Source organism: Nicotiana tomentosiformis, chromosome 6, assembly GCF_000390325.3.
Source record: "Nicotiana tomentosiformis chromosome 6, ASM39032v3, whole genome shotgun sequence".
Taxonomy (NCBI): Eukaryota; Viridiplantae; Streptophyta; class Magnoliopsida; order Solanales; family Solanaceae; genus Nicotiana; species Nicotiana tomentosiformis.
Genome location: NC_090817.1, coordinates 61220687 through 61292775, shown reverse-complemented (window position 1 = coordinate 61292775; position 72089 = coordinate 61220687). Strand labels below are relative to the sequence as shown.

At 38.9% G+C, this 72089-nt stretch overlaps 1 protein-coding gene and 1 non-coding gene across 2 annotated transcripts; one reads left to right on the top strand and one right to left on the bottom strand.

The window, feature by feature from the left end:
- The first annotated feature begins 41365 nt into the window (after nucleotides 1-41365).
- Nucleotides 41366-43761, top strand: LOC138894076 (uncharacterized). Its single transcript, XM_070178750.1, has 3 exons — nucleotides 41366-42329; nucleotides 42708-43181; nucleotides 43229-43761. The coding sequence occupies exons 1-3, from the start codon at nucleotides 41366-41368 to the stop codon at nucleotides 43759-43761; spliced, it is 1971 nt and encodes a 656-aa protein (XP_070034851.1).
- On the bottom strand, nucleotides 41750-41856 carry LOC117277017 (small nucleolar RNA R71). The gene has a single exon (XR_004507284.1). It is a non-coding gene; the product is annotated as a small nucleolar RNA R71 (small nucleolar RNA).
- Nucleotides 43762-72089: the final 28328 nt, after the last annotated feature.

Genomic DNA, 72089 nt, shown 5'->3' with positions numbered 1-72089 from the left:
ATACAATCAGCAACTCAAAAATAACCCAACTACAAGTCGAGACCTTCAATACAACAAAATTCCCAAATATACCACAACACGCCCAATCAACAAGCACTACAAGAAAAAACCTTATTTACGACCAACTTTTAGGGACGAGTTAATAATCTCGTCGCTAATAATATATGTATTGGGAGGAGATTATATTGCGGTCCTTAATATTTTATTTTATTGTGAAGGTATTAAATCTGGTCCATAAAAAATAGTAACTGGTCTCAAATTATAATTGAGGGGGCTTGAGTGTAAGAGAGTGCCGCCAAATCTAATACCAAAATATTAAAAAAATATTATTTTCTAAAAATCTGGCGCCAAAACTAAAAAGTAAGAGGCTCTAAAAAGTAAATTAAAAAAATGCTTTGTATTCTCAAAATCGCATTAACTCTGCCCTAATCTCCGCCCAGCTAATTTAGAGCCCATCTCGTTTATCTGTATTTTGAGAAAACACAGATTGTGAATCTGGTCGTGTGCGAATTCAACTCTGCCCTAGTGGAAAGATTATTGTGTTGGGATTCCTAATTTGATAATTTAATTTTCTGTAGTGTATTCGAGTTTGTAGCATATTGTCTGAAGAATTTTATTTTATACAAAGTGCATACGAGTTTTAAAAAAGCTAATTATTTCATGAATGGCATATTAGTTTTATGTATTCTGTGAGAGATTTTGCGAGCCAAAACAGGGACTAGCGTTGTTACTTCTATTGCAGTTTTGATTTTACATCTGAAAAGATTTTAACTAAATCCATTTATACCTCATAGCTTTTTACATATGAAAAAAGTTTTTATTTTTCTCTATTTTTTCTTCATCATCCAGAACTATAAGGAGAAGTTAGTTTATGAGTACCAAGTAATGTCAAACATACAACTAACAGTGTATTCACATATATTTTTCTTTCATATAACTAAGCAATAGGATATGGGTGTTTATCCGTAAGAAAAAAGAAATAGTAGGGAACATGAATCATGATACATGTTAAGAACTTAGAGAAATTCATGAGCTCACACTAACTAGCAAGAAGCAGTCTTTTAGTCGTGTGCGACTATTTTGGATGATGTTGTGTCGTAAAGTATACTGTTTACGCTTTTCTTTGGTGCAAGTACTTACTTCGATCTCGGAGCAGGCTAGAAGGAACCATGTATGAATGTTTTAGGAACCAACATCTTTAATTAAAAGTTAATTTATAATATTTTATCTAGATTAGTGCCATATTATTGTATATTATAATGTATTAACTGAAAATAGAGGAGCCCAGTCCACTAGAAAGTGCGACCTTAGAGTTGAACCACATGTGTGCATCTGATCGTAACAAATTGTGTGCATTGTAGTATTTTTCTTATCTTTTATCTTTTTTAATGTAATTCTTATTTACTCTCCAAGGTTATGGCACCTAGTAAGCAATGGATGCAACTTGTTGATAATCGGCTTGATGAAGCCTACTTAATCGGAGTAAAAAAGTTTTGGATTATGCTTTTCAAAAAATAGGAGAAGAATGTGAAATACGATGTCCATGTGTCAAATATTGTAATACAACTTTAGGAACTCGTAAGACAGTTGAGACGCATTTGAAAGTATATAGAATAATTAAAAATTATACTTTTTGGTATCATCACGTGGAAAATTTAGGTGAGCCACTGTCAGAATCTGAAGATGAAGATAGTGATGAACTAGAAGAATGTGAAAGTGAAGATGAAGTACAAGAACTGTTGAGAGATCTATATCCTAACATTGATGGAAGAACTGTGCACACTAATTGTGATGATTTAATTGAGGAGGAACCAAATATTGAAGCAAAACAATTTTACAAGCTATTGAAGGATTTCGAGCAGCCACTGTACCAAAATTCAAAAGCTTCAAAGCTTTCCTCTTTTATTAAATTGCTTCACATCAAAAGTATGGGTCGTTGGAATAATGAGTCATTTACAATGTTTTTAAAAATGTTAAAAGAGGAGTTGTTACCTGATGTTGCCAATTGGCCAATATCATATTACGAGGAAAAGAAGATAATATAAGATCTTGGCCTTTCCTACAACAAAATTGATGCATGTACTAATGATTGCATATTTTACTGGAAGGACGATAGCTTACTTGATTCTTGCAATGTTTGTGGTGCGTCTAGATGGAAAATAGATAGACATAGCGGGAAAACAAGGAATAAAAAAGATAAGAAGATAGCATCAAAGACTTTACGTTATTTTCCATTAAAGCCTAAGCTTCAGAGATTGTTTATGTCTACAAAGACATCTACTTTAATGACATGGCATAAGGATAAAAGAGTTGATGATGGAATAATGAGGCACCCAGTTGATTAAATGGCATGGAAGTCGTTTGTTGAACTTCATCCTTCATTTGTGGCTGAGCTTCATAATGTCCGACTTGGACTAGCTAGTGATAGATTTCAGCCATTTTGGAATTTAAAAACCTCATATAGCATTTGGCATGTGGTTCTTATTCCTTATAATTTACCACCTTGGTTGTGTATGAAACAAGAAAATTTTATTTTGGCAATGCCTATTCCAGGTTCAGATAGTCTAGTAGATGCAATTGATACATATCTTCAACCTTTAATATGGTAATTCAAGGAATTGTGAGAAGTTGGCATTGAGACCTTTGATGCATCATCTAGACAGAATTTTAAGTTGCATGCTTCTTTGTTATAGACCATCAATGACTTTCCAGCCTATGGAAATTTATCTAGATGGAGTATAAAAGGAAAATTGGCATGCCCATGTTGCAATAAAGACACCTCCTCAATTCGATTGGCTAATAGTAAGAAGCAATGCTTTATGGGTCATCGACGCTACCTTCTTCTTAGCCACAAATAGAGGAATGACAAGGATTCATTTGATGGTACAAAAGAGAAAAGGCTCCCACCCAAAATGCGTTCTAGTATTGAGGTACTTAGTCAAGTGCAAGATTTTGAAGGGATACAGTTAACAAAGGATCCAAAGAAAAGGAAGAAGATATCACATGAAAATCGAAAGGATAATTGTAACAAAAAAAGTTTTTTTTTTAACTTCCATATTGGAAGTCTCTCTTGTTGCGACATAATTTGGATGTTATGCATATTGAAAAAAATATATGTGATAATATTATGGGAACAATCATGAATGTCAAAGGAATGACCAAGGATACAATTAAAACTCGGTTAGACTTGCAGGACATGAATATTAGGCCATAATTGCATCCCATCCAAAGAGGGGAGAAAGTTGAAGTTCCAACTGCATGCCACACATTGCCTCCCGAAAGTAAGCACAAATTATGCCAATTCCTAAGGAATTTAAAGGTTCCTGATGGGTTTTCATCTAATGTTTCTCAATGTGTGAACCTGAAAGATCACAAGATATCTGGGTTAAAAAGTCATGATTGCCATGTTCTTCTGCAACATATACTCCCTCTTGCACTTCGTGGTATGTTGTCGAAAGACCATGATAGTAAGAATTGATGTGTGAACCGCTTATTGAGTTATCTTTATTTTTAATGTGCTTGGATCAAAGGAGCTAAGAATTGATGAATTTGAACAAATTGAAGCGCAAATTCCCATAACACTTTGCAAGTTAGAAAAGGTCTTCCCTCCTTCATTTTTTGATGTCATGGTGCACTTGCCTATTCATTTAGCTCGTGAAGCTAAGATTGCTGGACCTATTCATTATCGGTTGATGTATCCTGTGGAACGATGATTATATTGTTTAAAATCTCTGATTGGTAATAGTTCATGTCTAGAAGGCTCTATTACAGAGGGCTACATTGCAAATGAATGTATGACCTTATGTTCAAGGTATCTGCATATCACTGACACAAAATGCAATCGACCTAAACGGAATTATGACGGGGGTTTGTGTCACGACCCAAAATCTAACCGTCGTAATGGCGCCTATCATGGAACTAGGCAAGCCACAACTCAACATCTCAACACAGAAAAATCTTTAAATATAAAGATGGAAGAAATTTAATAATTTAGGAAAGCCTTTTTGAAAACAGAAATATCCAAAATATGATACAATCCATCCCAAAATCGAGATGTCACAGATTACATGAGCGTCTAAATCAGAATACAGTCCACTACAGTGTTTAGAGAAAAAACTAATAATACAACTACAGATAAAGAAGGAGAGTCTAGGCCTGCGAACATCGTGCAGCTACCTTGGTAGTCTCTGAACCCTGAAGCCACAATTAGTAACCGCCGACGTAACCAAAAATGCCTGGATCTGCATACGACGTGCAGGGAGTAACGTGAGTACATCCAACTCAGTAAGTAACAAGTCCAAACATTGGACTGAAAGGTAGTGACGAACTCAACCGGTACAGATAAAATAGAAATAACTGAATAGAAACGTAGGCATGCTTTCAAATTAAATAGGCAACTCAAAACAGTAAAGTGAAGTAGATCCGAACAGTGTAAAGAATAGAACTCTACTATCTCTACATGCCAATGCACATGCTGTATGTGATGCACCATGCTGTCAGCCTCATGTGCTCACACTCTCGAATGCTCAACCACTCGGTACTCTATATGGCCCATACGGCCCAGGGAAGATCCATCCCGGAACATATACATCACTGACTATAAGTCACCCAGTACCGAGGAAGGACAATCCAGCCCTATGGAGAAGATCAATCTCCAGGTATCAAGTACTTCGGACAAGAATTATGTCCAAGGAAGATTCACCCCTCAATAATATCAACCGCATTCACTGGGGATGTGTTACAGACTCCGCAGGGGTTCCTACAACCTAAGTGCTATCATAAAATCAGTATAATCACTGCGGCGTTCAGTCCGATCCCATGACTGTCACTCATAATCAGGATCTCAGCCTCACTCAATCATCAATCTCTCCAGTCTCACTCACGGGCTCACAATATCATAGAAACTAGCCTGAAACAATGATATGATGTATCAATAAATAACAACTGAGACTGAGATATGATATGAAATGCATGAGCATGACTGAGTACGTAATATCAATGAAATCAGTGAGATGACAGCAAGAAACGACCACTAGGGGTCCCAACAGTACCAACATAAAGCCTAAACATGATATCTAGCATGATTGACAGCTCAATTACTTTATCACATGATGAAAACACAGATATCAACCAGATAGAGTCACTATACAGTGCCATGGAATCAATCAGGACACAAGTCTCATGGTGCACGCTCGCACGCCCGTCACTTGGCATGTGCGTTACCTCAATACCAATCGTATAGCACATAGTTCGGGGTTTTGAACCCTCAAAACCAAGTTTGAAAGCGTTACTTACCTCAAACCGAGCAAATCCTTACGTCGAAATGCCTTTCCCTCTCAAATCGGTCTCCAAATGTCCCGAATCTAGCCACAAGTAATACAATACAATCAATATAGGCTAAAGGGATCAATTCCACAAGAAATGTACTAAATCATATCAAACAATCCGAAATCGGCTCAAACTAGCCTCCGGGCCCACGTTTCGAAATTTGACAAAAGTCACAACACCCTAAAGTCCATTCACTCACGAGTCTAACCATACCAAATTTATCAAATCCGACACTATTTGGTCATCCAAATCCCCAAAATCAATTCTCCAATTCTCAAGCCCTAAACCCCCAAATTTCACTTCAAAATCTCACTAACTAGGTGGGGAAATCAGTAGGGAAACACGTTTTATGATCCAAAACGAGTGCAAGAAGCTTACCTCAATAATCACCTCAAAAATCTACTCCATAATTGCCCAAGTCTGAGTCCAAAAATGTTGAAATAAGACTAAAATCGTGAATCTTTGCTTTTAATCCTTCTGCCTAGACTTTCCTCATCTGTGGACCTATTGTCACATCTGCGGTGAAAATGCCACTTCTGCGGAAGTCACTTGCACCTCCAGAGCCTGCACCTGCACTCCAGGTTCCGCACCTGCGAGCGCGCATATGCAGCCCTAGCCTCGCTTCTGCGGAGTCACTCTCTCTTAGCTGCCCCCGCACCTGCGTCCACTTGTCCGCATATGCGCTACTGCAGGTGTGGGAAATTCTTCGCACCTGCGACCCCTATCCTTTACGTCCTTGCCCGCATCTGCGATTCATGACACGCTTTTGCGTGCTCGCACCAGCGGTGCCCACTCCGCAGGTGCGGTTACACCAGTAGTAGTAGTTCTTCAGCTGCTTCATCAACTCAAAAATCAAGTCCGTTAACCACTTGAAATCTACCCAAGGCCCTCGAAACCTCAACCAAATATGCCAACAAGTCATATAACCCAATACAAACTTAGTCGAATCTTCGAATCACTCAAAATAACACCAAAACACCGATTACACCCGGATTCAAGCCTAAAGAACTTCTAAACTTCCGAATTCTACAAACGATGCCGAATCATACCAAACCACACCCGATTGACCTCACAATTTTCACACAAGTCATATTCAACATTACAGACCTACTCCAACTTTCGGAATCAGAATCCAACCCCGATATCAAAAAGTCAACTCCCGGTCAAACTTCCAAAAGTTTGACTTTTGCCATTTCAAGTCTAAATTAGCTACATACCTCAAATTCACAGTCCGGATATGCTCCTAAATCCAAAATTACCAAACGGAGCTAACGGAACCGACGGAACTCCATTCCGGAGTCGTCTTCATACCATTCCGATAGAACTCCATTCCGAAGAAAGATGTACTTGGATGTGCACAAAATCATGTGGAGAAGCGTACTATAAGTACACCACAACGGTACCCAGTAACTGCCAAGCCTAACCTCGGTAGAGTAGTGACGTGGTCAGGTAAAGGCCCTGCCGAAGATAATAAGAAACAATACGAAAGATATACCAATATAATGATAATGACAAAGGAAATGAAACAAATAAGGAATTTATAGAAAGTTAACAACACAGAACCAATGTCATGACCCAACCCAATGGGCCACGACGGGCACCCGGTACCTTACTCAACCGAGTACCAACGTAACATTTATTTCTTATTACATTATCATATACATGTGACATACGAGCCCAATAGGCCAACATCATTATTTATAAACTCAAAACATAGGGAGACAAGGTCGTACAATCTTTCACATACACGACATATGTCTACAAGCCTCTAAGAGTACATAAATATTATAAAGGTCGGCACAGGGCCCCGCCATACTAATCATTATATGTCCTAATTATACTAACCATATAAGCAACTCCGGAATAAATGGAGTGCACCAATATATCCCGCTGAGCTGATTGCCTACTTGTAAAACTCTCGACCTGTATATCGAGACCTGCGGGCATGAAACGAAGTGTCCCCAGGCAAAAGGGACGTCAGTACAAATAATGTACCGAGTATATAAGGAATGAAAATTAGTAAATAATAGAGATGAGTGAAACATGGAGTAAAAGACTCGACATGTACGTATGCATAGCTCTGTGAATTATTTTATTTTTAAAATGTCATGTATATGCGTATAAATATCATACCATGCATTGGTATATGCGTTCATAACATCATCAAGCCTCTGAGGGCATCCCATCATATCATTTCGGCCACTGTGGGCAAATCATCAACGTATACCAACTTATCAGGTAGTGGTGCGTATATAACGCCATAACCTTTTTCCATATCCCATATATATATAATATACATATATACGCGTATATAACACCATCTGGTCATGGGTCAATGTATATGTATAAATGCATAAAATGCATAAGAAAAACGTTAATAATATTTTCTCGGAATGTCATAGAAATAATATGCCTTAAGAAATACGTTAATAAGATTTTTCTGGAATGTCATAAAAATAATATGCCTGTCGGATAAATTTTATCAAATACGTATTTGTTTAACACCCATGAACAGAAGATATAATAATAATTCATATGGGGAATCAAGAATATAGACAACCCTAATATTTCTATGAATAGAGTCGCTAATACAAACTGTGCGTTTGCTCGTTTTTTTCAGTATTATTTGGGTCATGCCAAAAAGAAAGAAGGGATAGCCGTAACATACCTAAGCCGATTCTCTTGACAATTCCTCTAACACACGTTAGTTGCGACAAAACATGGAATAAGTTGTATGAAAAGCTCAACACAATCACGTTACTCAAAGAAGATCTTGGTCGATCCCCAAAATGACATTTCTTATGTGATTTGGATAAGAAACTCTTGGATAACGTTTCCATCCAAGAAAATCTTGGCCTAAAGTGATTTGGACAATGTTTCTTATGTTCTTGGTTGAAACTCTTTTATGATTTTGGATAGTAACGTTTCTAAGTGATTACAATTAGAAAGTGAATCTTGGACTAGGAATGGTATGTTAAATTTTTAGGTGGCCCCACTTTGTAGAATTTACCACCAAAATTCATACAATTTGGCCACCTTGCATTATGATTTAAGAGTCACCAATTTGCATTGATGTGCTGCCACGTTTTTAGATGTAATTATTATCCAAATATTTAGATTAATTATTCAATAATTACTTGATTAACTAGTTAATTCCCCCATTATTCATTAATTCACATAATTAAGGATTATGTCAAATTACTTAAAATACTACTCACTTTTAACACACTTTATACACCTTACTATCATGGTCATGTGGTACCTTGTATGACACTAGTTTATAAATACCGAGTATTTTAGCTCGGGCCGTATTCTATCCCAACGTGACAAACTTCGACGAAAATTTATTTTTTTCGATTTGCTTACCCTCTCACCTTCACGAATTTTCTCATCACTTGTTTGAAATAGCATAAGTCTTATAATCTTAAAATAATTTCATTCCCGAACTTACGTCGATTAACTTATGACGAAACTTTAACGTACGAAAATATGGGGTGTAACATCATTCCCCCCTTTGGAACATTCGTCCTCGAATGTTGACTGATGCACTTATCATTATCATAGCCAATAGTCCTTGTGAATACTTTAGTACTCTCCTTGCCATCTTAGGCAGTTGTTCTGTTAATAAATCCAAAGTCTAGGGTATTCCCACCTGTAGGTCTCTTTCTTACACCACGGCATGTGGTCGGGATTCTTCCAATTTCGTAACTCTTGCTACCTTCTACGATGTAGCTTGTATGACTTTTTCCTTGTAAGTACTCCTATGCATCTCTTCTTTTTTTTTCCTCCAGCTTTTACCCAATCTCTAGGCTTCACTTCGTAAATATATACGGAGCTCGATAAGATGTCCCTCTGGGCATCTATGGGTATACCGAAATTCTTCGTTCGGTACTTTGTTGAACTCACGAATATTGCTATACCTTATTTCGTTTATCCATCTGTATGCTTTTACTGCACCTAGGTAGGTCATACTATGCCATAACCCCTACCTCGATTTATCTTTACTGAGAGCTGCTACCGAACTCCAGGTTACTTTCGTTGCTTATCCCGTATGTATAAATCTAAGTCACTTAATGCTTCCTCATTATTTTTCATCTTAAGAATGGTGTCCTAATCTCATCTCATACTTTGTGACTTTTGTCCATCCATTGTTAATTCACCTCAATATTAATTTACAATATACCACTGATAACTTGAAACTTCTTACGTTATACCTTGCCACTAGGGCTTATGTTGCATCGAGGAATATTTGAACTGATTTTCCTAATCCACTTAGGGGTGATACTGTACTTTAATGACCGTATTTTATAGCATCCCAATGTGGTTCACTTACGTGGGTATTTTAATCTCGTACAATCCATGAAATCCTCTTCAAATCTTTACTCACTTGAAGGCCTAAGCATCATCCTTTATCCATCACAATTACACCCTCATTGTACTATCAGGGCAACATTCCATCTCTTTCAAATGCTATTAGTCTTAGACTCCCTTGAGTTTATTCAGGCTATACTGAACTTGCTATAACTTAGAGAGATCATTAGCTCTCTTGTTTTCACGGGCTTAATCCCGAGAACATACCAGTTTCTCGTCACCTCCTCATTCTCCCTTTCTTGTCCTTTTCCATGTGTTTCTAAAACCTTGTTGCTTTACCATATTTTAGCTTGCGTCCTACGTATATCTATTTATACTACTCGCAATCTTCCTTCAATTTGCTTGCGTCATAGATTTTCTTATGTCATTCTAGAACATCAAGTGCGACATCACATCGTCTCTAACTCTTCTTTACTCTCTTAATTAGCCTCCTCGATACCTGGAAACCATAGGCTGGAATATATGCCACTGACGACGCCGCTATCATTCTTGGATACTGAATCCCCGCGCTTTTAGCCTTCTATCCCAAGTATGGACTATTCTCAACCTCCTACATTTGAGTATCGTATATATTGTTCACCTTTACCTTACTTACCTTAAAAGCTTGCATCACGTCTTGTATCTCTTTCATGACCTTCCTTCCACATAGGTATAATTCACATCCATAACTTTAGGCTTTATTATAATACTTGCACCTCAGGTGTATAGATAATCTGGTGAGAGCTTCATACTGACTTCTTATGAGGTTGGTACTTTTCTAATCGGCTTTATCGTAGGGCCGTTATAGAATATGGTTGTTGTACTATCTCTCTTGCACCTCTGACATTAAGAGTGATTCTGCAATGTTCTTAATCACGATGTCCATAATTTCCTGGGTCCAATAATCAAACTCTTGATTTACTTGGGTGATGTAATTCTTTAGTTTCCTCTTTCCTCTGATCAACCTTTATGTAGGCTTAAGCTATCTTCCGATCTGCGGCTTATGGTATTAGTAATTATACTTTTATCCTTTCGTGGGCGCTATGGAATATCCATGATACAATCTTTTAACAACTCATTCCTCTGTCTATGTCATGGGCTCAATTCTTTCATTTAACTTAAACCAGAATCTTCTACGACTATATGATTATCGACATATATGCTGCATGAAAAATACTCTGAACGCTTAAGTGCGTTCATAACATAATTAACTTTGGATCATTGATCGAATAAGTCCTTTCATTCCTTCTCAGCTCTCTTTAAACGTAAGCTATTACCTTTCTTGGTCTTTCTGCCACTTTTTGCATGAATACTTGGTTTATCTTAGTGCCCACGCATATTGGAATTCCATACAACCGAAATAATCTTGAATCCTTTCTCGCCTATAATTATCCGTAGTTAGTTATCTCCACGCCCTTGTGCTTGTAGGATTGCTTTTGAACTTAAATTTAGTCTCGCAGATATAACCTCGGAACCCTTGAGAAATATTCAGATAGAAGTTGGGGTAGTTAAAGGTGACGTATAAGTGTTATGTAAATAAAATAGGATGCCACTATCGTGATAGGCACCCGGTACCTTACTCAACCGAGTATCAACGTAATGTATCTTTCTTATTACATTATCATATACACGTGACATACGGGCCTAATAGGCTAACATCATCATTTATAAACCTAAAACATAGGCCGATAAGGCAGTACAATCTTTCACGTACACGAAATATGTCTACAAACCTCTAAGAGTACATAAATGTCATAAAGGTCGGGACAGGGCCCCGCCATACTAATCAGTACATGTCCTAATCATACTGACCACATAAGCAACTCCGGAACAAATGGAGAGCATCAACATCTTCCGATGAACTGATCGCCTACTTGGAGGACTCTCGACCTGTATATCGAGACCTGCGGGCGTGAAACGCAGCGTCCCCAGGCAAAAGGGACGTCAGTACAAATAATGTACCGAGTATATAAGGAATGAAAATAGTAAATAATAGACATGAGAGAAACATGGAGTAAAAGACTAGACATGTACGTCTGCATAGCTCTGTGAATCATTTCATTTTTATAATGTCATGCATATGCGTATAAATGTCATACCATGCATTGGTATATGCATTCATAACATCATCAAGCCTCTAAGGGCATCCCATCATATCATTTCGGCCACTGTGGGCAAATCATCAACGTATACCAACTTATCAGGTAGTGATGCGTATATAACGCCATAACCTTTTCCCATATCCCATATACATATAATATACATATATACAATTGAGATCCATGAACAGAAGATATAATAATAATTCACATGGGGAATCAAGAATATAGACACCCCTTATATTTCTATGAATAGAGTCGTTTATAGAAACTGTGCGTTTGCTTGTTTCTTTCATTATCATTTGGGTCATGCCAAAAAGAAAGAAGGGATAGCCTTAACGTACCGAGTCGATTCTCTTGACAATTCCTCTAACACATGTTAATTGCGACAAAACATAAAACAAGTTGTATGAAAAGCTCAACACAATCACGTTGCTCAAAGAAGATCTTGGCCGAAACCTTTCCATCCCCAAAATAACATTTCTTATGTGATTTGGATAAGAAACTCTTGGATAACGTTTCTTAGATAACGTTTTCATCCAAGAAAAGCTTGTCCGAAAGTGATTTGGACAATGTTTCTTATGTGCTTGGTTGAAACTCTTTTGTGATTTTGGATAGTAACGTTTCTAAGAGATTAGAATTAGAAAGTGAATCTTGGACTAGGAATGGTATATTAAATTTTTAGGTGGCCCCACTTTGAAGACTTTGCCACAAAAATTCATACAATTTGGCCACCTTGCATTATGATTTAAGAGTCACCAATTTGCTTTGATGTGCTGTCACGTTTTTAGATGTAATTGTTATCCAAATATTTGGATTAATTATTCACTAATCACTTGATTAACTAGTTAATTCCCTCATTATCCAATAATTCACATAATTAAGGATTATGTCAAATTATTTAAAATACTACTTACTTTTAACACACTTTATACACCTTACTATCATGGTCATATGGTACCTTGTATGGCACTAGTCCATAAATACCAGGTATTTTAGCTCGGGCGGTATTTTATCCCAACGTGACAAACTTAGACGAAAAATTCATTTTTTTCGATTTGTTTACCCTCTCATCTTCACGAATTTGCTCATCACTTGTTTGAAATAACATAAGTCTTATAATCTCAAAATAATCCCATTCCCATACTTACATCAATTAACTTAAGACGAAACTTTAACATATAGAAATATGGGATGTAACAACCAAGATAGTTAATACAACACGAAAGGAAACAAGGATTTACTCGTTAAGAAACAAACAACCCAGGCGAATACAACAAATAAAGAAAGATCAACAAGGGCCACTACTGAGGTACCTCCTTGTAGTCCGAAATTATAAAGGTAACTCACATTCTTTTTCTTATACCACCGCGGGAGCCTTTACTTAGTTTTGAAAATCATTTTTTCGAAATAGCACCCTCGTTTTAGCCCACCTAATCACACCGCATGGCTTCTAGTAGTTCCCCTACTAACCACGCGTATCAAACCCACCTTATCTCACTGCATGTATTTCAACACCCAGATCTTAAACCACTATATGAGTATCAATAGTAACAACCGCACGGTAGAAACCTCGTGCAAACTTCAAGTGACTAATATCACACTTGCTAGAAAAAGCCAACAATAACAAAATTTCACAATAAGGAGCACACAACTCAACCACAATGTACACAAAGTCTCAACAATAGCAATCGGAGAGTAACTCAATAAATGATATTTCACAACTTACACTTTGCCTCAATAGAAACCACGACCTTTGCAACTCAATACCAAACTCAAACAGCAAGATATTCCAAGGATAGCACATTTCAAATAAACAATCCCACGGTTAAATAATTCAACTAAACATGTAGAACAATTTGCAAATATGAGATAGGAGAAGTAGACATGTGAAATTAGACTAAGTACGGTGACTACAACACGTTAAAGTAACTCAATTAATGAATGAAAGAAAACTACATAGCTAAAAACCAAAAATTTCACATTTAGCCCGTGTAAGCATTCGTCACCTTGCGTACACGGCTTTCACATATCACAATTATCACAACAATACCAAATCCTAAAGGGAATTTCTCCCCACACAAGGTTAGACAAGTTACTTACCTCAAACCACGGTAAATCAATCAACTACAAGGCCTTTTCCTCGATTTTCCAACTCTGAATGGCTCGAATCTAGCCAAAACAATTCACTACTATAAATATAACTATAGGAAACTAATTTAAATAATAAAATTATGATCTTTGCAAAGAATTGAAAAATGGTAACAACCCATTCAATTACGAGTCCAACCATACCAGTTTCATTCAAATCCGACTCCGAATCGATACCGAAATCTCAAAAATTAGTTTCTATGAGATTTCTAAAATTTTCCAAATTTCAATCCCAAAACACTAATTAAATGGTGAAAACAATGATATATTTGTGTATATAGACCAAATCAGAGTTGGAATCACTTACCTCAAATGTCTTTCCTTGAAACATCTGTCAAACGTCACTTCTGCTCAAGCTCAAGTTTGTCAAAAATGAAAAATGGGTCGAATGCCTCTGTTTTTATAACTTACAGATCTGCCCAGTTCGATCTTGGGAGCTCGATCTCGAGAGCTTGATCTTGGGAGCTCGATCTCGGGAGCTCGATCTCGGGAGCTCGATCTTGGGAGCTCGATCTCGGGAGCTCGATCTTGGAAGCTCGATCTCGGGAGCTCGATCTTGGGAGCTCGATCTCGGGAACTCGATCTTGGGAGCTCGATCTTTGGAGCTCAATTTTTGGGCCTCAATTTTGGGCCTCGATCTTGGGCTCGATCATAGCCCAGAATTTCCAGCAGAAGAGAAAAAACAAACAGTGGCACTCTTCAAGAAAAACCTGGGTATCCTCTAAAGCCAAGCCGCTAAAAGTAAGAGGGTGGTACTTCTTCTACTTCTCAAGCCTGAGCTGCACACCCTCAGTAGCTGCTGCCCTAGCCTAGGGCTGAATTGGGGTGACCGACTGCACTTGTATGACCTCTGGGACCTGGTCAACCTGGACCCGTTACTCTAGTGTACGGGTGGCAGGAGTCTGTGCTCCTCCCCCAGCCTGAGATGTGGAAAGAGTAAGTGGGAACAACCCTGCCTAAGCTAAAATGCCGAACATGTTCAGAACTGGGCGAGGGTCACCAGGAGTGCTGGGGTAGTAACAGGCGGGTCAGGTGCCTGCTCTCCAACTGGAGTTACTAGTGGCTCCTCTGTAGCAGCTCGTGTAGGTGCTCTAGCTGCACCACATGGATGTCCTCAGCCTCTGCCCCGGGCCTGGGCTCTCATGGCTCTAACAGGGGGCGTGGGTGTCTGGTCATTTGATCCAGTTATATGTGTCCTCACCATCTATGAGAGAATAGAGTGACAGAAATTTAGAATCCCGAAGTCAACAAATTCGCACGACAAGTAATCAAAGAAGTGAAGCTTTTCCTAACAGTTACATAGCCTCCCGATGATAATTATAGGCGTCTTCGTACCGATCCGCGAGACTCTAGTCTCTAAGATTAGGTAACACCTATGAACCTAAAGCTCTAATACCAACTTGTCACGATGCCAAATTTCCTTCGTAGGATGTCGTGACGACACCTAGTCTCTAAGACTAGGTAAGCCTAACAACATGCAGAAATATTAAATAAAAGCTTAGAATTTCAAAACTCCAACAATTTCATAAATAAAATCTGTAAACTCAATACGTACACCTCCCAAAAACCTGGCGAGATATAAGTCACAAGCTCTAAGTATAGTGCTGAACAATCCTATACATTAATGTCTATGAAAGTGAAATAAAATAAAAAATAATAGATAGAAGGGGACTCCAAGGCCTGCGGACGCGGGCAGGTGTACCATGAATTCTTTGAATGCAACCCAGCGCACTAGTGCCGGGATTGGTAAGATGTACCTGGATCTGCGCAAAATCATGTGCAGAAGCGTAGTATAAGTACACAATAACGGTACCCAGTAAGTGCCAAGCCTAACCTCGGTAGAGTAGTGATGAGGGAAGGTCAAGGCCCTACTAGAGATAATAAGTAACAAGAAGAAAGATATAACGATATAATAATAGTGACAAAGGAAATGAAACAATTAAAAGAATTTATGAAAAGTTAACAACAGAATCAAGATAGTTAATACAACACGGAAGGAAACAAGGATGTACACGTTAAGAAACAAACAACCAAGGAAAATACATCAAATAAAGAAAAATCAACAAGGGCCACTACTCAGGCATCGCCTCATAGTCCCAAATTATAAAAGTAACTCACAGTGTTTTCCTTATACCACTGTGGGAACCTTTATATTTAGTTTTGAAAATTATTTTTCCAAAATAGCACCGCGCATTTTAGCCCACCATATCACACCGCATGGCTTCTAGTAGTTCCACTACTAGCCACGCGTATCAAGCCCACCTTATCTCACCGCATGCGTTTCAAAACCCAGACCTTATACCACCGCATGCGTATCAATAGTAACAATACCATGGCAGAAACCTCGTGCAAACCTCAAGTGACCAATATCACACTTGCTATAAAAAGCCAACAAGAACAAAATTTCACAATAAGCAGCCCACGGCTCAACCACAATGTACACAAAGTTTCAACAATAGCAACCGGAGAGTAACTCAATAAATGATATTTCATAACTTACACTTTGCCTTAATAGAAACCACGGCCTTTGGAACTCAATACCAAACGCAACAGCCAGATATTCCAAGGATAGCAAATTTCAAGTAAAGAATCTCAAAGTTAAATAATGGATACATAATTAAAGAAAAATAAGTAATTCAACTAAACATGTAGGACAAGTTGCAAATAAGAGATAAGACAAGTAGACATGTGAAATTAGACTACGTACGGTGACTACAACATGTTAAAGTAACTCAATTAAAGCATGAAAGGAAACTACATAGCTAAAAACCGGAAATTTCACATTTAGCCCGTGTACGCACTCGTCACCTTGCATACACAGCTTTCACATATCACAATTATTGCAACCATACCAAATCATAAGGGGAATTCCCGCCCCCCTCCCCCCACCACAAGGTTAGATAAGTCACTTACCTCCAACCATGCTGAATCAATAAACTATAAGGCCTTTCCTTCAATTTTGTAACTCCCAATGGCTCGAATCTAGCCAAAACAATTTCATACTATAAATATAACTATAGGAAACTAATTTAAACACAAATTATGATCTTTGCAATTAATTAAAAAATCGACCCAAAAGGTCACCCCATGCTCGTGTCTCCAAATCCGATAAAAGTTACAAAATCCGAACACACATTTACCCACGAGACCAACCATACCAGAATTACTCAAATTCGATACCAAAATCTCGCTCAAATCCCCAAAATTCGGCCTAAGAAGTTTTTACAAATTTCCCCAAATTTTTGATCCAAATCACTAGTTAAATGATAAAATCAGGGATATATTCATGTAATTTAACCAAATCCAAGTTAGAATCACTTACCCCAATCAATTCCTTGAAAAACCCACGCAAAATCGCCACAAACCGAGCTTTCTAGGTCCACATATGAAAAATGAGATGAAACCCTCATTTATATAGTACCACATCTGATCTCCCAAAGTACTGACCGAACATTTATTGAGTGGTCCGCACTTTCAAGTTCGCGGCCGCGATCCAAATTGTGCGTCCGCACTACAGCAGCAATTGCACTACTATGCTTCAGTAAATTGATCATAACCTTACGAAAGAATGTCCAAATGAAGAATGGGTTGTCCTTTTAGAAACTAGACTCAAAGGGCTACAACTTTCATTTTTGGATCATCTCCAAATTCCTTATAGATTAAAAGTTATAAGCTTCCGAAGTTAGACCATTAAACCCGCAGATAGTCCCCTGCGGTCCGCACATTTTTCACTGCTCCACACTGAGGGAGTTTGTGACCGCACATGAGGCTTTGCCTTAGCACTCCAAAATGTGCCATCCGCACTTTGACTTCTCAAGAACAATAATCAATGTGCCGAAATGCCCAAATTTGTTCAAAACTCACCCGAAACACATCTGAGGTCCCCTGGACCCCATCCCAACATATCAACAAGTCTTAAAACACGATACGAATTTAGTCAAGCCCTCAAATCACATCAAACAACATGAAAAACACAAATCGTAACCCAAATTCAAGCCTATGAACTATTAACTTTCAAATTCCAAAACCAACGCCGATTCATACCAAAACAACTCTGATGGACACCAAATTTTGCACACAAGTCATAAATGACATTACTGACCTATTCCAACTTCTGGAATCGGAATCTGACCTCGATATCAATAATGTCAACTCCCAGTCAAACTTTCCAAAAATCTTTCATTTCAAACTTTGTTTAAATCGTGCCGAAATGACTTACGGACCTCCAAATCAACATCCGGACATGCTCCTAAGACCAAAATCACCATACAGAGCTATTGGAACCATCAAAACTCCATTCTGGAGTCATCTTCACACAAGTCAAACTACGGTCAAGTCCTACGACTTAAACTTACAACTTAGGGACTATGTGTCCCATATCACTCGAAAACTCTCCCAAACTCGACACCAAGCACACCGAACCTGACACCAAGCACCCCGGCCGGGTCGGTACATAAACGAATGTATACTTGTCGTGACTAACCCCACTGTTCGTTTTCGTTTGTCAAAGCTCTTTAGAGAGCAGCCCCATTTTATTCAATTCCCTATCACTAAAATGAGAGCTTAAGTGAAGAATTGCTCTTTTTATGTCCATGGGCCCACACAATTAAAGCCATGATATATCACTAAGAAATTGGCTATAAAGATGCCACCAACATGATAATTTGTACTAGTCACTTGCTGCTCCTTGCTATGCAGTCACGTGGTGACATCCTTGTCACCTTATAATTGTCCACAAATCCTCAAACTAAAGTACTACTATTAGAATATTAATATATTAATAAATCAAGATAGCATATAAAATAAATACATACACTAATACTTCATTAAAACATCTATGTAAAAATATATATATATATATATATTTTTACAAATTCTAATTTTTCTAATCTCATATAAAGAGTACAAATTTACGTACGCTTAATTCTCAAAACGGTAAAAAGATAACCTACTTTCCTTGTGAGAAAATAATTTCTATATAAAGAAAATATCATTTATAAACGTTCTCATATTATTTATATAATTTTAAGCATATCCGAAAGTAGTAATATTAATAACTATATAAAACCATATGTTTCAAACTTCTTACAAAAATGTTCTAGTCAAAAGAAATACCATATCAAAATGTATCTAACATTATCAAGGTTGTCATACTTATGACGTCTTACAATAACACTAAATCCTCTATAACCTCGTGAATTACCATAATCCCTTCAAGCTCATATGGATTACTATGACTCATCTTAACACTAAAGTACGGCATATTACACTACTAGCATCAGATACCCCATTTTCATTCTACACGTGTAATCCTCTAGGTTCACACATAATGACTGATCACCAAAGTTTAAACCTCATGTATATAAGTGTCACGTTCTGCTCATATATATATGGTCCATGTGGAATAATAGTCATCCAACAATTCCGAACAATTTACGTACATCCACTACACTTTTCCACTTAATTAATTACACACATAATTAATTTATGTATCTCTTTTAACTTAAATACTAATCACTTTTAACATACTTCATATTCCTTACTATCACAGTCATGTGGTATAGCACTAGTCCATAAATATGGGGTATTATAGTTTCGGCCGTATTTTATCCAAAAATATCAAACTTCGACCAAACTCATTTTTTTTGATTTGTCTACCCTCTGACCTACACTACACTCACTTATCACTTGTTATAAATAGCATAAATACTTATAACCTCAAAAATAATCTTATCCTTGAACTTATGTCGAGTATCTTACGACAAATCCAAAGTACAAAAGTACAGATATAACACAACACAATCTGCCCGGCATGGTCACAAGCATAACAACCCCCCGCCCGATGTGATCATAGGCATAACAACACAATCCGCCCGGCGTGGTCACATGCATCTTATCCAAATCATATCACACAAAAGTAAATATACAAGAGTACATGTATGTTATGACCGAATAATGGATCTTATATTCCTGGACTAGTTTGAATGACATGCTAAAGTGTAGGCATGTGCAAAGTGTACCATCATCGCTCAAATAGGCGATCGCATCATAGAAATAGCAATTATCAAGTTCATTAAGAGAATTAGCCTCCATGTTGCCTCAAATGTGGCTAAAATAGTTCACAACAAGGTTACAAATATGAGATAAAGTAAATCCATATGCTTAACAGTCAATTCTAGGTATATCATTGCCTAAGCACTACCCCGAGCATGAATAAATACCTCGGTGTTAGTACATGGGCTCAAACTCTACACATGTGCGCATCCATAGCACGTAGCTATCACAAATAATTCAGGAAACTAGTGCCTCAACCAAGTTTAGATAAGATACTTACCTCAAGCCCTTCTCGTGCATATATTAATCTCTAAATGACTCAAATCTAGCCAATACAATGATATACCATCAACAAAAGCCATAGGAAGTGATTCCAAAATATAAAGCTATGATCTTTAAGTCAAATCAAAAAGTCAACCCAAAATGTCAACCCTAGGCTCGCACCTCAAAACCCGAAAAAAATTCATAAATACAAAACAACCATTAAATTTTGAGTCGAACCATACCAAAATCATCCAATTCCAACCATAAATTGACCCTCAAATCTTCAAATTTTACCTCTAATAACATAGTCCAAACATCCCCAAATTCTATCTTAGATTCATGAAAATTAGGTGAAATAATCAATGGGTATTCAATATCTAATACCAAGATCGACTAAACATTACCTACCTCTTTAATTGGGATGAGAAATGCTCCAAAAATGGCCTTAGACTGAGTTCTACTAATTCAGAAAAAGAGAAAACAATGAAACCCTTCGATTTTTATTAACCTGCCAGTGATTCCGCCCTTACGGCCCCCAAACGTGCACCAGCGATACCACTTTTATGGTCCAGACCTCGCTTCTGCGAATCCCAATAAAACTCCCGACCTACAGCTAGACGGTTAGGTCCCTGCTTCCGCGCGTCCGATCCTACAGAAATTCTCTGCACTTGCGGTCCCTCAACTCCGGTTCAATTTAGCTATTGCGGTCTCCAAGCCGCTTCTGCGGCTCTGTACTTGTGGATACCCTGCGCATCTGCGCTTGGGAACCTGCTCTAACTTCTCTACATCTGCGGACTCCCTCAACAGTTTCCCTATATTTGCTTCTACGACCACCAGGTCGCTTCTGCGGCCATGCACCTATGGCTCCTTCCTCACAGGTGCGATCATAGCAGGCATCAAAAACTTTAGAAAAACTCCCATGTGAAAACATGTTCTGCCACCCATCTGAATCATACCCGAGTCCCCCGGGGGCCTGCCCAAACATACTAATTAGTCTTAAAACACAATATGAACTTGCTCGAAGCCTCAAATCATATCAAACAATACTAAAATGATGAATCGCACATCGATTCAAGCCTAATTAATTAATGAACTTCCAACTTCTAAAACTAATTCCGAATCATATCAAACCATTTCCCAATAACCGAAAAATTTGCACACAAGTCAATACATGACACAGGGACCTATTCCAACTCCCAGAATCAAAATCTGAACCCGATGTCTACAAAGTCAACTCTCAGTCAAACCTCTCAACCTTCAATATTCTAACTTTCGCCAAAAAGCCTCAAACCCACCCACGGACCTCTGAATCCATATCTGGACGTACACCTAAGTCAAAAATTGCCATATGAATCGGAAGCATCAAACTCCATTACGGAGTCATCTACACAAAAGTCAAACTCCGGTCAACTCTTCCATCCTAAGTTTTCAACCTTAGGAGTAAGTTTCCCAATTCACTCTAAATCATCCCTGGAACCAAACTAACCATCTCGAAAAGTCACATAACCATAACTGTACACAGAAGAAGCAATAAATATAGGAAAGAGGCTACAATACTTAAAACGACCGGCCGAGTAATTACATATGAGCTTAAGACTGCCTTGACTACAACTCCAGTTATGGTTTTGCCTTCTGGATCGAGTTCTTTATAGTTTATTGTGATACTTTATAGACTGACATTTGGATTTGTATTAATACATGAGGGTAGAATTATTGCGTATGCTTTGCGACAGTTGAAGCCCAATGAGAAGAACTACCTTGTACATGATTTGGAGTTGGCATCCATTGTTCACGCGCTGAAGATTTGGAGGCATTATATTTATAGCGTGTCTAGTGAGGTGTTCATCGATCACGTGAGTCTCCAACATTTGTTCAAGAAAAAGGATATGAACTTAAGGTAACAGAGGTGGTTAGAGCTACTAAAGGACTATGATATCACCATTTTTTTCATCCAGGGAAGGCCAATGTAGTGGTTAATGCTTTGAGTGGGAAGGTATAGAGCATGGGGAGTCTTGCTTATATTTTAGTTGGGGAGAGACCATTAGTATTGGATGTTCAGGATTTGGTCATTCGGTTCGTGTGGTTGGATATTTCGGAGCCCGACAGAGTTCTTGCATGTGTTGTATCACAGTTGTCCTTGTTTGAGTGAATAAAGTGCGTCAGTATGACGATCCCCATTTGCTTGTCCTGAATGACATGGTGCAATATGGTGATGCTAAGAAAGTTACTAATAGTGATGATGGGGTATTGAGATTACGGGGTCGAATCTGTGTTTCAAATGTGGATGGGTTGCATGAGTTGATTCTTGAGGAGGCCTATGGTTCGCAGTATTCCATCATCCGTGTGCAGCGAAGATGTATCATGATTGGAGGCAACACTATTGGTGGCAGAGGACGAAGAAGGATATTGTTGGATTTTTTGCTCAGTGTTTGCACTGTCAGCAGCTAAAGTATGAGCATCAAAGGGCCTGTGGTTTTTTTTAGATGCTTAATATTCCGGAGTGGAAGTGAAAGCGTATCACTATGGAGTTTGTAGTTGGACTTCCATGAACCTTGAGGAGATTTGATGCAGTGTGGGTTATTCTAGACAGACTGACAAGTCTGCACACTTCATTCCAGTTATGAATACCTACTCTTAAGAGCACCTATCTCGAATTTACATTCGGGAGATTGTTCGCCTTCATGGTTTTCTCGTGTCTATTATTTTGGATCGAGGCAATTAGTTGACATACCATTTTTTGAGAGTGGTGTAGCGAGTTTTGGGCAGTCCGAGAGCATCATTTCTTCCACAGATGAACGGACAGTCCGAGCGCACCATTCAAATTTCGTAGGACATGTTACGTGCTTGTGTCATTGATTTTGGTGGTTCACGGGATCAGTTTCATCCGTTAGCATAGTTTGCCTACAACAACAACTTTTAGTCGAGTATCCAAATGGCTCCTTATGAGGCCTTATATGGGACGCGATGTCGTTCTCCAATTGGTTGGTTTGATCCTGAGGAGGCTAGATTGTTGGGCAGTTATTTGGTCCACGATGCTTTGGAGAAGGTGTAGTTGATCCAAGAGCAGCTTCGTACAAGACAATCCACGCAGAAGAGTTATGCGTACAGAAAAGCTAGTGATGTTGCATATATACTGGGTGAGAAGGTTATACTCAGAGTTTCACCCATGAATAGTGTGATGAGGTTCAGAAAGAAGGGAAAGATGAGCCCTAGGTATATTGGCCATTTTGATGTTCTTGAGAGAGTTAGAGAGGTGGCCTACAGACTTGCCTTGCCAAATAGTTTATCGGGAGTTCATCTAGTGTTTCATGTTTCTATGCTCCAGAAGTATTATGGTGATCCGTCACATGTTTTGGACATCAACACCATGAATTTAGATGGAGATTTGACTTATTATGTGGAGTCGGTCGCCATATTGTATCGACGGGTTTGTAAGTTGAGGTCGAAGAAGATAGCATCACTGAAGGTTCACTAGAGAAGTCAACCGGTCGAAGAGGCTATTTGGTAGACCGAGCAGGAGATACGGAAAATATGTCATTACCTTTTTTGAGACTCCAAGTATGATTCTAGACTCGTTCGAGGATTAACATTTGTTGAAGAGGAGGAGAATATAATGACCCGACCGATCATTTTTAGTATTTTAGCCTCGTCCCCCTATTTATTGAAACTTCTATGTTTATTTGTGGTTAGGTGACTTGTTGGGGTGGTTGTATTAGTTTCGGGAAGGTTTTTGAGAGAATTGGAATAATTAGTCCTAAGGTTGGAAGCTTAGGTTGAAAGAGTTGACCACAGTTTGACTTTTATATAGACAACTCCGAAATGGAGTTTTGATGGTTCCAATAGCTTTGTATGGTGATTTTGGACTTAGGTGTATGTTCGAATGTGGATTTGGAGGTCCATAGGTTAGTTTGGTGCCTTTCGGCAAAAGTTAAAAACTTGAGGGTTTAGAAGGTTTATGGGTTTGACCGAGAGTTGACTTTGATGATATCGGATTCAAATTTTAGTTCCGGGAGTTGGAATAGGTCTGTTGTGTCATTTGGAACTTGCATGCAAAATTTGAGGTCATTCAGAGTTTATTTATTATGGTTCGACATGCCATTAGATTTGAATTGATGTATGATTTATGGGTTTGATGTTGTTTTATGTGATTTGAGGTCACGAGTAAGTTTGTGTTATGTTTTGGCATTGGTTGGAATGTTAGGAAGGGGTCCGGGGGGCCTCGGGAGTGTTTCATATTAAGGTCAGACAAGTTGGGGACTTAGTGTTATTGTTGAAGCATTTGGCATATGGTTCTTTCGCATCTGTGGTGGGATTGGTCGCAGATGCAGCTGTTGTTGCCCGGGTGCGAGGTTAGCCTGTCCGGGGGAAGTTCATAGATGCGCACAGGATTTCGTAGGAGCGGATGCATTTCTGCGATGAGGGGTCCGCAGAAGTGGAATTTGGCTGAAGGACAAGGAATTGTAGATGCAGAAAGTTTTTGCAGGTACGAGTGCGCAGGTGCGGGAGTATTCCTGTAGAAGCGGATGGTTGTTGGACACAAAGTGATACTAGTAACTATTAGATCAGAATAGTTTAATTTTTTTGTTGTTGATACATTTAATGAAATGTATTAGTATTATTTTTGAATGTAAATAGGCATAACTGCTTTAGAAATATTGGGAAAGTCCCTTATTCATTTTTATTGCATATACGGCCACTTTTCTGCAGAAGTGGTTAAGAGATCGCAGGTGAGCGATTGCTGGACATGTTTTATAATCGAACGGTTTGAGGGGTTTTCTCATTTTTTTAATTGTGGAGCTCGGTCTAGGGCAATTTAGTGCTTTTCATCACAATTTAAGAGGTAAGTGATCTTTACTCACTTTTGGTACTACATATTGATTGCCTATTGATTATTACAACTTATTTTCATGAGTTAGAGGTCGGATTTGGGGGTTTATTGACAATGTTATTGGAGAGTGAGATTTGATGATTGGAGGGTTAATTTGTTGTTGGCATTGGATGAAATTGGTATGTTTGGATTCATATTTGAATGGATGATCGGAATTTGTGAATTTGGTTAGGTTCTGAGGTGCGGGCCTGGGATTGACTTTTTTATTTGAGTTAAATATTTTAGCTTTATCTTTTGGAATCGTTTCCTATTGCTGTTATTAAATTATTTGGCTCAATTCAGGCCATCTAGAGGTTGATATGCGCGAGAAGGACTTGTTAGAGGAGTAATTTGTCTTTCTTGAGGTAAGTATCTTACCTAAACTTTGTTGAGGCTAGTCCTGAGTTATTTATGATAGCTACGTGTTGTGGGTGGCGCATGTGTGATGGGGTTGAGCCCATGTGCGTGCACCGGGGTATTTATCCATGCTCGGGCCAGTGCTGAGACTACGATATGCCTTAACTTGATTGCTAAGCTTCATGCTATGATGTTTCTCTTATTTGTACCCCATGTTGTGAACTATTTGAGCCATGTTTGAGGTTGCACAGAGATTAATCTCCTGGTTAAGCACCATAGCTGTTATTTTGTGATGTATACACCTAATTGGAGCTATGATAACACACTTGCACATGCATACACATTAGCATGTCACTTATACTAGTCCAGGATTATCAAATTTTATGTTCTTTGATCATGTACATGTATTCTTGCATATATGCTTTATGTGTGATATGGTTTGGATTGGTAGCCCGTGACCACGCCGGGTGGATTGTGATATTGTACATGTGACCATGCCAGGAAGATTGTGTTGTTAAGAATGTGGGCGATGGATCAGCCCCCTAAGGTCACCCTCTCATATTTCTCACTTGAGGGTGTACACGTGGATTGAGAAAAAATGATCAGTGGTTTTGTACTATTATGGAAATTCTGAGGAAATGAAAGCTAGTGTTTGATTTGGTTGTTGCATTTCTTCTTTACCTACAACTTCCTTGACTCTTATCTACTTTAATTACATATCTTCTTTATATGCACAATTTTGACTAAATAGAGCTATTAAGTAATTTTGCGCTCCAAGGTGGTTCTTTCAGAGATTCATGACTTAATTAGATTATTATTTTGTACTTGTTGTATTTATGAATTGTATAGGTGGTTAGAGAGTATCATTTATAATTCTTGCTTTTTTTTACCTCCACGAGGTTATTGATGATACTTTCTGAGTACATGGGGTCGGTTGTGCTCATACTACACTCTGCATTTAATTGTGCAGATCCATTTGTCTGGCCCAGTCACTGGTAGCGGTATTTTACTAGCTGATTTGGTCCCCAAGAGACGAGGTAGAGCTGCATCTCGACCACAGTTTTGTACTGTTGTCTTTATTTCAGACTGTGTTGGTATTCAGTTTTCAGACATGTATTTTTGGTTTAGAGCTCATGACTTTGTTGTCACGCCCCAAACCTGGGGAGGCGTGGCTGGCACCTAGGGCCGTGCTGGCCTGAGCGAACCACTCTGTAACTCATGATCGTTCGACCAAAACTAGAACATACATAAGTTGAGTTAGCTGAACTCGTTCCTTTTGTATCTATCATGGGCCCACATGGCCAAAACTCATAATGTACAACTGTAAGTGGGAAAATACTGTATCAATGAACCATCTTTCTTAAAACATGAATACATATGGGCCGTCAAGGCCTCTGACATACTATACAAAATGAACCTCTGTCTACAAAGCCTCTAAGATTATTCGACATAAAATGGGACAGGGCCCCTGCCTAACAATAAGTCTGTAGCAAAACTCTAACACGATGATTTATAGACTCGGCTGCACTCCGAATGAAGTGGAGTCTTACCGATCCTTCGCTGAATGATAACCTCGTATACTATGAGGGTTCGTCAAACTTATTACCTATACATGCAGGCATGAATGCAACGTCCCCAACAAAAGGACGTCAGTATAAATAATGTATGGAGTATGTAAGGCAAAGCTGAAACATAACAATAAGTCAACATTATTTAAAGACATATAAGAATCAACCTGAATCTCTGAAGTGCCACCATATATGCATACTTATTATACTTATATATATAATGCTTCTCTTTGAGACTATTATCCATATCGTATGATGCATGACTTCCCAACTGATCAGTGGTAACTGCCCGACCGGCCGTAGCGCAGTGGTAAATGCATGACTACCCGACCGGCCATAGCTTGGTGGTAAGTGTATAACTGTCCAACCGGCCGTAGCTTGGAGGTAAATGCATGACTGCCCGACCGGCCGTAACTCAGTTGTAAATGTATATGCATGTCTTCCCAACCGGCCGTAGCACGGTGGTAAATGCATGAAGATGCATATATCACTATCTTATAAATATTAACATCTTTATCAAATACCTCAATAGGGAACCAGATACATAGTTAGACATGCTTTAATATCATTTTACAAGAATGAATAACGTAGACCTTCTTAGTTACTAAGAGTAGAACCATTTATGAAATAATATTACGTTTACGTATCGTTACTTGGATCATGCCAAAAGAAAGAAAGGATAGCCTTAACATACCTTAATTGCTCATAAGAGCTCGAGAAGGTCATAGATGAAGAATTAGACTTGGATCACATTAAAAAGAATTATCCTCAAGGTGTTGGCATGAATTCTCAACATGAAGGAATTAGCTATTAACTAAAGAGATGCTAAACGTTTTTGATTCATTCTTTATACACAAGTTCATTGATGTAACAAGTGTTTAGAGAAATGGAATGACCACCTATTGAAATAAAATAAAAAGAAGTCTGGAATAGATTTCATCTAATCACAATCACTTGATGAAATCTTCATATCCAAGGAGTGTATATGCTATATGTGTAGCTTTTGCCACCTAATAAAGTAAGTAAAGAGTCACTAATTTGTTGCCAAAATTCTATACTCCCACGTGGAGGTTGTCCCCTAGTACTTATCCAAAATTCTCACTTAATCCCCACAATTAATCAATTCTTTACATAATTAAGAATTATCTCAAATTACTTAAAATACTACTCACTTTTAACACACTTTATATACCTTACTATCATGGTCATATGGTACCTTGTATGGCACTAGTCCGTAAATACCGGGCATTATAGTTTGAACCGTATTTTAACTAAAAATGACAACCTTCAACGAAGCTCATTTGCTTTGATTCGTCTACCCTTGAACCGTCATGGCACTTACTTATCACCTGTTATCAATAACATAAATGCTTATAACCTCAAAAATAATCTCATTCCCGAGTCTATGTCGATTAATTTTCGACGAAACTTTAACGTACGAAAACGTGAAATGTAACACATAATACTTATAACCTCAAAATAATCTTGTCCTTGAACTGATGTCAATTATTTTATGACAAATCCAACGTACAATACTACGAGGTGTAACATCATTCCCCCCTTTGGAACATTCGTCTTCGAATGTTGGCTGATGCACTTATCGGTCTCATAACCGAATAGCTCTTACGAATGGTTTTACTATTGTCCTTGCCATCGAGGCAACTGTTCTGTGAATAAATCCAAAGTTTAGGGCATTCCCGCCTTTGGGCCCCTTTCTCACACCACGGCCTGTGGTCAAAATTCTTCTAACTTGTAACTGTTGCTACCTTCTCTCATGCAGCATGTACGACTTTTTCCTTGTATGTGTGCCTATGCGACTCTTCCCTCTAGCTTTTAGCCAATCTCTAGGCCTTACTTTGTGAACATATACATAACTATGACAAGTTGTCCCTCTGTAAACTAAACTAAAATCCAACCTCTATATGAAGTCTCGACTATTCACAACCTTTTGTACTTTAGAATATCGTATCTTCTTCACCTTTACCTCACTCACTTTTGAATCTCGCATCGTATCTTATGTTTCTTTCATAACCCCTTCCACATAGGTGGAAATTACGCCTTAAGGCTCTACTGTGATACCTGCACCTCTGGTGCACACAAAATCTGGTGAAAGCTTTATACTGACTTCTTACGACTCTACTCTATGGCACGATCTGGAAACAAAAGAAGGGTAACATTTTCTAAATGCCCTATAGCCTCTCAATTATAAATATGGCGCGCAACACACCCATAAGTGAGACCCCATTAGGCACGACTTTGTAGACTCCCTAGGACACGACCTGCTCTGATACTACTTTGTCACACCCCAACCCTAGGGAGGCGTAGTTGGCACCCGGTGCCGTGCTGGCCTGAGCGAACCACTCTATAACTCATGATCGTTCGACCAAAACTAGAACATACATAGGTCGAGTTAGCTGAACTTATTTCTTTTGTAACTATCATGGGCCCACATGGCCACAACTCATAATGTACCACTGTAAGTAGGAAAACATTGTACCAATGAACCATCTTTCTTAAAACATGAATACATATGGGCCGTCAAGGCGTCTGACATACTGCACAAAATGAACCTCTATCTACAAAGGCTCTAAGATTATTCGACATAAAATAGGACAGGGCCCCTGCCTAACAATAGTCTGTAGCAAAACTCTAACACAATGACTTATAGACTCGGCTGCACTCCGAATGATGTGGAGTCTTACCGATCCTACGCTGAATGCTAACCTCATCTACTATGAGGGCTCGTCAAACTTATTACCTATACCTGCAATCATGAATGCAACGTCCCCAACAAAAGGACGTCAGTACGAATAATGTATAGAATATGTAAGACAGAACTGGAACATAACAATAAGTCAACATTAATTAAAGACATATAAGAATGAACTTGAATCCCTGAAGTGCCACCGTATATGCATACTTATTATACTTATATATATATATATATATATATATATATATATATATATATATATATATATATATATATATATATATATATAATGCTTCTCTTTGAGACTATTATCCATTCGTATGATGCATGACTTCCCAACTGATCAGTGGTAATTGCCCGACCGGCCGTAGCGCGGTGGTAAATGCATGACTGCCCGACCGTCCATAGCTCGGTGGTAAATCTATAACTTCCCAAACGGTCGTAGCTTGGTGGTAAATGCATGACTGCTTGACCGGTCGTAGCTCGATGGTAAATGTATATGCATGTCTGCCCAACCGGCCGTAGCATAGTGGTAAATGCATGAAGATGCATGTATCACTATGTTATAAATATTAACATCTTTATCAAATACCTCAATAGGGAACTAGATACATACTTAGACATGCTTGAATATCATTTTATAGGAATGAATAACGTAGACCTTCTTAGTTACTAAGAGTAGAACAATTTATGAAATAACATTACATTTACGTATCGTTACATGGATGATGCCAAAAGAAAGAAGGGATAGCCTTAACATACCTTAATTGCTCATAAGAGCTGGAGAAGGTCGTAGATGAAGAATTAGACTTGGATCACATTCAAAAGTATTATCCTCAAGGTGTTGGCATGAATTCTCAACATGAAGGAATTAGCTATTAACTAAAGAGATGCTTAATGTTTTTGATTCATTCTTTATACACAAGTTCATTGCTGTAACAAGTTGTTGGAGAAATGTAAAATACTACTCACTTTTAACACACTTTATATTCCTTACTATCATGGTCATATGGTACCTTGTATGGCACTAGTCTGTAAATACCGGGCATTATAGCTTGAACCATATTTTAACTCAAAATGACAACCTTCAACGAAGCTCATTTTCTTTGATTCGTCTACCCTCGAACCTTCACGGCACTTACTTATCACCTGTTATCAATAGCATAAATGCTTATAACCTCAAAAATAATCTCATTCCCGAGTCTACGTCGATTAACTTACGACGAAACTTTAACGTGCGAAAATGCGAAATGTAACACATAATACTTATAACCTCAAAATAATCTTGTCCTTGAACTGATGTCAATTATTTTATGACAAATCCAACATAAAATTCTACGAGGTGTAACATTTGTATTTACCAATTATGGGGGAATTATCATGTATTGATGTTACCATGCTATGTCGAGATTTTAGACTTGCGTCATTTTTGTTCCTTTCAGTATTTGTATTTCGTTTCTCTTATGCTCGACTTGCCTAGTGAGAGATTTGAGCGCCATCATGGTCGATTGGTTGAGTTGGTTCGTGACAACCTTCTAGGAGTTTTCAAATTCAAATTCGTATATACGCCCAAGTCCAAAATTACTATACGAACATATAGAAACCATCAAATCACGAATCTGAGGTCGTTAATACAAAAGTCAAACCTTGGTCAACTCTTAAAACTTAAAGCTTCCAAATTGAGAATTATTCTTCTGAATCAATCTTTAACTTTCCGAAAGTCAAACCCACCATGAACGCAAGTGATAATATATCAAATGAAGCTACTCAAATCACAAAATAAGATTCTAGAACTCAAAACGACCGATTTTCTCATTACATATACATGCAAATCTCAATCCCACACGGCGTAACACATCTATCATGCAATCATATGAAAACACGAGAATCCCCTTATCAACTCTAAATCACAAGTAGTATAGACACCCCATCAACCGAAAACTCTCCACTTAACTCAATTCCAAATAATATTTCAACGCGCAACAAACCTTCCACACCTGTGAAATACATCAGCCTTGAGTTGTGGTCTAATCCATTATGAACTCTTTGGAACCCAACATTCATGTAGTCGAACCATCAAACTGAACCTCTAATCCAACCATGTAATGCAAACTGCAAAACCGAAGAGTATTGCCACAAAACATCTGTAAAGCTTCACCACACCAGAGGAATCGATCACTTATATTACTATGCTGGTCCAAATCACTACCAAGCTGATCCATTTCTTCGAGTTCCTCTTGACTTGCCTTCAAGTTAACACTTCTCCTTGCATGTACACAACGGTCCTTAATCAAAGCTAACCCCAATGATCCTAGCATGAAACCATATCATCATAAGGCCCATAAGCCACTATATTCCCTCTTAAGCGCCTAATAGTAATGCAACCAAGACGAACACCCTGAAGAGACCTTATGTGAATTTGAAGATGTTTCTTTAATCTCTTTGATACTAAAAAATTGAATCAATAATGATATAGAAATATCATGAGTCTCGGAACCTCCCAATGAAAATATCACATCTTAGCCATATACGAATTAAGGGAACCCTCAAACACCACAAAAACAGTTTGAACTCATTAGAACCTTCTCTAGAGTCATTGTAACACCCCGAAAATTTTCAAAGTGTTTTAAGACCACTAAGAAGATTCGCAGGTACTAATTATATTAATTCGGGTATGATCAAGATTCATAATATGAATGATATTGATTGATCATGATAATACATGTATGAGGTGCATTAATAATGGTTTATTGTCTAAGAAGAGTCCCAAGGTTAAGTCAAGTTGGAAATTATACGATGGGGTAAAGTTTGAAGTGAGTTCGCACAAGACTTAAATTCAAACGAGTATAACTATCAATATATGAAGTTTTTTTGGCTTATGACATGAAAGGTCTATGTGTCCAGTTTCTAATGCTTCAAACCGTTCATCATTTGACGATTCCTACAAGACGTTATGACTCTTTTACTATAGGGTGACAGAACAACTACGCGAGTCTTGCGTAGCCTACGCAGCATAGCAGTGTAGCCTACGCACCATTGCGTAGGCAAATCCAGCAACTTTCAATTGAAGGGGAATGGAAGTCCAGTCTGCGTAGCCTTTGTGTGTAGCCTACGCATGAGGCTACGCAGCTTCAAGGGTCATTTTAAGGAGCTAAAAACGTGGGTTTAGAGAGAGAATGTGTTAGTTCTTCATCTTGTAATGGATTTCTAGAGAGAAGGAGGAGCTCCTCCACCATGGATACACTTCAAGGTTAGTTGTTTTGGCACAAGGATGATTATATAACATCAGTTAATGATAACACTAACATTATTATGGATAAAATCCATAGGAAATGGGTTGAATTTTCAAGAACACCAAAAAGAGGAAAAGTGAGATTCTTCCACCAAGAGGTAATCCCTTCACTTGAGCTTCATATATATATATATATATATATATATATATATATATATATATATATATATATATATATATATATATAAAATATTGGAGTATGGGTAGTATGTTTATTAGTTTTATTTGAAGTTATATTGGGATATTGTATGAACCCTAACGGTGGGTCTTGAGAATGCCATTTTTTGGTAAAGAAGAAGATGAATATATAAAATATTGGAGTATGGGTAGTATGTTTATTAGTTTTATTTGAAGTTATATTGGGATATTGTATGAACCCTAACGGTGGGTCTTGAGAATGCCATTTTTTGGTAAAGAAGAAGATGAATAGTGATAAATTGATATAAATACATATTTCGTGAGTTTCTAATGATTTCAATAGAATTGATAACTTAATTGATGAACGAATGTAATTGGGAATCACCATTGGGAAAAGATACAACACTAGTTCTTGAAATGGAAGTTCTTGAACCTAGAGTTTTGTTGGAGAAGGCAATGAATGGTGACTTGATGATGTTGGGTAATTAACATAGTATTATTTATAAATACTTGTACTAATAAGGTTTGTGGGGAGATTGTTGAGCTCAAATAAGTAAGGATTGGGTTGTGGAGTGAAGGAAATCTTGTAGAAGAACCTTGTAGCCAAATTTGCACACCTAGTGTTTGAAACCAAGAATACCTTCCTAATTTGTGTTCAATTTGATTATTTCTCAAAATAGATTGGGATTGCTAGAATTTTGGGGACGTTGTAGTAATTTAAGAAAAGCTCAAAGCGAGGTATGTTGGCTAAACTACTCTCTTAGAATTGAATTTTGTGATGTTCCCCTAAGTTTCAAGTATGGTTGTCTCAAGTTCCTTATTCTATGTTCCGAGATGTTCCCAATAAATTTGATTATTCCGAATAAGCAAAGTGTCGAGAATTATGTATTCGAAACATGTTCCGAATGTTTCTATCACATTATGTTATCCTTTGGGAATGTATTTAATAATGATATGTGAATTAAAATGCTATGTCCTTGAGTCATGTTTCAAATGAAGGTTATGATGCCAAATTGTGTGACAAAATCCCAATATGCTTAAGAATCTTAATTGCTCATAAGTGTACCGAACGACATGATTGGAGTTGTCTTATTATTGATAATCTATAAAGATAGTTGGAAGTGAAATAAGTGAATTGGGGATATAAAGTGTGGCCAACATGCCAAGAGTGAAAGTTATACTTGTGGCCAATGGTGCCAATGAAATGAAATGATGTAAGAAAGATTATGAAATGAGCTTCTATTCAACTGTTCTAAAATGGACTTTGAAAATAGAATTGCCTAAAAGCTTATGAACTCAAGTGATGCCCATATGTGGCTGTTTTAACTAATGCTATGCTTTGTAAGTAGTTTCGATGTGTTTTGCATTCTTACATATTCGTGAGTTCAAATTGTGCATTGCCCTTTTTGGGAAAACGTATTTCAAGAATAAATGGTGTATTACTTGTTTATGATTTTAACTTGCGCATCGATTGCCAATAATTTTACTTCATTTCTTGGAAAGAAATCCATTATGTTTAAAGTCTTCATTACTAATGAACCTAAAGTTGTAATTTCTGGAATATTCTATTTGCTGATATTTATGATGATGATCCATGAAAGGAATAAAATAAAAGTGTGGAATACGAAATACGGGCATTGTGCCATGAATGAAGAATCATATGTATGTCCAAGAGACCCAATGAAATAATGATGTTGAAAGTTGTTGAAAGTGCCAATGAGGCTATATACGATATGAAAGGTTATGAGATAAATGAATTTGTATTGTTGTTTCCTTTGTAAGCAAATCAATAATATTGTTGGGAGTATCCATAGTCACCGAGGAAGGGTAGGTTGAAATAACCTAACCCCGAAACTACACGCGCCAGTATATGAATGGATTATGATTATTCCCCTAATTTGGGATGAGATTGATGTGATAAAATTATTCCCTTTGATTGGGATGAGATGATTGATAGAAATGGATGATGTCAATCCACACGACATTGTGGTGAGATGGCCTAGCCGATCGGGTGGTGGTCGGACACCATGTCGCACACATGCTGCTGATTATGCTGGAAATTATAATTGAAATTGTGATTGTGGTTGATGCCTCGAATGAAATGCCCTAGCCGATCGGGTCGTGATCGGACTCCGTGCTAAAAGTACGGTGGTATTGGTATTATGAACGGTGGTATTGTGAACAGTCATATATCGGTGCTAAAGATCTCCCAACCAAAAATAATATTATCTTCGTATTTTGGAAATTATTATGTTTTAACTTGGCATTTGAATATTGTTGATTATAACTTGTTATTTACATGGTTTTCCCTTTCTTACATTGGCATTCTATTTTGAAAGAGGACAATTAGCTTTAGATACAAGTACTAACGTCCCTTTTCCCGGGGGCGCTGCATCTTCAATGGATACATGTGGTTCATCAGCGGGCATCTTTGGTCCTCGTTAGCAGTCACTCTATTTTGGTGAGCCCTACTCTATTATGAGCTTGATGTCATTTGATGTTGTACATTGTATTTTGAGGTATAGCGGGGGCCTTGTTGGCGGCATTTCCATACTACTATTCTATTGTATAAAGGCTCCGTAGAGAGGTTGTGGGTGGTGTTTGATATGGGGAATTGAACTAGAAATGTTGGTATTTGACAAACATGTTTTTCCTTATATCTATAAACTTGTAACACTTTGAAAATTATGAATGAAGCTATTAATGGAAATGAAACGGGAGTTGTTAATGAAATCTTTTCAGTGTTTGATTAATGGATTGCATCTCCTCTTTATTCATGGATGAGTTTGGGTAGAAGGAAATCTAACAGGCTTGTTCGGCCGGGTTTACTCGGTTGAGCGTCGGTCAAGCTCCCCGAGTTTGGGGCATCACAAACTTGGTATCGCAGCCTAATTTTTAAAAGTATCCTAGGATGTCTCGGAGTCGTGTTTAGTAGAGTCCTTCTTATCGGCGTGTTGTTGACCACATCTATAATGAGGAGGCTACATGGACATTTAGGAATTTCACACTTCTTTGATACTCCAGATCGTGCGATATAGCTCAATATAGGAAGCTAAATTCCTTGTCACTTCTCTTTTTCCATATGAGTAACCCACGGGTTTGAGGAAACAAGGACGGAATGAAAGAACTAGTTGCTAGGGAAAGTGTCCTTGTTCCTATTAATGTTACCGCGCCACCGAATTATGTGGTGAGAGCATGTGAGAAATGAAAGAGGATTATTGGCATGAAAGAAGAGTCACTCGGGTTTATGTTGGATGATTCTTGAAGCATGTTATGGTTGTGGAAAAAGGGGGCACAAGAAGAACAAATGCCCTCAGGTTGGATACGCCCATCCCAGTTTGCCCGATATGCGGGCGGGAACATTTTGCATCGTGTTGTGAGTATGCTCAAGTACGTGTTAGGGGTGGTAGATTTGGGCAATTCCAAAGGCTGATACAGCGAGCTGGTGCAGAGATTGATAATCCTGTCACGGGTTCTGGAGAAAGGATAAGGGGATGCTTATGATGTATGCAAAAAAGGTAAATATCAGGTAAGTGGGGTGAGTCAGTTTAGCAAAGCCCATCCTCATGTGTGAAGTGTGTGAGATATCATTCGGGGGTACGTCACTATAGTTCTAATGTATATTTTTGATATGGAGTAGAAAGGCATCAATTAAGGTACTGCCCTGTCAATCCAAAGTCATCGAGTAAGTCACTCCTTGCTACATCATTGTGAACACCAAATTATTTTCCTTGTTGTATATGTACATCCATATTGAAGGGGCCTACATAAATATGGTCTTAACCAAAATGCTGGATCACAAAACATTGCATGTACTTACTTTCTGAACGAGATGCATTATTCATGAAGCCACTCTATCACAAAATCTCCTATTTACAACCTCGTGAGGAATTGAGTTCTATAATGATTTCCTCGGAATGAGTTATAACCCTAGGTTAATACTTCCCACTGCTTCCCTAAATTCTCAACAAGGGACTATACCTGATGAATTTCTTACAAAATCTTTTGATTCGAATGGATAATATCTGCTCACTTGTGCCTATGCAGACACCATCATAATATTTACCTATGTAGTATTATATCTAATGTAAAGCAGCCTAGTGTTGAGATCCTCCTTGAGCCACTCTTTTTCTCTCCGGTGTATGTGGATCCTATGGTTGGAACACTCACTTTACTCCTTTGTGAATATTATCATGAATCCTTTTTACTGTCTAGTAACATGAGGGCATATCTCAGCACCTATCATATATGTACCTGTCAATTCAAATGGTCACTTGTCTATATAAAGTTTCTCGGTTTTCGTGAATTAATGACAAGAAGATCTTTGTTTGCCCATCTTAGTATGACTTTCATGTCCACCTAGATCATACCTCAATGAGTAACTCACTTTGTTCCTAGTATTGTAGTTTCCCTTGATGTGGCCTAGTGTTGCAGCTTGAGAGTAGTTATGGCAAAAACATGTCTAGCTCACAACAAAGTGTTCATTCTCTCTAACCAATACATGATTTCATCCCAACATTAAGATGTCATAGCTACATGGTTTCCCTTGTGTGTGGTTGAAAGTTAAGTAGCCTTACCGCGACCTTTCCCTCCTAACCTCAGGTGGATGTTTAAGATTATAGCACATACTATGAGCATATTGATTTGAAAGACAAGTTTGTTGTATATCTAGTCCTCTCATATAGGATCAACTATTGTGAAGGTTTAAGCTGTCAGAATGATAATAATATCACAAGTGATCAACATCTTTTTTCATCCTCATGGGCTTGTGGCATATCTATTCCTTGTGTTAGTTAATGTTAAGAGTGCAATGCAACTACATGTATTTTGAAATCCACATCACATTCAGGGTGCCAGAATATTCTCATTTCGAGTTAAACTGATTTTACCTACATTCCAAGAGGCGACTGGTGTCACGTACTTGGCTATTTCTCTTTGAGGCCTACTATTGTCAAACAAGGCACATATGGAATGAAACAATTGTTGTTTTCCTTTTCATGATTCATAGTCTTCCAAGAATAAGTGACCCTAATGTATTTATCCTCCCGATTATGCCTCTCATATATCACATGTCTAAAATGACTGACTTCTTTTGCATCTTAAGATCATGTACATAGTTCCTACATTATCAATGCCTACTAGGTAACTCTATGCCTCATTTGTCGAACCTCGTTATTCCTATTTATAGTAAACCTATGGGGGTTGAAGGTTCAAACATTTCAAAGAAGAAGCATCATTCCATGATCAAACATATTGGATGCAAAGGTTTATGGTCATATTCAAGCTAGCACATCTTAGAGTAATTGTTGAGGTCGCCAAAAGTTTAGTTTAGGTGTTCGGCATACGGATTTAGAGTTAAAGAAAGTGAACGGGTTATTCTCGAGATTTTCTCTATATAAATACTCGGTGAATTGTTATGGAAGGTAAAGCGTGTGTAGTCACATTAGGCCTTACGAAATCTTGAAGGTAATAGGCTAAACTATGAGTATGATGTTTCCCTATTATTGTCCTCCATGTATTTGGTGTTTCATGTGTCTATGTTGAAGAAAATAGTTGGAGGCCCGCTATTCATTGTTCCGGTTGAGACTATTGAGGTTAATGAGAAATTGACTTATGAAGAGATTCTGGTTTCTATTATTGATCGGCAAGTCCGAAAGTTCTGAAATAGAGAAATTGCCTCCGTGAAGGTGTTATGGCAAAACCAACAGGTTGAAGAGGCTACTTGGGAGACCGAGGAAGAAATGAAGAAGAAGTACCCTCATTTGTTTGAATAGTCATGTATTTATAAAGTTGTGTTCTACAAAAATGCTAAGAGTTACCTTCAATGAATTATGTATCAACTGTATAGCTGATGTTAAAGGTGTTTCTTTTTGGCAGTATACTGCTCGTGAGGCCACGGTTGGCATTGTTTTAATGTTATGTTGCGTCGTTGTTTCATGTATTTGTTGTTAGGACTGGTTTTGGTGATTCACTGGCAGGTGGTTATGCCAAATTGCATGGGACACTCTTCCAAAAGCTCTGAAAAATTTAGGAGTTAACCAAATTTTGGGGCCTTAAGGAAGTTGAAATGTTGGAAGAATATCTAAGATCTATATGAAGTCAAGAACGATTAAAGATGATGGTTAAGATGAAATGAGGATAATACTATGCCTAATAATTACTTGTAAAACATTCGAGGACGAATGTTCTTATATTGGGGAGAATGTAACACCCCAAAAAATTTTGAAGTGTTTTAAGACCATTAAGAAGATTGGCAGGTACTAAGTATATTAATTCGAGTATGAAAAAGACTAAAAGTATGAATGATATCAAATAATCATGATAATATATTTATGAGGTGCATTAAGAATGGTTTATGGTCTAAGAAGAGCCCCAATGCTAAGTCAAGTTGAAAATTATACGATGGGATAGCGTTTCAAGTGAGTTCGCAGAAGACCTAACTTCAAACGAGTATAACTCTCAATATATGAAGTTTTATATGGTTTGTGACCTATAAAATGAAAAGTCTATGTGTCTAGTCGCTAATGCTTCAAACCGTTCGTCATTTGGAGACTCCTACAAGAAGTTATGAGCTTTTTACTAAAGGGTGACAGAACAACTACGTGAGTCGTGCGTAGCCTACGCACCATAGCAATGTAGCCTACGCACCATTGCGTAGGCAAATCCAGAAACTTCAAATTGAAGGGGAATGGAAGTCCACCCTGCGTAGTGATGTGCCGTAGAATTCCGGCACATTTGATACCAATTACATAGACTTTAGCTCATCTTTCAATGCATTTTTAGTTAATTCTTATGAAGTTTTGGTGTTTTGCAGTGCATGAGGCTTGAGGATCCAAAAACATGGAGAAGAAGTCAAAAAGCCACAAAAGGGCAGAAATGACGCAAGTATGCGGTCGCATAAAGCATATGCGGACCGCATACCCATCGTATACTGAAGCAGATTGTTGGTTAACTGACGAGAAAAAGATGCGACCCATTATGCAGTCGCATAACGATTATGCGAACCGCATAGTGATCGCATAACTGAAATCAAGAAAGCTGAGAAGCATTTATGCGGAGGAATATGCGGTCGCATAATGTATATGCGGACCGCATAATTGGAATGCGGTCAAGAGCTGGGTTGGATACATGAGATTATGCGGCGATCTCGAATAATATGCGGACCGCATACGTGATCTGCGACCAGTATGCGGTCGCATAAACCTTCTGCAGGGTTATTTTTGTCCAATTTTGGCTCCGACTTTTAGTCCACTATAAATAGATTTATTAGGGTTTTGTGGGGGAGCGAAGTGAGAAAAAGGAGATTACTTTTAGAGCATTGAATGCACCATTGTTTTGGAGACTTTTGAAGAGAGAATCTTTTATCTTTGTAAGCTTTATGACTCTATTTATCACTTTGTTCTTAGATTTTTGTATGAGTAGCTAGTTTTAATTTCTAAGGTTGTGGACCCTAGATGGGTGTTTACCATTGAATATATATATAATGGTTGGCTGATATTTATTCAGTTCTTATGCTTCCTGTGATGTTAGTGGTTGCAAACATTAACTAATTCCATTTCACTCTATCTGCACTTGGAAAAGTGGGCTAGGGTTTGGTAGAATTGAATACCAAAAACTTAAGGCGTTAACCCTTGTTTAATGGAATCGCCTAGGAACTAGTGGGTTCTATTTGGCATAAATTGGTTATTTTCAATCACAACTCTTTTACATTTGGGAAAATCTTGAAGAGTAGATATTACTCAACTATTGGGAAATAGTGGGTAGTCACATAGAAACCATTTGCATATCAAAGGACTTTCCATTAGAAATATATCATATTAGCACCGATAGCATTACATTACATGATGGGGACACAACCTTGGTTTCCTTAATCAAATTAATCACAACCTCACAATATTTTACTTGTCTTCACTTCACTCAATTGCAACATTCTTTTCAACTAACGGAATAGAATTACAAATTAAGTCAAGTTTCACACTACTCAAGTAACCTTTTCACACCTAGTTGGGTCATTATATTTGACATCGACCGCTTTACACTAATTATTAAGGTGTAATTTGAGCGTATCAAATTTTGGCGCCGTTGCCGGGGAATACGGTTTTGAAATTATGATTTAGTGTGTGCTTTACTTCACGTTCTTATTCCATCACACTTTGCTTGCTTTGTTTGGTGTGCTAGATAAACATGGCAGAGTATGACGAAGAAGAAAATCTGTTTGCGGATATAGATGAGTACATCGAGGACACAAATGCCATTGTCCCTCTGCGAGTTGACGCTGCTACCTTCAAGGTGGAACATGGTCTGATCCTAATACTTAAAGCAGAGGGATTTTTTAGGAATTCTACCGATGATGATCCAACACAACATCATAGAAACTTCTTGGGTGTGTGTGCGATGCACAAACAGAACAACGTGTCAGATGATGCCCTAAGACTGATGGTATTCAAGTACTCACTAGTTGGAGAGGCAAGAAAATGGATCCAAAATCTTCCACCTCACTCCATTCACTCTTGGCCTGAACTAGTTCATGCTTTCTTAGCCAAATGGTTCCCACAAAGAAGGAAATCCGAGCTCAAGGATAAAATTTTCTTTTTCAAGCAACTACCGGGAGAACACCTACATGAGGCATGGGATTGGTTCAAGCAATACCTAGTAAGGTTGCCTAATCATGGTTTTCCGGACAAAATCATGTCAGAAAAGTTTTACATGGGTTTGGATCCGTTGAACCAATCCATAGCAAAGAATGTTGCGGATGGGTCTTTTATGGATAAAACATTCACAAGGATCACACAAATTCTCGGCAAGATGGCAGAATACAATCAAGCTTGGCACTCAGAAAATACCATGGGTGGAATTGCATACGGTACTCCCTCTTTGACCAACATGATTAAGGAGAATCAAGAGAGAGATCAAGTAATTGTCGGTCTTGCCACAAACATTAATGTGTTAACCAAGATGTTCACTGAAAACCAAACTAAAAAGGTAAACAATGTGGAAGATGTGCAACCCTGGTCAACCGAAGATTACGAGGAGGCGAATTATGTCCATAATTCTCAAGGTGGTTATCTCCAACAAAATCAATGGAGGCCTAACCCACAAGGGCAAGGCCATCAACAGTGGCGCAATGATCAAGGTGGATCAAGTCAAGGTAATTGGAGCAATGCCAACAACAACTATGCAAACCGGAGTTCAAACCCCTATGTTCCACCAAAGGGGCAATACTCTAACTCCTCGCACTATAAGGAAGGCTCTTCAAGTGAGTCCAAGTTGGAGAGCATGCTTTAAAGAATATTGCAAAATCAAGAAAGGGGAAACACTACAATGAAAATCATGTCCGAAATTGTGGGGTCACACACCGCATCCATACAAAATCTAGAAATGCAAATGAGAGATTTGTCAAGAGAGCATAATCCAAAGCCGAAGGGCATACTCCCAAGTGACACAATTGCAAACCCTAAAGGAAATGGGAGTGGTCCAACTTCTCATTGCATGGCAATCACCACATGAAGCGGGAAGGTACTTCAAGGAGAAAACGAGCAAATTATTGGAGTAGATGATCTTGAGCAAGAGGTTGAAGCACAAGTTGAAGTGCAGGTTGTTGTTGAAGTTGAAAAGCTCCCAAAAAGTGTAAAAGTCCAAGAAGAAAATCATGAAAAGGTAAAGAGGAAAGAGGCACCAACATCTCTAGCACAAATTCCTAGACCTTCCCCTCCGTTCCCTCAAAGACTTGCTAGGAGGGTTGATGATAGCAAATTTGAGAAATTTTATGACATTCTCAAGCAATTGTCGGTGAACATACCATTTGTGGAAGCCTTTCAAGAGATGTCGGGTTTTGCTAAATACTTAAAGGACTTGATAACCAAGAAAAGAACCACCAAGAATGATGTTACTCACCGGGTTAGCCCCATTATTGCAACAACCACCGTTGAAAAGAAAGAACACCCGGGAGCATTCACCATTCCGTGCACTATTGGCCTGCGAGATTTTGCAAGGGCTCTTTGTGACAATGGGGCTAGCATTAACTTGATGCCTCTTGCCATTTACAAGCAAGCGGGGTTAAGCATGTCGAGACCTACAAGCATGAGATTGCAAATGGACGATCATTCAATCAAAAGACCAGTGGGATTATTGATGATGTCTTAGTGAAAGTGGAAAAGTTCCTCTTTTCGGATGATTTTGTGATCCTTGACTGTGCCGTTGACAAAGAAATCCCTATCTTCTTGGGGAGGCCATTCTTTGCTACCGGAACAGCACTTATGGATTCAGAACGAAACAAAATCAAGTTCCGAGTTAATGATGAAGAAGTCACCTTCCAAGAAAGAAGGGGTATGAAGTTGCCATATGCATATGAAGGCATCTCAGTCATTGATGTTGTTGATGAGGTAGAGGACTCAAGTGAAATGAAAATGGAAGAAGAATGCCTAGGTGAGGCTTTGGCGGAGATATTGGTAAATGGTGAAAACATGGAGGGGTACATGGAATCAATGAATGCATTAGAAGGACGTGAGTCTTACACTTACGCACCAAAGAAGCTTTCTCTTGACTTAGAGAATAGAGCCATTCCCCCAGCAAAGCCTTGAATTATTGAGCCGCCACAACTTGAACTCAAGCCACTTCCACCACACTTAAGGTATAAATTTCTTGGCTCTAACGATACTTTGTCGGTAATCGTTTCTTCCTTATTGAATGAGGTGCAGGTAGATCATTTATTGAATGTCCTACGGGAGCATCAACAAGCCATTGGGTGGACAATAGCGGACATCCGAGGGATTCCCGTCGGAATATGTGAGCACAAAATACAATTGGAACAAGGAAGCAAACCTAGTGTGGAGCACCAAAGAAGATTAAACCCGTCCATGAAGGAGGTGGTGAAGAAGGAAATCATCAAGTGGTTAGACGCTGGAGTAGTCTATCCCATTGCCGATAGTTGTTGGGTGAGCCCGGTGCAATGTGTGCCAAAGAAAGGAGGCATGACCGTTATCCAAAATGAGAAAAATGAGCTCATCCCAACAAGGACTGTGACCGGATGGAGAGTTTGCATGGACTACCAGAAGCTCAACAGTGCCACTTGCAAAGACCATTTCCCTATGCCTTGTATTGATCAAATGCTTGATCGGCTAGCGGGAAGGTCATTTTATTGCTTTTTGGATGGATACTCCGGCTATAACCAAATCAACATTGCATTGGAAGATCAGGAGAAGACACCATTCACATGCCCATATGGGACTTTTTCTTTTAGCCGGATGCCATTTGGGCTATGCAACGCTCCGGCTACCTTCCAACGGTGCATGATGTCAATTTTCTCGGACATGGTGGAAGATTTCCTAGAAGTGTTTATGGATGACTTCTCTATAGTAGGTGATTCCTTTGAGCATTGTCTTGACAACCTTAGACAAGTGCTCAAAAGATGTGAAGAAACAAACCTTGTATTAAATTGGGAAAAGTGGCACTTCATGGTAGATGAGGGCATTGTTTTGGGCAACACAATTTCCAAACAAGGCAGAGAGGTTGACCGCGCAAAGATTGAAATCATTTCTAAGCTTCCTCCACCCATTTCAGTAAAGGGTGTCCGAATTTTTTTGGGGCACGCCGGCTTTTATAGGCGTTTTATCAAAGACTTCTCAAAAATTACAAACCCCATGTGCAAGATCCTTGAAAAAGATGCTACGTTCGTATTTGATGAAAAGTGTCTCAAAGAATTTGAGGAATTGAAATAAAAGCTCACCACGGCACCTATCATTGTCACACCTGATTGGTCTCTTCCATTTGAACTCATGTGTGATGCTAGTGGTGTAGCCATTGGGGAGGTGCTTGGTCAAAGGCATAAAAAAATCCTTCATCCTGTCTACTATGCAAGAAAGACTCTCAATGGTGCTCAGATGAATTATACTGTGACCGAGAAAGAATTTCTTACCATTGTCTATGCTTTTGAAAAATTTCGGGCCTATTTGTTAGGATCCAAGGTAATAGTCTACACTGATCATGCTGCTCTTTGCTATCTTATGGCAAAGAGAGATGCAAAGCTAAGATTGATTCGATGGGTCCTTTTGTTGCATGAGTTTGACTTTGAAGTCAAGGATCGAAGAGGGACAGAAAACCAAGTCGCAGATCACTTATCTAGGCTTGAAGAAGCAGGGAGGCCAAAAGAGGACTTTGACATCAATGATGCTTTTCCAGATGAGCACATATTGGCATTGTCTAACACATTTGCTCTTTGGTATGCCGATATTGCTAACTATCTAGTTAGCGACCTTGTCCCCGATGGATTGGAAACATATCAAAAGAAAAAATTCTTGCGGGAGAGCAGGCAATACTATTGGGAGGAGCCCTTCTTGTTTCGTATTTGTGCCGACAACATCATTCGGCGATGTGTTCCGGAAGATGAAGTAATGCCAATTCTCAAAGCATGCCATGACTCCCCGGTTGGGGGTCATCATGGAGGAAATCGGACGGCCGCGAAAGTGCTTGAATGTGGCTATTATTGGCCATCTATCTACCATGACGCGAATCAAATGGTCAAGGCTTGTGAGCAATGTCAGAGGCAAGGATCAATCTCTAAAAGGCATGAGATGCCTATGAAGTTTGTAATGGAGGTCGAGATCTTTGATACGTGGGGGATTGATTTCATGGGCCCCTTTGTGAGTTCTTATGGCATGAAATATATCTTGGTGGGAGTGGACTATGTCTCCAAGTGGGTTGAGTCAATCGCCTTACCCAACAATGAGGCAAGGAGTGTGACCGCATTCTTAAGGAAGAACATTTTCATGCGGTTTGGTACTCCCCGAGCCATCCTTAGCGACGGTGGTTCTCATTTCTGCAACAAGGTTTTCACCGGGCTGCTCGAAAAGTATGGCGTAAAGCACAAGGTGGCCACGCCTTATCATCCTCAGTCGAGTGGTCAAGTTGAAGTTTCCAACAGGGAGATTAAAAACATCCTAGCAAAAACTGTCAATGCAAACATGACCGACTGGTCAAGGAAGCTAGAGGATGCATTGTGGGCATATCGCACCGCATTTAAGACTCCCATTGGCACCTCACCGTATCGGTTAATCTTTGGTAAGGCGTGTCATTTGCCCGTGGAGCTTGAACACAAAGCCATGTGGGCTCTGAAAAGGTTAAATCTTGGCTGGGCTGAAGCTGCTAATCTGAGAATTACACAACTCAACGAAATGGAAGAATTATGTCTCCATGCCTATGAGAGTGCAGCCATGTATAAGGAACGAATGAAGTTCGTTCATGACAAGAAGATCTTGAAACAGGAATTCAAATCTGGTGACTTGGTCTTGCTCTTCAACTCGAGACTCAAGTTATTTCCGGGCAAACTTAAATCCAAATGGTCTGGCCCATTCAAAATTGTGAATGTGTCCCCTTACGGTGCTATTGAATTAGAGTCGGAAGATGGACTTCGCACTTTCAAAGTAAATGGACAACGGGTTAAGCATTACCTGGGTACAACAGGAGACGAGCACTTGATAGAGCAAATTTCTCTCAAGGATAGTCCGACCCCTACCACTGAGTATCCCAAAAAGGGGACCAACATCGTTGTGCCGCGATGTTAAATCAAGCGCTTCTTCGGAGGCAACCCATGTGTGGTAAAAATTTTTAGTGATTGAACAGGTTGACATGTGTATTAGATTGCAGGTAGCCCAATTTACCATGAAACAGAGTGCAACGACTAAAGCAAAAAAAATGGTGGATCAGGGGCTTTCGGCAACTATGCGGTCGCATAATGACTTTGCGAACCGCATAGTTGTCGCAAACATAGCCAGTGAATTTGGGGAACTTGGGTCTGAAAACTGCGGTAAAAGTTCAAGTTATGTGGTACGCATAGATGTTATGCGACCGCAGAATGCATCGCAGAATGGAGGTAAAGTAACTCAGCTCTAAACTCATCGCATAACACATATGCGACAGCATAATGTGTTATGCGACCACTTGCCCACCGCAAAACATCCAGGTATAAATCCCTAATCCTTCGCATACTGTCAATCCCACTCGCACACGAACACTTAACAACTCTCACAAAATCAAAAACACAAAAACAAAAGAAATGAAAGAAAAGCCAAAAAAAAACATTTTAATCACGCACACATATCACATATCAAGGATCGGAATTAAGGAATTTACCTTGCTCATAACTCAAATTTCACCTTCGTCTTGCTCCAATATCTGGTATGTGACTCTTTCACGGTTGTTTTTTTTTCTTTTTTTTTTATTAATTGTTTTTTCACGTTTGTGGATTCATTGCATAATGTCCATCATTTGAACTCCATATCTCGTTTTCGTTCTCAAACATGTGCGGTGGGTACCTGCGTGGGCTATTGGTGGTTTTTTTTTTTGCCTGCGAGTGTAGGGAACAAAGTCGTCGCCAACAAGACCCTAGAAGGCCCAGTGATTTGAACTTATGGGACCGCTTATGCGTTCGCAAAAGGTGTTTTGCGTATCGCATAGCTACCGCAAATACAATCAGTTAAACTACCTTTCTTGTGTGCAAATCTGTGATCCCTTTGCGATCGCATAATCCCTTAAGTCTGGGGTATGAAATTCTGCGATAAGTTTGCGGTCCGCATAGTGGATATTCGACTGCATAACCTATCGCATAACTTGTTTATCTATTTTATGCTTCCTCCACATTTATTTTACGCTATGACCACCTCTCGTGCACTGTTTTATTGCAGGAATGGAACCAAGGAAATCTATTGCAACACGATCACCACCTGCTCATGGGAAGAAAAGAGCTGCTCCGGATTAACAAGCACAACAGTATAAGTGTCAACGGTAGGAAACCACCTGCAACACTACTTATCACTCCTCCCAGTCTGAAGAAGAGGGGGCACAGACGGACATCCTGCCATCAGTTGACCTACAAGCTGAAGCAAGGCGGAAGAGAGAGGAGGATTCGAAGTTTGGGGTCCCAGGATCATGGAACCTATACAAAGAGGGGATAAAAAAGAGAAACATTCTCGAGGAGAAGCAGTTAAGCCTGAATGGTCTGAAAGAGAACTACCCTCACATAATTGAAAACATTCAGAAAAGGAAATGGGGATTCTTCACGGATGCCCTAGATGACTACAATGAAACAATTGTGAGGGAATTCTATGCTTCCTATGCTGCCTCAAGAAATGCTGAACAAAGGCGGAATAGGATATTTTTGGACTCCGTTCTAGTTCGAGGGGTTCAGGTTCTCTGTAACGCAGGCACAATCAATGATCTATTCTTTGAGGACTGGTCATCAGGCACAGCTGAATATGATGCAAAAGTAACCAACAAAGATAACGAGCGTGCTTGTATAGAATCTGTCATAGCAAAGGGAACCCCCTCCTGGATTGACCCGCGCTACAAGATTTACAAACGGGATATCACCCAGGAAGCCCGATATTGCCTCAACTTTGTTTGCTGCTGTCTTATGCCGACTAGAAATGAGACAGACATCAACATTGAAACGGCCCTCATAATTGCATGCATCATGTCGGACATCAAGATTGATGTGGGACACATTATCTTCAAGGAGATGGGAATCAGGGCACACCAAAAGCAAACTTCTCTTCCTTTCCCATGCTTGATCACGACTCTTTGCAAAGCTGTAACCGTTCCACCTGTCCCGAAACATGATCGTATGGAGAAGGCTCTCTAGTGCATTGACATCACTCGGCTAAGTGATGAAGTAGGCAAGGAAACAGACATCCAGCTCGAGACCTCATTCCCTCCTGCATCCGACTCACCAGCACCTGCACCTGCTCTTTCATCAATGCATGACACTCCTATTGCCCCTGCTGCTTCCGCTGATTCCTCAGCCACTCCTCAGGCTCAGCTAAGCAGTGCACAACTACCTGTTTCCTTGCCAGCTATCACAAAGCTGGGTCTACTAGCTTAGCATGCCAGCGCCATGGTAGACCGGCTGACAAAGAAACTACCAAAACTCATCAAGCAAATATTGGGTCCCACTCAAGCATCAATGAGTGCGACTCAACAACATCATAAATCATATGAAGATCGCCTTATGCACTTTGAAGTGCGACTTGAAAAGGTCGACCGAGGTGAGGTTGGAGATATGCCATAGCTTAGGAAAGATGTTGCTAAGCTGAAAACAGAGCTGCACAAGCTGTAGAACTTAGAGTTCGATTTGACTTCTCTCCTTCCGGAGGGTGGTGAGCAGGGCACAAGCACCTCCATTCCGGGCCTAAATCTAGACTTCTCCAACCTCATGACAGGCCTAGAGGCACAGGGTGAGGAAACTTCAAAGACTCCAGCTGCCATTGTCCACATTGACACTCCTTCAGAGGAGGACTCCAGAGGGTCAGAAGGAGAATCAGATGACGGAGCAACTGAAGATGAGGAAACTGATGAGGAAGCATTGGCAAAGGAAACTGAGGGTCAACGGGACTATAAGGGTAAGTAGGTGGCGGCTTCTATAGAGGATGCTTCTACATAGGCTCAGGCTGCAGAGGAAGCAGATGTGCAGAAAGCAATTGCACATTCACTTGCTGACATGGTCGCCAGGGCACATCCAGCTGCCCCACAGGCATCACTGGGAGAGTTCAGCAGCTCCCAAACTCCTGTTTCAGCCACACAGCAGGTGGAGCTTCCTGCTCCAGCCTCAGCGACCGCCACCACAGTTGCCCAGCATGCTCCAAATCCTTCGAGCGCCCCAGGAAGCCCCTAAACTTAGCTTTTCAATTTTTATGCATTAGGGGACAATGCATGATCTTTAAGTTGGGGGTGGGGTAGGTATTTTGTATGATATTTTGTGTAATAGTTGTATGAAATCCCTGTTCTTTAATAGCATAGACTGGTAGTTGGTAATAAACTCCCCTTGGTTTTTCTTCGCCAGGTTCTTTTTCAGGGGTGTAATAGTAGAACCATGGAACGCTTTGACTTGTTTGGTGTGATTGTATAGTTTCAAGCATGTAAGGAAATTTTTGGTGAATAAATGGTACCCTTCATTCTTTGACTTTGTATGGTTAGTCATTCTGGTGAATTTGAGGCTCGCTCTTTGACTTTATGTATACTCAGAATCTTGCATATCATGTGATAAAAGCTGTGAGTTGCCTTGCATTCACTTGAGGGCTGAAACTATGTTGAGTCGAACAGTTCATGTGTCGTGAGTGAGTGAGGATTTGTGTAAATAATGCGCATGTTTAACTTGTGATGTCTAGAACTTGCCCGGTTGGTTTCTTTGTGCAAATCTCAGGCTATAGGTTGGGTGCTGAGATGATCTTAGGCTATCTTTGTGACTGCTAGCTAATTTCGACCATAAATTGTCCTCCCCGGTACATAAATTACACTAGTTACCCCTGTTGAGCCTTTAACCTTTTCTTTGGCCACCACATTACAAACCTGTACCCTATGGTGAAATAATTCCCATTTGAACCTAACCCTCCTTGAACGAGTAAGAACGAGGCTAAAAGCCTAAGTTGGGGGTGCCGGTACAAAGTGGAGATTGAAAAGGTTGACACTGCATGTAGAATAAACAAATATGGTTCCTCAAAGTTGTATATATATGAAAAAACTCAAGCTCCGAAAAGAAATGATTTTATATATAAAAAAAAAGAAAAAAAAAGAGAAAAAAGATAAAAGAAAAGAGAAAAGTGGAGTCTTGTAGAAATTGAATAAACACTTTGAGGTGATTCGTTGTCGGTTACTCGAGGTCGATCAATGCTCTGTAGTAAAGAAACAAAGTATAAGTAGATTTCAAGGAGGGTATAGCCATGACGCTCCCATATATACATCCAACCCATCCCGAAACCTACATTACAACCTGTGAAAAGTCCCAGGTGATCTTCAGCCAATCATTCCTGAGATAGGAACAAGTTAAAATAAGGGCAAGCACATGGACTGATACTTGTAACATGTAAGCTTTCGTTCCGAGTGAAAGAGTGCTTGATTGCATCCCTTGTAAATATGTGAGTCGTGGATTTTCTTTGTTGTGAGCGCGCATGAACTACAAGATTTAACAGAAGTCAGTTCCTTGAATTAAAATACGAGTGCACTTAGCTGTGAGTAACATTTTTTCAGTTTGGTTGAGGCTCAAAGTTTACAAGTTGATTGGTTGCATTGTTAAGTGATATTTGTCTTCCATGAAGGGTCATTAAATGAAGTTACATGCTTGATTAACTAACAGTTAATACCATCTACGGTCACTACTATTAGTGAATTGTCGGTAAGAGTTTAGAATAGGATAAGTTTTGTTCGAGTTGCTTGAGGACAAGCAAGAGTTTAAGTTGGGGTGTTGATGTGCCGTAGAATTCCGGCACATTTGATACCAATTACATAGACTTTAGCTCATCTTTCAATGCATTTTTAGTTAATTCTTATGAAGTTTTGGTGTTTTGCAGTGCATGAGGCTTGAGGATCCAAAAACATGGAGAAGAAGTCAAAAAGCCACAAAAGGGCAGAAATGACGCAAGTATGCGGTCGCATAAAGCATATGCGGACCGCATACCCATCGTATACTGAAGCAGATTGTTGGTTAACTGACGAGAAAAAGATGCGACCCATTATGCAGTCGCATAACGATTATGCGAACCGCATAGTGATCGCATAACTGAAATCAAGAAAGCTGAGAAGCACTTATGCGGAGGAATATGCGGTCGCATAATGTATATGCGGACCGCATAATTGGAATGCGGTCAAGAGCTGGGTTGGATACATGAGATTATGCGGCGATCTCGAATAATATGCGGACCGCATACGTGATCTGCGACCAGTATGCGGTCGCATAAACCTTCTGCAGGGTTATTTTTGTCCAATTTTGGCTCCGACTTTTAGTCCACTATAAATAGATTTATTAGGGTTTTGTGGGGGAGCGAAGTGAGAAAAAGGAGATTACTTTTAGAGCATTGAATGCACCATTGTTTTGGAGACTTTTGAAGAGAGAATCTTTTATCTTTGTAAGCTTTATGACTCTATTTATCACTTTGTTCTTAGATTTTTGTATGAGTAGCTAGTTTTAATTTCTAAGGTTGTGGACCCTAGATGGGTGTAATGTTAATGGGTCTTTACCATTGAATATATATATAATGATTGGTTGATATTTATTCAGTTCTTATGCTTCATATGATGTTAGTGGTTGCAAATATTAACTAATTCCATTTCACTCTATCTGCACTTGGAAAAGTGGGCTAGGGTTTGGTAGAATTGAATACCAAAAACTCAAGGCTTTAACCCTTGTTTAATGGAATCGCCTAGGAATAAGTGGGTTCTATTTGGCATAAATTGGTTATTTTCAATCGCAACTCTTTTAAATTTGGGAAAATCTTGAAGAGTAGATATTACTCAACTATTGGGAAATAGTGGGCAGTCACTTAGAAACCATTTGCATATCAAAAGACATTCCATTAGAAATATATCATATTAACAGCGATAGCATTACATTACATCATGGGGACACAACCTTGGTTTCCTTAATCAAATTAATCACAACCTCACAATATTCTACTTGTCTTAACTTCACTCAATTGCAACATTCTTTTCAACTAACGGAATAGAATTACAAATTAAGTCAAGTTTCACACTACTCAAGTAACCTTTTCACATCTATTCCCCGTGGGATTCGATACCAACCTAGTTGGGTCATTATATTTGACATCGACCGCTTTATGCTAATTATTAAGGTGTAAATTGAGCATATCACGTAGCCTTTGTGCGTAGCCTACGCAGCTTCAAGGGTCATTTTAAGGAGTTAAAAACGTGGGTTTAGAGAGAGAATGTGTTAGTTCTTCATCTTGGAATGGATTTCTATAGAGAATGAGGAGCTCTTCCATCATGGATACACTTCAAGGTAAGTTTCTTTGGCACAAGGATGATTATATAACATCATTTAATGATAACACTAACATTATTATGGATCAAATCCGTAGGAAATGGGTTGAATCTTCAAGAACACCAAAAACATGAAAAGTGAGATTCTTCCACCAAGAGGTAATCCCTTCACTTGAGCTTTATATATATGTCATATTGGAGTATGGGTAGAATGTTTATGAGTTTTATTTAAAGTTATAATGAGATATTGTATGAACCCTAAGGGCGGGTCTTAAGAATGCCATCTTTGGGTAAAGAAGAAGATGAATAGTGATGAATTGATATAAATACATATGTCTTGAGTTTCTAATCATTCCAATACACTTAATAACTTAATTGATGAACAAATTTAATTGGAAATCACCATTTGGAAAAGATACAACACTCGTTCTTGAACCTAGAGTTTTGTTGGAGAAGGCAATGAATAATGACTTGATGATGTTGGGTAATTAACATATTATTATTTACACATGCTTGTACTAATAAGGTTTGTGGGAAGATTGTTGAGCTCAAATAAGTCAGGATTGGGTTGTGGAGTGAAGAAAATCTTGTAGGAGAACCTTGTAGCCAAATTTGCACATCTAGTATTTGATAAAATGCTCAAATCAGCTGAAAACATGAAAACCTTCCAAATTTGTGTTCAATTTTGTTATGTCTCAAAATAGATTGCGATTGCTTTAATTTCCAGGATGTTGTAGTAATTTAAGGAAAGCTCAAAGCGAGGTATGTTGGCTAAACTACTCTCTTAGAATTGAATTCTGTGATGTTCCCATAAGTTTCAAGTATGGTTGTCTCAAGTTCCTTATTCTATATTCCGAGATGTTCCCAATAAATTCAATTGTCCCGAATAAGAAAAGTGTCGAGAATTATGTATACCAAACATGTTCTGAATGTTCCTATCATATTATGTTATCCTTTGGGAATTTATTCAAGAATGATATGTGTATTAAAATGCTATATCCTTGAGTCATGTTTCAAATGAAGGTTATGATGCCAAATTATGTGAGAAAATCCCAATATGCTTAAGACTCTTAATTGCTCATATGTGTACCTAATGTCTTGATTGGAGATGTCTTATTATTGATAATCTATAAAGATGGTTGCAAAGAAATAAGTGAATTGGGGATATAAAGTGTGGCCAACGTGCCAAGAGTGAAAGTTATACTAGTGGCCAATGGTGCCAATGAAATAAAATGATGTGAGAAAGATTTTGAAATGAGCTTCGATTCAACTGTTCTAAAATTGACTTTGAAAATACAATTGCGTAAAAGCTTATGAATTCAAGTGATGCCCATATATGGCTATTTTAACTAATGCGATGCTTTGTAAGTAGTTTTGATGTGTTGTTTGTTCTTACATATTCGTGAGTTGAAATTGTGTATTGCCCTTTTTGGGGGAAAATATTTCAAGAATAAATGGTGTGTTACTTGTTTATGATTTTAACTTGCGCATCGATTGCCAAAACATTTACTCCATTTCTTGGAAAGAAATCCATTGTGTTTAAAGTCTTCATTACTCATGAACCTAAAGTTGTGATTATCGGAATATTTTATTTGTTGATATTTATGATGATGATCCATGAAAGGAAAGATATGAAAGTGTGGAATACGCAATACGGCCATTGTGCCATGAATGAAGAATCATATGTATGGCCAAGAGAGCCAATGAAATAATGATGTTGAAAGTTGTTGAAAGTGCCAATGAGGTTATATGCGGTATGAAAGGTTATGAGATAAATGCATTTGTATTGTTGTTTCCTTTGTAAGCAAATCAATAACATTTTTGGGAGTATCTATAGTCACCGAGGAAGGGTAGGTTGAAATAACCTAACCCCAAAACTACACGTGCCGGTGTAGGAGTGGATTGTGAGCCCTACTCTATTCCCATCATGGTGTCATTTGATGTTGTACATTGTATTTTGAGGTATAGCGTGGGCGTTGTTGTTGGCACTTCCATACTACTCTTTTATTGTACTTAGAGGCTCCGTAGATAGGTTGTGGGTGGTGTTTGGTATGGGGAATTGAACTAGAGATGTCGGTATTTGGCAAACATGTTTTTCATTATATTTATAAACTTATAATATTTTGGATATTATGAATGAAGCTGCTAATGGAAATGAAATGGGAGTTGTTAATGAAATCTTTTTAGTGTTTGATTAATGGAGTGCATCTCCTCTTTATTAATGGATGAGTTTGGGTAGAAGAAAATCTAACAGGCTTGCTCGACCGGGTTCACTCGGTTAAGCGCCGGTCGCGTTCCCCGAGTTCGGGGCGTGGTAGTCATCCACTCTACTCTATTCTCCAATGCACCACCAATACGAGCCGAATGACTTGTGCTCCATCAACACATGAATACCCTAAAAGAAGTGATTCCTTTTCCTTGCTCACTACGTCTCACACGAATAACAAACCTCAATCTTTCCATAATTTCAATATATCCCTAAAGTATAATATATCATCCATCCAGCAATTTCCTTGCTCGAGTCTTTCTCGAAATCAACCTTTTTAAATCATAACTTATCCACAAGTATCCCTCAGTCCAACTGGCCTAATACATCACCATGTAATCTGATCGTTGATAGTAGACTCCCCCACTAAGGTCGAAGATATAGTAGACATCATCTGATAAACACATTACTCTTCCTTTATAACTGCCATGATCGCGCACTGTAACTAAGTTGAATTCTTCATAAGCTAAGGTATCACTATTCATAAAACACTTCAAATCATCTTCCAAGCACCGGGATAGCCGTGCGAACATTTTCAAGAGATCCAAACTCAAATTGCAGCATATACATCCCACTGTGTAGAAAAGAAACTCTTCATAGAAACATCATAAGGATCACACAATCTTAGACCATCCCGTAGGAGATACCCACATGCTTAGCCTCAACTGGCATCTCTCTATGACTTTATCATGGTCACAACCACTATGCAATCCCTTAATCTTCTCGAGTCTAAACTCATCAACAACACATAAGAATCTACTTCATTATAAAAATTAACAACTGCAAGATCCCTCAACACACTCCTAACTCGAGACTGAACAACACATCAACACAGAAATCAAATATCCATAACCCTTTGCACGCCAAGCAAATCCTTCTCATCACATCCAAACCATCTAATCATAGTCCTCAGTTAGATAATACTTATCATACCGCTAGGTCACAACTCACTAAACCATCAATTCCACTCCTAGGGACACTACCAGGAATATAGGTTCAATAGCACATACTCACACAACTGAAACTATCGAGCCCAAGTTGTGGTCTAAATCTGGCCTAAAGTCCTCGAGACTGGCCTACCTCTATAACACACAAAACACATCTCGCACCTTATCCATGACATCAGAAGCGTCGGTGCACAGCTGATACCGAGTGACAACATAACATACGAGTGAATGAATAGAAACCGAAGATATAAGCTTCAAGTGGAAATAAAGTCGCACGATAAAGAAATAAAGATGAGAAGTTTCCTAGATTCCTTGCAGCCTCTCGAATATAAGTATGGTCATCATCATACCAATTTGCAAGATTCTATTAGACACTTTCTCATGACTCGTAGAACCTATGAACCTAGAGATCTGATACCAACTTGTCACGATAAAAAATCCACCTAATTGTGATGGCACCTAATCCAACCTGCTAGGTAAGCCAAACAACAGTTACACCATTCTCATAATGATCATAATTAATCAATAAATGAAATAGTTGAATTTCTATACAATATCCCAAGGATTGGTACTACAAGTCATGAGCCACTAAGATTTAGATTTACAAAGCTAGTATGAAAATAAATAAAACATATGTGTGGAATATACATAAACAAGGTACGAATCAAAAGCTATCAAGGACAAGTGGTAGCTATACCTAGAGAGCAGGTACATCTGAATGCCAGTTTCTGTCATCAACAACAGCTCAGCTCCAAGATCTGCACGCAAGGTGAAGAAGTGTAGTATGAGTACAACTGACCACATGTATTCACCAAGTATCATAACTAACCTTAGAGAGGTAACAGTGGCAAGAATTATTAATGATACTCGCTAATAACTTGTTCATTTCCTGAATTTGACAAGTACACAGCAATGGTGCCATCTAATCATATAACACGGATAAAATCACATTTGTGCACAAAGAGATAATGTGAAAAGTCCTGAATCAGTTAACAATCCAGCATATAGAGAAGATATGTGTCCAGTATCATAAAATCATCAAACTTGAATATAGAGAAGATATGCGTAAAGTATCAAATAATCCTTCCACATTTACATATAGAGAAGATATGTGTGAAATAGCAATCATTCATTCAACAAGTGTATATAGATAATATATGCGTGATTAAACAAGTCAAGTCACAAGATTCACATATAGAAAAGATATGTACCGTGTCTTGTCTCATCAAGCAAGGTAGCATATAGAGAAGATGTGCATAAACGCATGTATACATTCCGGAGCTAGCATATAGAGAAGATGTGCAGAAAAATCATGTATACATCCAAGGAGTTTGCAAATAAAGAAGAGATGCAAATTCTAACAAACGATTAACTATACCAAAATCCACATCAACCAAAAACCCGTCGGTTTCTCACAACCTGCATGTACACCATCAAGAGAAAAATATGATAGGGTGACCCTAGGGGGGTGGATCCTTATCCACATGTTGCACGGACAACTCACATGCCAATACTAACAACCGCATGGACAACTCACTTGCCAATAATAAAAATCACATGAACAACTCACATAGCAATAATAACTCGTATCCGCACGGACAACTCACTTGCGAGTAATAACAATTGCACGGATAACTGATGTGCTATCAGTCCCGTCCATATCACGTAGAAAGCATATATACAAGAATACATGTGTATGAGCAATGGATATCAAATACTCATGGACTGATATAAGTGACATGCTATGGTATGTGTCTGTAGGAAGTGTACTACCATGGCTGCAATTAGGCAATTTCATCACAAAATAGCAGTTATCATGTTCAATCAGGATATTAACCTATATGTAACCTCTAATTCAAGGCATATCGTTTCCTAAGCACTACCCCGAGCATGGATAGTACCTCGGTGCATGCACATGGGCTCAACCCCTCACATGTGCAACACCCATAGCACGTAGATATTATTAATAACTTAGAAAACTAATGCCTCAACCAAGTTTAGGTAAGATAGTTAACTCAAAAGAGCCAAATAAATACTCGTAAAATGAATTCCTGCTTGAATCGACCTCCGAACAGCTCGAATCTAGGCAAAAACAACGCAATAACATCAAATAATGCCATAAGAATCAAATCCAAAAGATAAAGGTCGAATCATTTATCAAATACTCAAAGTTAACAAAAAGGACAACCCGGACTCGCACCCCAGAACCCGACAAAATATACAAATTCCGATAAACAATTCGAGTACGAGTCCAACCAAACAAGTTTCATCCAAATCCAACTCCAAAATGATATTTAAAATCCAATTATTCACTTTAGAAATGTTTTGCAAAAAATCCCCAACTTCTCTTTTAGATTCACCAATCAAATACCAAAATCAAAGATAGAATATATAAATTATAATAAAAATGAGTCAAGAGCACTTACCCAATCAAAGTTGGTGAAAATCACCTCAAACATCGCCTTAATCCGAGCTCCCAATCTCAAAATGTGGTTAAATGAGTTTCAAGTCTGAATATAGAACCTTATACCACTGCTCCATGGAAACCCTTCGTGAACGCTGCACGTGCCTCACGTACGCGAAGTGCAGTACCTAACTTTCCAAAGAATACTCTCCTTATTCGCGGCACCTACCTCGCGAAGGCAACTCCACCAGCTCCTAGCTCTCTAACAGGAATGTGGTCCCTCACCCTTGAACGCGAAGAACAAATCTCCTCCAGTCCATTTTCCTTTTTCACAAACTTGATTACCCCCCCCCCCCCCCGATGAACGGGATTCATAGCTGACACCAGCAAACACGAGCAATGCAAACATGAGCTAAATGGTATGATACCGCCACGAAATTCACCCGAGCCCCTCGGGACCCCGTATGAACATGCCAACATGTCCCAAAACATATAACGGACCTACTCAAGGCCTTGAATTACAGAAAATAACATCAAAACCACGAATCACACCTCAATTCAAGCTTAATGAACTATTTTTAATTTCTAAATTCCAAACTTACGTCAAACACTGTCAAAACAACCTGGAATGACCCCAAATTTTGCACAGGAGTCATATATTACCATATGAACATATTCCAAGGATTGGAATCCCAAACAGACATCAATAAAAACAAAGGCAACTGTGGGTCAAACCTATCAACTCTCCAAACCTTCAAACTTTTAACTTTCGGCAATTAGCCTCAAAATCATGTAAGAACACCTGAACTCAAATCCAGGTGTCACGACCCTAATTTTCCTCTGTAGGATATCATGATGGTACGTAGTATCTACGAATAGGTAAGCCTAACATTTTATAACAACTGAACAAATATAATTAACAAAATACTAAAAACCAATATGGTAAACTCATATAAACTTTTGAAACACAGAGTCTCTAAAGTGCACTCCCCAAGAACTGTGGAACTAAGTTATAAGCTCTACAGAGTAAGCTAAAGTATCTAGTACATCACTGTCTGAATGAAAAATACAACAGTAGTAGAAATATGGGAAGGTGACTCCGAGGCCTGCAGACGTGGAGCAAGTATACCTTGAAGTCTCCAAAGTAGCAAGTTGAATCAACTCTAGCGTTCGGCAAGGACAGACATGCCTGGATCTGCATAGAAATTGTGCAGAAGTGTAGTATGAGTATACCACAACGGTACCCAGTAAGTGTCGAGCCTCACCTTGGTAGAGTAGTGACGAGGCCGGGTCAATACACTTACTAGGATATAAATAAAAAGAGTAAAACCATAAAATGAATAATAATGGAAAGCGGAGAAATAAGTAATACGAAACAAGATAATGACATGAACTAATGCCGGAAATTAAACATGGAAATAACATAAAATAAGAAGCTAATGGGAACAAAAATGATCGTATACAGACGACACTTGCTAAACAAGGAAGAACAAAACAACAAGAAACATTCCCACAAAAACTACTTGCAAAATGAGATAAATAACAAGAATCACAACGAGGTACCACCTCGTGTACAATAAGAATCACCACTGAGGTACCGCCTCATGTATATATATCAAGAATCACAACCGAGGTACCGCCTCGTATTCACAGTTCAAAATCTCAATCACAATCTCTTCTTATGTCGCCGCGTGAGCCTTACATTTGTAATAGGTTTCTGAAAACAGTTTTCATGAAATAGCTACATGCACTTTATCCCACCTTATGACCTCGTGTGGCTTCACGTACTTCCCTAACAAGCAACAACACATAAGTCCCACTGCATGCACATTAACTTTAAGCCTTATACTGCCGCATGCGCGTCAATATCGCATTACAATAACAACTCGCACAACAAGTGCCCATATATCACCACTTGCCAACAATCAACAATATCAATGTTTTCACAACAATGGCCCACGGCTCCACCACAAGGGGTACAATAATATCAACAATAACAATGACTGTAAAATGCTCAAGAAGGAAGATGTTTCACCAATAACAATTTCGCTTTAATGTGATAATGGCTTTTATGACTTCAACACCAACAACGAGATAATATATAACCGCAATATTAAATAAGAATAACTCACATTGGAAGAGATAACGTATAACAATTATTTCAAATAATTGAAATCAACAAGGAAGCAGATAACATGAACAATATCTTCAAGTATTGATAATCAAGAATTAAAGGGATAACACGAACAATAACTTCAAATAAAGATAATCAACAATGAAAGAGATAACATGCAACATTAATAGAGGGAACAAGTTCCACTAATGCATGATTGCATTTTATCAATTAGAATGTAGAACAAGTGTTAACGAAATCATTTAAGGCATGTAAGGATAGACTAACACAAGTAAGAATAGATTAACTAAGAGAATTTAGAACATGATACGTCAATTCAATTAACGCATAGAAAGAGTCTAAGTAGCCTAAACTGATCAAATATCACGTACAACCCGTGTACCCACTCGTCACCTTACATACAGGGCTTTCATAAAGCACAAATGAATCAATCAATATCGATCCCAAGGATTAGTTACCCCACGCAAAATTAGGCAAAACACTTACCTCAACTAGGCCAATTCAACTCTCGAAAATAGCTTTTCCCTTAAAATTCGCCTCCACACGGCTCAAATCTAACCAAAATCGACTTAATATCATCAAACAATGCTAGGAAAATCAATTACAACAGATAAAGCTAAGATCTTTGCACTTTTCCAAAAAAGTAAACAAAAGTCAACTCGGGCCCGCCCGATCAAAATCCGGGTCCAAAGGTAGATTCCAACTACCCATGACCCCACGAGTTCATATATGTGATTAGTTTCAAAATCTGAGTCCAAATTGACTCTCAAAACTCAATTTCTTATTTTTCATAAACTTGACAAAGTTTCACAAATTTCCACCTTGATTCACAAGATTTTGATTTTAAAATCTAAGATATATTGATGGAATATGATTAGAAATGGAAGAGAATCACTTACCCAAAGTTCGTAGATGAAAATCTACTCTCCAAATCGTCTCCTACCCAGTCTAGGGTTCAAAATATGAGAATGAGAAATGAAATCCCGACTTCCAGCCCTTTTGATCAGCTCCAGATGTCTCTATTGCAACATGAATTCGCAATTGCGAACTATGTCTCACAAATGCGGCCACTCTTAGTCCTATGAGGAGGTCGCAATTGCGACTCTGGCTTCACATTTGTGAGAAATAGTTTGCAATTGCGAGTATTTGAAATTGCGAACTACCCTCTCCCTGAAGCTACTTCACAATTGCGAGCAAGGTATCGCAATTGCAGTACCTGAGGGCCCCCTGCTAAGCTCACAATTGCGAAGCTGGTGTTGGTAAATGCGATACTTGAAGCATTAGCACATCAGATTCTACAATTTCAGTTCAAACCTTCCGAAACATGTCTGAAATGCATTCGAGCCCCCGGGGCTCCAAACCAAACATCCATACAAGTCTAAGAACATCATACGAATTCGATGGCGTGATCAAAACACAAAAATAATATCTAAAACTACGAATCAAACACTAAAATGCATGAATTTTAAAGTAAAGTTCAAGAATTTCTAAAATTACAACTAAACGTCTGATCAAACCAACTCCAAACGATACCAAATTTTGCAGACAAGTTCTTAATACCATAACGGACCTATTCCAATTTCTAAAATCTAATTACAAGCTTGATAGCTAAAAGTCAACCTATGGTCAAACCTTTCAACTTCCAATTGCCAAAGTTTGGCAAATCAACATAAATCAACCTACGGACTTCCAAAATAAATTTCGGGCATACACCCAAGTCCGAAATCACGATACGAAGCTAACAGAGCTATAAAAACACAGTTCCGGGGTTATTTTCACAAAAGTCAATGTTTGGCGAACATTTCTAATATAGGCTTATAAGCCAAGAATCAAAGGGTCCTAATCAACCCGAAAGCTTTCCATAATGAAACTAACCAACCCCGCAAGTTATAAAATCATAAACACACATGTTTGAAGCATAAAAGGGGTAACGGGGAGAAATTACACAAAACGACTGATCGGGTCATTACATTCTCCCCCTCACAAGACAAACATTTTTTTGTGCTCAGTCTCCCAGGTCACCTCCTTGACCGGATGACCCCTCTATTGAACCTTCACTGACGCGATGTTCTTTGATCTAAACTTCCGGACCTGTCTGTCCAAGATAACCACAAGCTCCTCAATATAAGTCAAATCCTCGTCCAATTGCACTATGCTGAAATCTAGAACATGAGACGGATCACCATAATACTTCCGGAGCATAGATACATGGAATACCGGATGAACCACAGATAAACTAGGTGGCAATGCAGCAACCTCACCAATCCTATCAAGAATCTCAAAAGGTCTGATATACCTATGGCTCACTGCCCTTCTTCCCGAACCTCATCACACCCTTCAGGGGTGAAAGCCAGAGCCAGACTAGCTCTCCAATCAATCTGCATAATGCTTCTGTCTAGATTGGGTTGTACGAGGCCGATCCTGGATCAACTTGACCTTCTCCAAGGAATCTCGAACCAAATTTGTGCCTAATAACTTATCCTCTCCCGGATCAAACCAACCAACTAGATAACGACACCGTTTCCCATATAGGGCCTCATAAGGAGCCATCTGAATACTCGATTGGTAGCTATTATTGTAGGAAAACTCCACAAGCGCTAAGAACTGATAACAAGAACCCCCATAAACCAAAAATCAAGCACGAAGAATATCCTCCAATATCTGAATGTTGCGCTCGGACTGTCCATCCATCTGGGATGAAATGATGTACCCATAGCCTAGACCACACTGTAAATCTCTACAGAAGTGCGATGTAAACTGTGTACCCCAGTCAGAGATGATGGATACTGGCATGCTATAAAGTCAGATAATCTAGCGAGTATAGATCTGAGCCAACTGCTTTGAAGAATAGGTAGTCACTACCGGAATGAACTGAGCTGGCTTGGTCAACCTGTCCATAATCACCCATACCGCGTCCAATTTCTTCCGAGTCCATGGGAGCCCAATAACAAAATCCATGGTGACACGCTTTCCACTCAGGATTCTCAAGTCTCTGAAGCAACCCGCCCGGCCTCTGATGCTCACACTTCACTTGTTGATAATTTAGGCACCGAGCTACATACTCCACTATGTCTTTCTTCATTCTCCTACACCAATAGTGCTACTTCAAAATCCCAATACATCTTATCGGCACCCTAATGAAGAGAGTACTGCAAACTGTGGGCCTCCTGAAGAATCAACTCATGCAACCCATCCACATTGGGCACACATAACGGTGCCCTGTATCTATAACACCTTGTCATCCCCAATAGAAACCTCATTTGCATTGCCGTGCTGAACTGTGTCTTTGAGGACAAGCAAATGGGTGTCGTCATACTGACGCTCTCTGATACGATCTTGTAGAGAAGAATGAGAAGCCACGCAGGCAAGAACTCGACTAGGCTCAAAATATCCAATCTAACAAACCGGTTGGCTAAGGCCTGAACATCTAATGCTAATGGCCTCTCCGCTGCCGGTAGATATGCTAAACTACCCAAACTCTCTACCTTCCGACTCAAGGAATCGGCCACCATATTGGCCTTCCCAGGATGATATAGAATGGTCATATCATAGTCCTTAAGAAACTTTAACCAACTCTGTTGTTGCAAGTTAAGATTTTTCTATTTGAACAGATGCTGTAAACTCCGATGGTCGGTAAGACCTCACAAGGGACACTGTACAAATAATGCTGCCAGATCTTCAATGCATGAACAATGGCTACCAACTCCAACTCGTGGACCAGATAATTCTTCTCATGGGTCTTCAAGTATTGAGATGCATAGTCAATCACCCTACCGTCTTGCATTAACACCACACCAAGGCCAACACGTGACGCATCAAAATACACAGTATAAGACCCCGAGCCAATAGGTAACACCAACACCAGGGTTGTAGTCAAAGTAGTCTTGAGCTTTTAAAAGCTCGCCTCACACTCCTTGGACCATCTAAATGAGCACTCTTCTAGGTCAATCTGGTCATAGGTGCGGTAATAGATGAGAAACCCTCAAAAAAACGACGATAATACCCGGCCAAACCAAGGAAACTCCGTATCTGAGTGGCTGAGGATGGACTGGGCCAATTCTGCACTACTTCAATCTTCTTTGGATCTACCTTCATCCCATCACTCGACACCACATGACCCAAAAATGCCATCGAATCAATACAGAATTCACACTTTGATAATTTTGTATACAACTTCTTCTCTTACATGGTCTGGAGCACGATCCTCAAGTGATGTTCATGATCTTCCCGACTGCGGGAGTACATCAAGATGTCGCCAATAAACACAATGATGAAAGAATCGAGATAAGGCTGGAATACACTACTCATCAGGTGCATATATGTTGTTGGAGCGTTGGTTAGCACAAATGACATCACAAGGAACTCGTAGTGACCATACCGAGTCATAAAATCAGTCTTTCAAATATCAAGATCCCAAATCTTCAGCCGATGATAACCTGATGTTACACCCCATGTTTTCATATGTAAGAGTACGTCGTAAGTTAATTGATGTAACCTTAGAAATGAGATCATCTTTGAAAAATCTATAAAGTAAGGTAATCATGTTACCCTGGAGGTTACAAATATTTAAGGTCATGAATGACAAGTACCAAGAGGGTTGAAAGGCTTAGAAGCTAAACAAATTGAGGAAAATAAGTTTCGTCAAAAGTCGACAAGTTGAGAATATTATAACATGTACTTTTGGAGTGAGACTAGGGTTCTTAACATTATAGAGAGGTTGTCATATGAGTTATTTTAGTTGAATGATAGTCGTGTGTTATGTTTTGAAGTCAAGTGAGTTGTGGAGCAAAAGCTGGCAAAGGTCATCACAAGTTACATTCGTAAATATGCTGAATTTTAGGTCAAATTTAGCTTAGCATTTATCCCAATATACTTGGAATTATGGGATGATCTACCTACCAAATTGAAGATCTACGAGTTTAGTTTCTAACCCATTAAACCATTGGTTTATACGACATCGGAGTAGAGAGATATTTGCGCTTTTGCTAGATTGTGCAAGCAACTCCCAATGGGACCCGGTTAGGCGGTGGTCGTCCTACTTCACTTTAAAAATGATTTGGAAGACCTTTATTTCTCATTTTTCGACCCAAACTCATCCCTAAACTACCCCTAACCCTTCTAAATAGATATCATAAGGGTTTGAAGTGATTCCAAAGTGATTACACCATATTTCAACATCAAAAGTTAGTTCTAGTGAAGAACAACACCTCTTTGAGGTTGTGTTGGTCATTGGAGATAATTGTGGGCTGCGTTTGGCTGAAATTTCAAGTTTTTACTACTGTCTAATGTGAGTATAACAGCCTACGAATTGTGCTTAAGCTTTCTTATTTGTTGGTTAAGTTGTTAGGATGATAAACTACAAGATAATACATGGATTAGCTTGAGATGCTGTTGTTCTTGATGGATTGATTTGAAAGTTGCTCTTATGAACTTTAAGTGGCTGTAAATTTTGGAAAATAAGTTTGCTATGATGTTGTTAGTATGATTATGTTGGTTTACATGTCAATCTTGTTGAGAAAATTGGTAACTAGAAAAGGAAATGGCTATAAAGCACTTGGAAGTTGTCGACAGTGATATTATCTTGTGTTGGGCTATTTTGGGTAGCTTTAAAATTGAGTACAAGGTTGGAAATCCTTTAAAAGTTATTTGTTATTATACTGGATATATTACTAAGTTGAAGAATTAATGATAATGGGGTTGAAGTGTGCTAAAGGGATTGAATCCGAGCTTGCCGCTCGTCGTGATATATTGATGACTTGTTAATGAAACATTTTGTAACCTATTGTTGATGTTGTTCTTATTGAATTGCTCTGGTTTTTGCTATTGGTATATGGTATTGGAGAAGGCCCTAGTTACTGGGGAGATGATTCCCAAATTTGCATAAACGAGCTACTAGTTTAAGTTGCGGACTTAGCCTTTACTCACCACTGATTTTGAATCTTCTTATGCTATGGTAGACTAAGTTGAGTTGTGTGAAGAATTGCTTGGAAGGTATTAAGGACTCAACGGAGTTAATGTATATTAAGGCTAAAATTTTCCTTCATTTTGGCATGATCCCGTAACTACATGTGTTTGATAACGAGACATAAAGAGAAATTCATATTCCTAAATTTATGTACATTGTCCTTGTCTCATAACTTACAATATTCTCCCTTATCGGGACATTATATTCAGATAAGTATTGTCTTCTTCCAGTCAAAATAGCATAGGGTCTATATATATATATATATATATATATATATATATATATATATATATATATATATATATATATACATACATTATTAAAGTATTTTCACCACCATCGAGCTATAATCGGTGGGTAGGCCCCTATTGGGCAATATTATAGTATTTCACCACCATCGACCTATAATCAGTAGGAAGGCCCCAATTGGGCAACCTCAGATCAGATGGTAATTATATACCTCACCTACAGTGGCCGAGGGCCTATGAGCAAGTCCAGAATGTCGTGATACAAAGCCTAGTATGGTCGAGCGCCTATGAGCGAGCCTACTACGGCAAAGAATTTACACATACCGAGCCTTATAGGGCCGCACAACAATTTTACGTACTATATTGAGAAAGTCGAGTTAGTATCAGCAGGTAAGCATATCTTTAGATTATCTTTTAATCCTAGTTACTTTTAGTTATTATATTATCAGTTCAGTTTCAGCTTTCAGTTATTCTGGTGCCTGCATGTCCTGATAGACAGCTGGATAGACCTTATCAGTAGATATAGTCAAATATGGCACCGGGTGCCGGCCACACCTCCTCAAGTTTGGGCATGATAAACTTGATATCATAGAAGTTCTATCGTAGGGAGTTTGCAATCCATGTCTAGTAGAGTTGATCATGTCCAAAGCACACCTCAATGGAGACATGACACGGTTGTATGCAATAATAAATACCCAACTAGGAGTCGGGGTCGAATCCACTGGGAGTTATGATGGGAGTTAGGAATATATATTTTAAGCAAGCAAATAGGTTATCTAGATTGCACATCCATAATAAAGTTTTGTTTTCTACTTCTATTGTTAATCTAATGATTGTGAGATAAAGAAAGTAAACTAGAGATAATTATTTTTTAAGGTTTTTCCCAATGGGAAAAAGGCCTAGGGTTGTGAACATAACCTAGGTATTTTCCAGATGGGATAAAGATGTTAATGCTTGTTTTGTGGATTGGGATGCATTATAGCTCTCAACTCTGTGTTACCCACTCAATACCTCCTGGTTATAGAGTGATTTTGCCCAATTTGCCTTTCTCAATACCAAATGGGTATCACCCAAAACAGTTGATAAGAGCTCAAGTCCGGTTATTACTATCTCTTGGTTGAACCCTTTAATTAGGGTTATCGAACTCTCAATTGACCCAGTTCCTTGTTAGCTAAGTTATCCTAAACTAGGTCCCTCTTTCTCAAGTAGAGACTAAGTCAAATAGGTATAAATTAATGTTTGCAACCATTAATTCTATAATTAAAGCATGAACCAAGATAAATATTCAACACCAAATCTTAAACAAGCACTAAATTAGATACCCATAAGGTTTACACACTAGGGCTGGGTCACAACCGAAGTAAAGGTCTACCTACTCATAATGGGATTTGAAGAATATAAGAAAGAAAAACAAATTAAACCCATAATGGAAGCTTAAAATGATTAAATATAATGTAAATACACCAAAGTAATATAAAACTTCCTAAAGTAGTAAAGAAAAATGACTACAATAACTTCAGATGTTCAAAGTTGACCTAATTTTGTGAAACTCGTCTATTTATACAACGCTGAAAATCTCGGTACAAAAATATCCCTCGGGAGGTTCTGCGGCCGCACAATTCCATGTGCGGTCCGCTGATTTCTTCATCTGGTAGGGAGTGGAGTTCTTCGGCCTCACATTTCTGAACTGTGGCCACGAATCAATCTTCTACAGCCACACATTTATGGGCTACGGCCGCAAGGCAACTCTTATGCGGCCGCACTATTCTTGTACGGTCCGCAATTCACAAAGGCTTCGGGACGTGGTTTTTTTTTGCATACTCTCTGATCTTCGACTCTTAGCCCAATTTTGCTGCCGCACAATTCATGTGCGGTCACCACTTTGCGCAAAGTTCTGCTAAACTTGTTTCCTTAGTTTGCAGCCGCAGATGGAATTTTGCGGTCTGCCATTTCTTCTGCGGACCGCACATTTATGCTTATGTGCTTTTTATTGCCTTATGCTTCAGAACACTTCTTTTTGAGTCGAATTTCATCTCGGGAGACCAAACTTCCAGCATTCCTGCAATTTTGTACAATTTCATTAGTTTAGGGAACACAATTAAATTGCTTTTGGACTAAAACATAAGCTAAAAGGCGCTAATAAGCAATCAAAATCCCCCTTATCAACTCCCCCAAACTTAATATTTTACTTGTCCTCAAGCAAATAAATTATTTCCCATCTCCAAAAGTTAATGGTCATTTCAGCGAGCCAAAGGTGAGCTATCCACACATCAGTTGGGACCAACAATTACCCACATTACTCGTGTATTATCAACAAGGCGACAAGTTAAACATTCATGCACATATAGTTCTAATGTGACATTCGAGCTTCAAGAATTAACTTTACTCATCAAGGACTCTTGCTCTATCATGTAGGTCATGGTGGACTCCACACTCTTCATCCTCTATTTTCTAGTTACCTAGCTTACTTAAAATATTTAGCACTCAATCTGAAGATTTATGAAAGGTTCACTCATCTTTCTAAAAAGAATGTCATAAGTACGACTTCAAGTACCATAGGCTTGCCCGTCATGTAGATCGCCACTAATATAAGCTCACTCGTCTTGAAATCAAGTAGGACTTCGTTCGGGATGTAATGAAGGCTTTTGGATTAGGGTTGCATACAGTATGGGTGAGTGGTTACACCTTTCCTTAAGCACTCCATTTGTTTCATTTATCGGCTCACACTTTGCCAATTCTTAGAGGCACTTTCTTTTCATTGGGGACTAGAGAGACTTAACATCACTCTTTCTTGATCATTTCATTCTTTTTCTCCCTTTTTTATTTCTCCATGTTTGGGATCATTACCTCTTTTTGAATCCCCTCAACCCTTTCACTTATTCACTTTTTGCATTTTTCTTTTTGTTCTTTTCTTTTCTTGCCCTCTCTTCTCATTGAGATCATTTTATTTTGTTCCTTGATACCTTTTTCAAGTTACTCGTCTCTCCCCCCAAACTTATGTTTTTAGCCATTTCTTACACAAGAGTGTTCAGGAAAGCTCGGGTGCCAAGAGAGGGTCACGACAAAACGGGTAAAGGCTTGTAACATGGTTATCAAATGAGAAAGTTGATTATGGATAATGACATTAGTTGGCAATAGATGACTCAAACGGGCCAACGAGGGCCTACAATCACTTTTCAAACCAAGCAAACTTAGGATTTCGCCTTGAAACACATTCGGGGCAAGTTCTAGACCCTTCGCACGGATACTTGGACTAGCAACAATTCATCTCACCCCTCACGCAATTGGATTATTAAAGATAACAGAGTCGAGGGCTCACAACAACCACATTCATGTTAAAAAATCACTATGGTCCAATTAAATCACTCGATGATTGCCAAAGTCAACACAAGAGTCATGAAGTCACTAACTAGAGCTATTTCTTTTAGAAACCTCGTTTTTAACCATAAGCGCATAATTAAGTGTGTTGGTACCAATTAAAGCATGTTTGACTCTTCGAGAATGACTTAATTAGGTCTTGTTATTCATTACTACTACTATTATTACCTAAACACCAAAAACGGACTCATTCCCTAAAGAAGGTTGTCACGTCATCCATCGTTGGGATGAGTCACCCGGTTCACACAACAACTACCTTTGGAAAGAATTGTGCCATTAAAAAAACCAAAGTCTTATTATCTACTAAAACATAAAAAGAAGCTACTAAATCAAACAAACAAGCTACTAAATCAAGCAAATAACTAAAGAAACAAAAATAAAGAAGCTACTAAGCTAAAATTACTGAAGATAGAATGATTGTATATAATGAGAGAAAGAGAGAGAATATATACATAATAAGAAAAAAAGAATAATATCAAGTTATTACAGGCCAAGTGTCTTAGAATGTATCAAATATGATCAATAAACTCCACCCCCGAATAAAGATAAGCATTGTCCCCAATGCTTAACAAAATACGATTAAAAGAGGGGAAACAGTGAAGAAAACTCCCTCTGGCTCTTTGGACATCTCTGTGTCCTCAGCAATGTCACTGCCCTCAGTCTCATCCAACTGGCTCATACGCAACTCTGGGTGTGGCTGGGTTGGTGAACATCTGACGCACTGCCTCGGCAGTGTCTGCAGCAAGGTCTGGCTCCTTAGACTGGCCAGATGGTGCCACTGGTGCTGTAGGATCTGGGCTTGAATAGTGTGGGTCAATCGGCATGTCAAACTGAAGATATCCGGTTGTAGCAAGCCTAGTCACCTGTCTCCAGAGCTTGTCCACTAACTTCTTGCTAGCCTGGGACTTTCTCATCTTCTTTACTTCTTTTCCCATATCTTCGATCATTGACATGTATTGCACCAAGGTCGCCATAATAGTGTTTTGGTTCTTCATGATCTTCTTCAATATCTCCTTAACTGTTGGGGGAAACTGAGGTGGCTGAGCAGTAAATTGTGCTGCAAGAGTACTAGATTAGTCAGACATCTTTGCAGTTGCTGTCTGCATCCAGTTGTTGATGCTCGCCAATGTCTGGGAGTCTCACAGCGTAGAAAGTAGGGCAGTAGGCTTGGGCACCAGCTTCAAAGCCGAAGTGGAAGTTGTAGAAGGAACTGCAGAAGAGGCTGTGGATGACGGCAGAGGCATAGCTGCGGCACTGGAGGAAGGCTTGGCCGAAGTGGATGGAACAATAACTGTATCAACATCTACCCTAGCTGACTCATCAGACTGGTCCGCAATGGTAGGAGGCTGAACTTTCTTCCTCGGGTTGTTTGCATCTATCAGTGAATACTAAGTAAAAGGATTCTTCGGCCTCACCTTTGTGTCATAATCTCTCCGCTCTACCCTTGCATCCGTGATATATTCTATAATAGTGTTGGGGTACGGATAGGACGAGTCATCTTGCCAAGAAATCAATGAGATGTTGGCTGACATCATGGCAACCACATTGATAGGGTACCCAGACATAATAGAAGAAACCAGAAGTGCCCGAGGAATCAAAAGGTATGTCTCATTCTGGCTCGGGTATAGTCTGTTGCAGACAAAGGTTTGCCACCCCTTTACCTTGAAGCTGGGAGTGCTTCAGTGGATAAGAATCCTAGCGGCAATCCATGGAGGTGGTGGATCTGGTGCTGCTATAACCTCTACTAACCAAGGACTGGATGTGTCTCCCAATGCATACTTCTCCAAATATTCATTTGGCTCAAC

What these genes read in the sequence shown, in the direction of transcription:
- LOC138894076 (XM_070178750.1), top strand. Translation starts at nt 41,366, where the DNA reads ATGGCAGAGTATGACGAAGAAGAAAATCTGTTTGCGGATATAGATGAG. An exon ending in TCAAGGTGGATCAAGTCAAG is followed by an intron (nt 42,330 to 42,707) that starts GTAATTGGAGCA and finishes AGGTACTTCAAG; the next exon opens with GAGAAAACGAGCAAATTATT. An exon ending in AGATTTTGCAAGGGCTCTTT is followed by an intron (nt 43,182 to 43,228) that starts GTGACAATGGGG and finishes GCCATTTACAAG; the next exon opens with CAAGCGGGGTTAAGCATGTC.